The 72,089-nt window shown below is 39.2% G+C and overlaps 3 protein-coding genes across 3 annotated transcripts; 1 reads left to right on the top strand and 2 right to left on the bottom strand.

The window, feature by feature from the left end:
* Positions 1-2,069: 2,069 nt before the first annotated feature.
* On the bottom strand, positions 2,070-5,797 carry LOC139745311 (uncharacterized). Its single transcript, XM_071655707.1, has 2 exons — positions 5,046-5,797; positions 2,070-2,636 (listed from the first exon to the last, which is right to left on the bottom strand). Exons 1-2 carry the CDS (start codon positions 5,739-5,741, stop codon positions 2,070-2,072), a joined length of 1,263 nt encoding a protein of 420 aa, XP_071511808.1. The 5' UTR covers positions 5,742-5,797.
* Positions 5,798-15,947: 10,150 nt separating this feature from the next.
* LOC139745309 (galactose-3-O-sulfotransferase 2-like) lies at positions 15,948-35,475 on the bottom strand. Its single transcript, XM_071655706.1, has 2 exons — positions 35,301-35,475; positions 15,948-16,996 (listed from the first exon to the last, which is right to left on the bottom strand). The coding sequence occupies exons 1-2, from the start codon at positions 35,473-35,475 to the stop codon at positions 15,948-15,950; spliced, it is 1,224 nt and encodes a 407-aa protein (XP_071511807.1).
* Positions 35,476-53,892: 18,417 nt separating this feature from the next.
* LOC139745308 (uncharacterized) lies at positions 53,893-56,273 on the top strand. Its single transcript, XM_071655705.1, has one exon. It carries the CDS (start codon positions 53,893-53,895, stop codon positions 55,438-55,440), a length of 1,548 nt encoding a protein of 515 aa, XP_071511806.1. The 3' UTR covers positions 55,441-56,273.
* Positions 56,274-72,089: the final 15,816 nt, after the last annotated feature.

The raw sequence follows: 72,089 nt of genomic DNA, 5'->3' as shown, positions 1-72,089 counted from the left end.
TTTTTTTTTGGTGGTTGATAATAAGATGTATTTCTGGCATAATCTTGCTATAATCTTATGTAAATTTACAAAGCATTGTTTCTCTTCAAAAGACAACATGCCAATCGGTTGGTGCTGTACAATAAACTTCAAAACACCTCCACCTTCAGACACTAGCTGCGGTATCGGGCGGGATTCTCCCTTCCCATTGTCACCCGTAACATCCCTCATGCTCGTCATTCCGAAACACACGAATTTCCTATACCTAGATTTTTCCCCCCAAACATTTTAGCCCTCCATGAACTATTTTATTGTCTCAATGTGAACAAAGTACAACTCATAATCTTCAACCTTAATCTCGTTTTTTCTGCATTTCTTTCGTTATCATTAACACTTAAATTGAACTTGTTAAGAGTACCCGACACAGAATGTATCTTATCTACATAATATTTATATTTTTTCTTCATGAGCTTGTAACCCGTCTTTGTTACAAGAAGACTGGCTACGAAAATAACTCTGTAAAACAGGAGGCAAGAGACGAGGAATGGTTAAGGTGATACCGACGTCGGACGAACTGCCATTTATTTACTTAACTTCAAATTCCAACCGCAAGTAAATAAGGAACACAAAAATAATACTGAGTATAGACAGCAAGTCAGCTGCCGAATATGTACAAAGAGTACAGGGCAAGAATAAAACAAACACAATTTTAAACACTTCTTCTAAATGCCGATTCAAATGTAAAAACACAAAAGAACACTGTCACTTCGAATTTATCTTTACTTCAATCATATTCAGAAAACACTCATAACTATCCTGTTTTGCAGCCTAGCCCCCAACTGGCCCCCTTGGAATTCCTGCAAGCTATAATAATCTACAATCTACTCTATCGTATTAATCAATCTATTCCAAATCATATTATTATATTTTCCCAATATCATTGATCATTATCATTACTTCAATTTACGTATACTATTATTACTAATAGTTATTATTGTTACTATTTGTAACCCAACTATTATAACTCAGCCATATGTCTTGATGTCAACATGTACATAAGATTACATGATACTTGAAATTAAACAAAACAAATAATCCGCACTGAACATCTGAATAGCTTTACAACACTATTTGATAATACGAATTTCAATCAAATAAAATATCCGCTACTAAAAAGGAACTGGTTACTCCGAGTCGCCATATTATCCCAAATAATTCCCAAACAATTAATTTATTCTATCGGTTATTCCACGGAATGGTTTTATTTCTGGCCCCTTTATTATAAAATAATGTAATTATTTTAAATGAATAATGCCTTAATACTGTAACTACTCCAACTGCAAAATATTACACGCCTTCCTTGTCACTTGACATCCATGCCAAATCAATGGATTAAATCTATAAATGACGACTAACAAAATTTATCAACCAAAGAGCGACGATAATAAACGGAGGTTTATCAGTTGTCACTAATACGAACAAATAGGAAGGGGGGGGGTCGTGCTTAAACATCTTATGATAGACTGATACGTCCAAACCATCGACATAAACATGCAACATAACTATACAACTGCAAATAGGCCGTCACGTTAAACATGTCATCGATGCAACATTTTATTGTACCATAACAGTAAATTCGCTAGACAGCCACATTATACATTTTACTACGATTACGGCGACGCGATAACTCAAAACTTGTTTCCCCTTGAAAATGAAAACAACGTAAATTGAACGCGAACCGAGTCGGATTCGACTTCTGAAGTCAAACAAAGAATTACATAGGCCAGGGAGGTACCAGGCGAGCCCGTTGTTCTCTACGAGTAACCCTTGGCAACGGCTGTGATCCTCTTCGTCCCTCTCTCCCACTCTTCCTCTCTGTCTGTCCATCTCTCTCTCCCTCTCTCTCGGCGCGGCATACGGTACTTTAGGCAAGATTTACAACATGAACAGGGGGGGGGGGTGGTCAGTCCCAACTGTGGACAACTACTTCCACTATCACTCACATACCTTTGGAATGATGCACGTTGGTCAGACCCAATGTTAGTCTATCCAACGCCTTACTCTACCCTCCGGATTGACCGTATGAAACTTTAGGAAAGCAGTTCGCTAGCGTACTTGTAATACAGCCCTTGGAGATACTCCTTCCTCCATCGCATCCAGAATTCATTGGAGATGTGTTGCACACGTCTCCACCACTTCCGTGAGTAGATGTCCTCCCGCTGGAAGACTCCTGGGGGTGGGAGAATTATTTTTGGCTTGGCTGTCAGCAGATGGTGTGGCGTTAACGGCTCTGGAGCTTCGCTGTCGCACAAGTTACTTGTTGTCAAAGGCCGAGAATTGATGATAGCTTCAGCTTCCGTCATGAAGGTCCTGAATGCTTCGTCATCCAGTTGACTACCAGCTGACTTTAGCAAGGGTTCAAGTGCTCTACGTACTGACTGAATCTGTCTCTCCCATACTCCTCCCATATTGGAAGCATGGGGCACATTCATCTTAAATGGCACCCAGTCACATCCGTTTTCCAACAGATACTCTCGCACCCTCTCCTGGTCCATCTCTGACAAGGCTTCCCTCAGCTCATTACGTGCCCCAACAAAGGTTGTAGCCTGGTCAGACCGCAACACCCTCACAGATCCACGCCTGTTCATAAAGCGTCGCAGCGCATTGATGAAGGCACTGCTGCTGAGGCTATTTGCCGTCTCCAGGTGCACACTCCTGGACGACATGCACGTGAACAGCACCCCATACCTCTTTACTTCACTGCGTCGTTCCTTGATCAGGAATGGCCCAAAGTAATCAACTGCACAGTAGGAGAATGGTGGTGAGGGTTCTACCCTTTCCTCTGGCAGCTCTGCCATCTTCTGCTGGGACAGCTGACCTCGAAGCCTTCTACAGATCACACAAGAGGAAATGCATTGTGACACTGCTGATGTGCCTCCTATCACCCAATATCCCTTCTGCCGCAGCTCATTGTGGGTGATTCCTCTGCCCATGTGCTGGGTTCTCTGGTGACAGTCACGAATCAACAGTGTGCTAATGTGACACTTACGAGGAAGGATGATGGGATGTCTGACATCCTTGGACATGTTGGCGCGATCTATCCGACCACCAACTCTGATGATTCCCTCACTGTCCAGGAATGGGTCCAGCCTGAACAAGGCACTGGTTTTCTTGATTGCTGCATTTCTTGTGCGGACTTGGCCTCTGTCCACCACATCACCAGTGTTCCCTAGACCTCTCAGTACCTGCAGTTCTTCATGGAAGTGCTCATGCTGTACACTCCTTAGGATAACTCTTTCCGTTTCTTGCATCTCAGCCACTGTTATGGGTGGAATTCTTGTTTCCCTTGTTCCAGTGGTCATCTTTCGATCGTGTCTCCCTTTCAACTTCTCCTTCAACTGCAGGCAGTGTGCGATTGCTCGCTTGGCTGAGTGCCAAGTAGAGAAGCACTCAAGGCGACTTGACTCCAAGTGGCCCATTCTCTCTTCCAGCTGTGTTTTCAGGGCAGTTGCACGTTTCACTTCGGGGTCATCGTCATCGATGGTGCAGGAATCTTCTGCGGTCGGCTGGAACACTCCTTCCTTCCACAAGAAGTTGGGCCCTCTGAACCAGATGTCGCTGGAAGTGAGTTGCTGAGCTGTCATGCCTCGAGATGCCTTGTCTGCAGGATTCTGAGTAGTGTCTACGTAGAACCATGAGTCAGGATTGGTATGGTCCCTGATGAGCTGTACCCTGTTGGCCACGTACACGTGAAACCGCCTAGCTTCGTTCTTGATATAGCCGAGTACAACCTGGCTGTCTGTCCAGAAGAACTCCTTCATGTCAGCATACTTCAACTCGGATCTTAGGAATGAGCTCGTCTTTGCAGAAACTGTTGCTGCTGCCAACTCCAGCCTTGGAATTGTAATGGGTCTCAAGGGGGTCACTCTGGACTTACCAAGCACTAGTGTACAGTGTGTCTTCCCATGATTGTCCACAAGTCGGATGTATGAGCACTGCCCATATCCTGTTTGACTCGCATCGGAGAAATGATGAAGTTCCACAGCCTGGATCTCCCCGAAACCGCTTGGTTTGAAACACCTGGGTATCCTGAGCTTCTCTAGCTCATGTACATCAGTCAGCCACCTTTCCCAGCACGGTTGAAGGTCATCTGGCATCGGGCAATCCCAGTCGAGGTTCCTCCGGCAGAGCTCTTGTAAAATCTGCTTTCCCTTCAACATGACAGGGCTCAGGTAGCCACACGGGTCATAAATTGAGCTGACCACTGAAAGAACGCCACGCCTGGTGAAGGGGCGTTCTTTGAGCTCAATCTTGAAGCCAAAGATGTCATTCGCGATGCACCATACAATTCCAAGGACTCTCTCTATTGTCTGGGGGCCTTTGTCAAGGTTAAGGCTCTCTGTGTTGATGGCTCTATCCTCTAGTGGGAAGCTCTCCAACACTTCCTGGCTGTTTGAGGCTATCTTGTGAAGACGTAACCCTGCCTTCTCACAAAGTCCCTGGCTGTTTTTCAGGAGCTGGATCGCTGAAGGAACATCTGGCTCAGATCTAAGGCCATCGTCTACATAGAAGTCTGTCCTGATGTAGTCGGCTGCTGAGAATCCGAATTCTCCTTCACCATCATCTGCCGCACGTCGCAACCCAAATGTCGCTACTCCTGGGGAACTTGCTGCGCCAAAAAGATGAACTTTCATGCGGTACTCTACCACAGGCCGCTCTGGGTTCCCATCTTCCCACCAGAGAAATCGAAACAGGTCTCTGTCTTCAGGAGTGACGTAGAACTGGTGAAACATGCTTTTCACGTCTGCAGTCACAGCGATGTAGTCTTTGCGGAACCTGCAAAGCACACCCAGAAGGCTATTCATCATATTTGGTCCCTGCAGCAAATTGCCGTTTAAGGACACACCTTGATATTTTGCTGAGCAGTCGAACACCACACGGATTTTGTTCTTTCTTGGATGGTACACACCTGTGTGAGGTATGTAGTTCACTCTCTTCTGGACTCCTAGACGCTCTGTTGGCACTCTCTCTGCATAGTTTTGGATGACATCATCCATGAATGCTCGGTAATCATCGCAGAACTGTTGGTTCTTCCTCAGTCTGGCTGACAACTGGTTCCATCTCTTGATTGCGAGGGGCTTGTTGACTGGGAGATTTGGCTCCTGAGCCTTGAGTGGCAATGGCATTTCGTAGTGCCCGTCCTCACATCTTTGAACACCCTTCTCCAGGATCTCCATGAACTTGGTCTCTTCCACTGAGTAGGGCTCTCCCTTAGAGTCTGTCTCCTTGAAGTCTTGTTCAAGGACCTGGAGGACCTTCTCAGCACTGAAAACCTCTTTTACCTTGCTGGAAAAGGTGAACCTAGGATGTTTCTCTGTCACTGTCATCCTATTACAGACTCCTTCATCACTGGTTGCTGTCAGACAGACACTCCCAACAACTCCCCAGCCAAGGAGAGATCTCTGCGCATAGGGGTCGTCCTCTCCACCACAGATGATCTCCCTTGGCCTGATGGCTCTGGGGCAATTGTTTCCAATGAGTAGAGACACCTCCACTGCAGGGTTATACGGCATCAGGTGGTCTGCTATGGGTGCAAGATGAGTCCAACGTCTCAGCACCTGGCCCTTTGGGATCTGGGAGCGCCTTGCAGGGACCTCATCTCTGGTGAAGCAGTCTGGTAGCTTGATGGTGTGCTCTTTATTGAAGTCCAGCACCTCGAGACCACTGATTTTCTTACTCCTCACTTGTGCACTGTGGTGCATAGTGGTCAGTTGGAGTGTTGTGTCTGGTCCTTCAATGTCAAGCTTTTGCCGCAGTCCCTCAGAAATGAACCCAACGTTCGACTGATCGTCCAAGATGGCGTACTGTAGCACTTCCTTTCCAGGATTACTTCTGTGCCTCACCCAGACCGGAACTATCATACAGTGCTCCCGACCATCCTGGTCTGGCAAGGAACACACGGTTGTGCAATTGGTTGAGCCCTGCGGTTTCACATCCCGATGGAGACAGGCTAGGTGGGTTCCCTCACACACCTTGCATTTCTTTCTCTCTGTGCAATCCTTCACTCAATGGGCATCTGTTTTTGCACATCCCATGCATAATCCCTTTTGAAAGAAGAAGGCCTTCTTGGACTTGTATGAAACCTTCTGAAATTCTTGACAATCATCTAAGTGATGTGCCTGGTTGCAGTATGGGCATGAAGAGTATTGCCCATGCTTTGTGTTTGGTCGGCTTGTTGTTCCAGATGTGGAGAATGTTCGCCCAGAGTTGCTGCTTGTGGTTCTACCAGATGCAGGTTTTGCCTGCACATCATGTCTCGGGCTCTCTAGCTCAGGCATGTTGGCCTTCTCAGCTGCCTCTCTCACAAAATTTGCAAATTCTGTGAATGTGGGATAGCAGCATTTTCCACCTTGTGATTTTTTCTTCAGTACTACGTCCCGCCACTTCGAATCCAAATAATGCGGCAACTTAGCCAAGAGCTTGGCGTTCTCTTGTGGGTAGTCCAGAATGCCTAGGTTGGGGACCATGACCTTGGCTGCAGTGACCTTGTCCAGAAAATCAGAGAACTCTCTCAAAGCTTTACCATCCCTGGCATTAAGTTTGGGCCACCTTTCCAGACGGTTCATGTAGGAGCAGCTTACTAGCGTGCTGTCTCCATACCGCTCCTTCAGCACAGATCTGGCCCTCTGGTATGCATCATCAGTTCCAAGGAGAAGGTAATGGTCGACCACATCCTTTGGTTCTCCCCTCACATATTGTCCAAGGTAATTTAACTTCGTTGTGGGATCTACCGGTTTCGAATCGATCAGAGCATCAAATGCATTATTCCACATCGGAAATTGGAGAGGATCTCCGGTAAAAACTGGAACTGTTATTTTTGGCAATTGACCAGATGCAGCCAGCTGAAGACTGATGGCACCTTGTTGCCTGCTTGCATCTGCCATGTGCAACATACATCTTTCCATTGTACTGGAGATTCGATCCAACGCAGTCGCTGTTTGCTCTGATTCGGGTTGCTTCTCTGCATATACATGCGCTGTTTCCACTTGAACATGTGAAGGCGGGTTCTGTTGAGATGGCACTTGATGCTGTTCTGACTGTGCATGATCCAAGAACTTTCTCAGATCATTTTCTTTCCCAAATTGCTGCTCTCCTGGCAACTCAGACTGATCCATCCCGAGCATATCACCCATCTCATCAACCACTTTCTGGACTGCTTCATTTTCTGCAATTTCTCTCTCCAATTGCAACTTCTGCAGCATTTCCTCCCCTTTCAGTCTCAGCATTTCTGCCTCCATTTCCTCATTCATTTTCCTCCTTTTTTCTTCCAATTGTTGAAGCTTGACTTGTCTTTCCTTTTCTGCAAAAGCCAACCTGGCCTTCAGGGCTGCTTCTTTCTTTTTGAGCTCAAACTTCTCGCTCTTGATTGAAGCTTTCGAAACGGAACTGACGCAGCTGATGTCACTCATCGCTGCTTCACTTCTATCTGAGGGTGATGCAGACATTTTGTTGCAATGGATAGCAACACAAGTTTGACACGAACAGGGGAAGTGCAGACCTCTGCACTGTATTGCAATTACTGTTCTTGCTTCGCTAGATTGCCTTTCGATTATTATTCGATTATTATTGTGGCTGCCTCAGGCTCACGAAGACCTCGTTTGCTGAGGAGTTTCGTTCTCTGTTATATACCCTGTATTATTATTCGCCATAAGATTCAACAGACGACACTGGAAACACAGATATACGACTAAATCCTGTTTAATCCTTGATTCCAACTTGTCATCGACCTTGAGTGGAGTGGAGTGGAGATAATAATCTGAAATAGATGTGATACAGACTCGCATATTCATACTTGTTTACCCTCTTGTAACAAGGTAATAAAACTGTAATACTAAAATCTGCACATATCAATCTATATTAAATGTTAACTTCATCATGTGTGAACGTACACTGATAATTCAAATTTAACTCTATATTTCCATAAAATAATAACCAAAATAAACTATCAAATAATTTATCTTATTTATGTCACAGCTTTCTGGCTTTGTTATCATAAACAGCATTATTACCATGAATTTAACTTCACTGTACTTATTAAACATTATAACAAGATGGATATATGCTATCAAATAACCATCTGAATGCACCCTAATCAAATGTTATATAACTCTGACTCTCCCAACTAATTTACTGAGATATAATATAATCATCCAAACTGTTTTGATTTCCCATTGGGATTTGAATACCCACTAATGCTGATGTATTATACATATATGTATATATTCCTCTCATTTCTTGAACAAACTTCCTTCATCTGTTTGTGAGATAATGTGTTTATTTGTATATCAAATAATATCATTATATCACCTGTAAATACAGAATGTTACACCTTTCATCACATTAGGTTTGTCACTCTCAATTACTAATAACCTGACTACACAGAGTGCATGTTACTATAATTACTCTCTCACATGCCACAAAGGATGAGTAACCTCTATGTACTTTTATATGTTACTAATATATTACAAACATGAAAATGACTGAGGATATTGAATATCACCTGTTTATTTCAGTGTTATTCCACTCTAAAATCTGTGATTATAAACGATGCTAAATCATGTGCATAATAATCACTGACATCTATGCTAATTACTTATAGAAAGTTTGAGCACTACAATAAACACAGCAACAGCACTCACCTGATCTCGCCACTCATATGCATGCACTACTCATACACAAACAAAGACAAGCACTCATGGGAGCATATACATCCACCTGAATCACAACTCCTTTGTCTACCAATATCTTACATAGTTTGCATCATCTAACTAACTTTCTTACAACATAGAAAGCACACATGGAGTATACAGTGACTACAAAGTGCATGTACTGTGTAACAATACAGGCATTAAATGTCAGTTCTTACCGAATTCGGGCTTTGAAACACAGAGATCATCAAGTGAATGCTGTATAGAACTTTCTTATACGGTTTCCTCTGCTGCAATGCCTTTCTCTATACAGAAGTGCACAGAAAAGGGGCTCCTCCCCAGTATACCAACCACCTTCACTGAGTTAAAACAAGGGGGTTATTATGGAATGTTTACATTAGCTGAGGATGGAGGGCTTTATCTCCTCCTTGGGTTTGCCTAGACTGACCATTTCAGACCTGTTTACGATAGTTAGTCTTGGCCTGTAACTTCACACAAAAACAATAAAATTGCTAAGACCTCACTACACATAGCTGTAGTGACAAATGTGATTAACAAATTTAAGACGATTCGCCCATTGTACGACAATAAGGCTTCAATCACCTGCGTCTGCCCTTTCAAATAAAGGAATATCATGCACTTTTAATTTGTATACCAACCGTCGAACGAATAAAATATTCTCCCTAACAAAAAAGTCCTGTGGTACTCCCTGTGGTACTTGTCGGTACCACACAATGTACCACACACTTGTAATGTTACCACAGGAACTGTGTGGTACTGTACCACAGGCTTGTAGGGTACTCCCTGTAGTACTTGTCATTACCACACAATGTACCACATAAATAAATGTTACCACAGGAACTGTGTGGTACTGTTTTACAGGCTCATGTGGTACTCCCTGTGGTACTGGTTGGTACCACACAATGTACCACACAAATATATGTTAACACAGGAACTGTGTGGTACTGTGTCACAGGATTGTGTGGTACTCTGGGATGTACCACAGGGCAGTACCACAGAACATTACCACAGGAAAGTTCCACAGGACAGTACAAGACAGTATACACACACATTGTCCTGTGGTATTTTGGGATGTATACCACAAAACGGTACCACAGGACAGTACCACATGAATTGTCCTGTGGTATTTTGGGACGTACCACAGGAGAGTACAACAGGAAAGTACCACAGGATAGTACCACAGGACAGTACCACAGGACAGTACCACAGGGCAGTTCCACAGGACAGTACCACAGGAAATTACCACAGGATAGTACCACAGGACAGTACCACAGGAATTGTCCTGTGGTATTTTGGGACGTACCACAGGACAGTACCACAGGATAGTACCACAGGACAGTACCTCACGACTTGTCCTGTGGTATTTTGGGACGTACCACAGGGCAGTACCACAGGACACTACCACACGACTTGTCCTGTGGTATTTTGGGACGTACCACAGGGCAGTACCACAGGAAAGTACCACAGGATAGTACCACAGGACAGTACCACACGACTCGTCCTGTGGTATTTTGGGACGTACCACAGGACAGTACCACAGGGCAGTACCACAGGAAAGTACCACACGACTTGTCCTGTGGTATTTTGGGACATACCACAGGACAGTACCACAGGAATTGTCCTGTGGTATTTTGGGACATACCACAGGACAGGACCACAGGACAGTACCACAGGATATTACCACAGGACAGTACCTCACGACTTGTCCTGTGGTATTTTGGGACGTACCACAGGACAGTACCACAGGACAATACCACAGGGCAGTACCACAGGGCAGTACCACAGGAAAGTACCACAGGATAGTACCACACGACTTCTCCTGTGGTATTTTGGGACGTACCACAGGGCAGTACCACAGGACAGTACCACAGGATAGTACCACAGTACAGTACCACACGACTTGTCCTGTGGTATTTTGGGACGTACCACAGAACAGTACCACAGGATAGTACCACAGGACAGTACCACACGACTTATCCTGTGGTATTTTGGGACGTACCACAGGACAGTACCACAGGGCAGTACCACAGGGCAGTACCACAGGACAATACCACAGGAAAGTACCACAGGATAGTACCACAGGACAGTACCACATGACTTGTCCTGTGGTATTTTGGGACGTACCACAGGACAGTACCACACGAATTGTCCTGTGGAATTTTGGGACGTACCACAGGACAGTACGACAGGAATTCCTGTGGTAATTTTCGATGTATACCACAGGAGAGTACCACAGGAACTGTCCAAAATCCCACAGGGAAATCATAATATGGTGCTATTCCACACAGAAGTACCACACAGCAAATTAAATTCGTAAGTACCACAGAAAAATGCTAAAGGGTATTCTTTTTTTTTTCTTAACATTTTATACCAGAGGACTATCACATCAGGAGAATATCAAACAGCAGTACCACACAGGAGTACCACACAGGAAAATTGTAAGGCAGAATCAACTGAAATTTATAACAAAAATACAAACAAAAAAGCACATATTAATATTCCTCAATTAATTGATAGATGAGTTATACTGTGAATCATAACAATTGATTTGCCATTACTTATCCTGTCCTATACTCCTACAGTATTACCTATTTAGTGAAAGTGCTGATGTAAAACATGAGAAATTTCATAAGGACTTCTGTGGTACTTCTGTGGTACTCCTGTGGTACTCCTGTGGTACAAATTTTTACATAGCTCATGAATATTCATAAAAAGCACTCTAGATTTTAGAAAATACATATATGACTTAAAAAGTCAAAGTATTAATGATGGAACTTACTTTGAACTTTATGAAAGATTGTCTAATTATGTTATGTTATTCCCAATATCATAGATATTGTTATGAAAGTGTAATTTCATATCTTGATAATAAAGTATAATCGAGTTAGTAACCATGCCTTAATGCTTTACGGATAGAAGGCCATATATATATGTACTGAGAGGGTCGATGGCTACCTAGGAATAGAATATGACTATATAGATCTATTATAGGACTAGATTGGCACTTGGCCATTAGACTCTCGTTTGAGGTTATATGTTAGGAGTAGGACAGGTTATTAAGTAGGGCCATGTTTGTCCTAAAATCCATCACTCACCTATCAGAAATATTCCTTGAAATGTGGCTAAAAGTCTCCCAGATTTTTTTTTTCGATCTATCCTGTGTGGTACTCTCCTGTGGTACCATGGAAATGCTGTGTGGTACGGCCCTGTGGTAATGCTGTGTGGTAATGATCGACCTGTGGTACTGTCCTGTGGTACTGTCCCAAAATACCACAGGACAGTTCCTGTGGTACTGTTCTGTGGTACTAGTCCTGTGGTACTGCCCTGTGGTACGTCCCAAAATACCACAGGAATTCCTGTGGTACTGTTCTGTGGTACCGGTCCTGTGGTACTTTCCTGTGGTACTGCCCTGTGGTACGTCCCAAAATATCACAGGAATTCCTGTGGTACTGTCCTGTGGTATGTCCCAAAGTACCACAGGACAATTCCTGTGGTACTGTCCTGTGGTACTGTCCTGTGGTACTTTCCTGTGGTACTGTCCTGTGGTACCGTCCTGTGGTAATTACCACAGGAGTACCACAGGACTTTTTCGTTAGGGAGCTCTCATAGACTCAGAGTGCGAAGTGTGTATAACCCTTCGAGCACCCATCGAATATGTTCTCTCGCAGAACTGGCGTTCTGCGGCGAGTTGATACACGACATATAGCTAGTCGACGAAAATTATCAAGACACTCGTCAACTTTTGAGAACTAACTTTTACTATCAAACACAGGCATGAAAGACTGGGTTAAAAACCATCTACGAAGTCTTACAAAGGTAACTTGCATAATCAATTCATAAATAAGTAATACGAAAAGTGTGATTTTACCTGTAAAACAGGAGGCAAGAGACGAGGAATGGTTAAGGACGAACTGCGATAAGTCGCCGAGTGGTGTTCTTGACTTCCGGTGGGGGGATATTTGCATATTTTAAACAATTTAATACCAGACCAATTACCATAAAATAAGGGCTTCATAAAGGCAGTTCACGACGACGTGTGGTCACGTGACCGGCGAAAGGGAAGGTTCTAGAATCCCGTTCACACGTGATTCAAAATGCGGGAAGGGGAACATGTTAAACATTTAAAATTCTATTCTCGTTACCAGCCGCCTGGTTACAAGCTTAAACCAAGGAAATTTATTCTTTAACTTTTGTCCAATAATTTTTGCTTAATCAGAATCACAACACAGTTTAAAGCGTCGTTTCTTCTTTCTTTAAAACCAAAAATAATATTTTCCAGACTAAATTTTATCTGTGCTCTTGAACCGTCATTTCATCTGTTTTTCTATTTCATTCCAGATCGATTTACCTAGATGTTCGTTGATCAGGAAATGAAACAGGATACGTTACAAATCCGAACATTCCAAAGGTTCGTTAGTACGCAAATGAAACAAGGTTCCTTATTCCGAAGGTTCGCTAATCCGATAATGAAATAAGGCTCGTTAATCAGAAAACAATGTTCGTACTAATGATCTTTCGGAATTACGAACCTTATATTTTTTTTTTCGGATAAACGGATCTTCTGAACAACGAGGCTTTTTCACTTTCCAGATTATCATGAACCTTATTCTATTTTCGGATTCAAAAACCTTCAGAATAACTAACATTATTTTCCTTTTCTTATTAACGAACATTCGGAAGAAATGTAACCAATTTACCAGCTTTATAACAAGCTGCCGTACTTCGAGATTCTTCTGCAACAATTTGATACAGAATGACAAGAGTTCACTTATTTTAGTGCCCAGTGTCCGATCACAGAATTACATATGCCTAAGTTCACTTATTGCAAAATTTCCATGAGTTTCGATTACGGGAATATTCTGTTATTGATCGATTTTGACCCGACCTGTCACGTTTATGTATCATCGTCTACAGTAATCCAATGTTCTCATTAGGAATCAGATGTCGAAAAAAACAAACCCGGGAACAAAACAAAGTTTGAAATATGTTTGATTATTGAGAGTTGATGTTAATTGTTAACAGTTAATGGTTAACGCAGATGATATCAGCGTGAAATAATGAAAGTGAATTTGTTTCCTCTTGTAAGCAAACATCCATCTGTCCATGCAACATCATCTCCACTTAAAGTTTATTCACCTTTGCATTTTTCACACCTGCCATGAGTATTCCTGTGTTGCTTCCTTCCCTTGCATGGTTTTGTTAGAGTTCCAGTACATAGATTCGTATAACAACAAGCGAATTGCGTTACGTTATTATGCATTCTAACGACAACAAGCCTTCCTGATGGCAAGGCAAATATTATGATCGGAACAATTCAAGTGTTTATCCCCGAACACCAAGATGTACCAGGCTCTTAACTAAAATGTTATAATCTCATGTATGAAACGCGGAGGATAAGTCCATAACATTGGGCTGCTACGTTTCCTGCATCTATTTCCATATTAGTTATTAGTTGTGAGGAGACTGCAAACGATAAGCTCTGTTTTTTTTTTAAGCACAGTCCCTTCCATTTCCAATCAATTCTGATTTTGTAATTGTCATAAAAGAGATAACACTTATTGCATTTCAATTCTTATAGTATTTCCTTGATTACGACTTTGTATTGCTTTTATGTACTAAAGTGTATTCAAATGTCTTTATTAACGTTTTGCAATTGTATTGGAAAAGAAATAACATAAAATGAAATGTTAGAAAGATAAAACGCGCGCACAGAAACCAACCACACTATCAGCGAGAAACAGCAAGGAGAAAGAAAGAAAGAAAGATAGAAAAAAATAATGAAAGATAGAAAAAAAGAAAGAAAGAAAGAAAGAAAGGGATGAAAAAAAAACTTATTCAGCGAATTACACATCAATACCAATCACCCTCGTCGGTGTTATAGTGGCATCAGGTTTCCCCCGGAACTATATGAACTTGCAAATAGACCGTTCCATCTAGGTTTTATATTTCGCGAAGCAAGATGATTGCAATAGTTAGCAATTGTTAGCAATGGGTAATAAAAATTGGGACAGGAGAAAAACAAATTCACTCAACATAATGCACATCGCTACCATAATTACATTCACAGCAATATAAGCCATCATACTGTATATCCACGAGCGTGACAGGTGACGGGTGTTACATTATCGACATAATATATCAAAGCATTCATCGGATTTGTGTTCAGTTGCAGCTAAAGTGTGACTCCCACCTTCAAGTTTGGCAAAATTTGCACAAGAAAACAACATTTATGTCAATGGGAGCAAATCTTTAAATTAGTGCATGGTCGTGCGAATGAGTTACATGCTCAGATGCTTACACTCTGAATTTGCATTAGTGGGTATACCGGATTATCAGCGCTGCGAAGTAGGTACCTGGGGCGTGGAGTATAATGTGCAAACATATCGTAGGAGTGCACTTACGCGTGGCCATGTATCTAACCTGAACTTTCATCTTGGTTGTTGTTTCCTATGACTCGATATAGAAGCGTTGACATGTGGCACTTTGTAAAGAATGGACTGGATTTAACTATTATACAGGAATTTCAGACCAACTCTATGAGATAATTCAACTTAGTTGATAATAATAATTATTATTCTTATTCTTATAATAATAATGATAATAATAATAATAATGATAATAATAATAATAATAATGAATGACACTTATTTATAGCGCTTAATCACATGTTCACAATCATGTTCAAATGGGCAAAATTTTAAAAGGCTTCCAGCAATTCTTTAAAAAGGGAGCAAAGTTCAGAAGCTGCTTCTCACTCAAATGAGCAATTTCTACGTATAGTTCTTTCTGATATATTTGTAATATATATGAATTATATATGAATATCTTTATTCTAAGGGAGACCAAAACCCAACTATAAACACGGATTGAGTGTAAGCAGCAATATCAGTAGAATACATCAGTGAAAGTTCGAGGAAAATCAAGTCAGACAATCAATTACATAATTAGATTTTTTTTTTGAAGTTTCGATGCCATCATCGTTATGGATAAGGAGACTACTAGATTTCATGACGTCATAATGGACAGTGACATAGAGAAAATATCGAGAAAATTTAACAAATTTTTACTTTTCTAGAAAATTAAAGAGCTCTTTACGTTATACCTCTCTCAGGAAACAGGGCTTTTGTTTACTCTAATATGAGATAAATAGTGACATCCAGGGTATAATAGATTATATGACGACAAGATGGTAATATTTGAAGCAAAAAATGTCCTAGGATTTAATGTGAACGACTGAGTTTATCGATGTTTCACTCCTAATTTGATCCCTATGCTTTGGCGCTTTACCGGAACTTTGTAATCCATTTCTGAAAGATCGTGACAGAGGCTCGATGAGTTATTCATAGGAGTGAGGCGATAAACTTTTCTGAACCCTTCAGTGTAGTTCCCGAATTTACAGTCTTCTGTATACATGCTTAACATCGAGCGGAAATGTGTCAAATCATTCTGGAATTGGCTTCCGTACTCGGCAATACGTTTCCAAAGAGTCTGGTTGAAGTGCTCGTAGAGTAAAACGTCCGCCATGTTCCAGTCTCGAATCAGGGCTCGCTGTCGCTCGTTTACCATAGACTTGACGACGCGTTGGTTGAATCGGATATACAAGATATCCGAGAAGCTCCAATGCATGAGCTCCTTCAGAAGTATTAGGGATTCATCAAGGTATTCGAGGATCAGAACGAGATCGAGCTCTTTGTCGAGCGTTCTTAGAGTTTCGTTTATCGTCCTCCGATCGGTGTGAATTGCTTCGTTGTCGGTCATGTCAAACCACATGCCGTTCCTCAGGTAAAACGAACACTGGCCCTTCGACCTCCGCAGACTCGCCATGGCGTTCCTGAAGAAAGCGTCGATCTTTTGCGAACCATTCGCTCCGCGAAACCAGCGATCGCACTTGAAGAAGAAGAAAGTGGACTCCCACTGCTCTACCGGATCGCGGAAAATGGTGACGAACCTCGCGCCGGGCTTCATGAAACGCTTGAAGAACCCCAGACTGGGAAGGAAACGGGAATGTGCCGTCATGAAGTCGTAGTTGGTGTAGTTGTCGTAGTCACCGACCTTAACTCCTAGTGGTGGCAGCAATTCCCTCTGACTACTCGGAATGTGCTGCAAGAATTGTCCAACTTTGTTCCTGTCATATCTGTACATTAGGAAGGAGAGATTTCTGGAGTAGGCGTATCGGTTGAGAATGTTTCCCACAGTCGTACTTCCGGTCTTGTGCGTCTTAATGAAAACCAGGGTGGTAATTGGATCCACTTGTTGGGGTTCCGTGGGATCAAAAGGCTCCGATTGCCCTGACCGATACAGAAGAATTCTTCGAAGACCTATCGGGGCCGCGACTTGTGGTGTTACAGTATACCAGGACACTAGAAATGATGACGTCAGGGCACACACAATAAAAAATAGCTGGGAAGAAAATCAAGAAAGGAGAAAATTGAAGGATGATATCATGTAAATGTCTTTACATGTCTTTACAACAGGTAATCATCTTCTCCACAGTCGACTCCCGTTATGACGAAGTCCTCGGGACCGGCAATTATCTTTCGTTATATCGAATTTTCGTTATAAACGAACAAGATACAAAGCAGATAATGCTGGGGCCTGAATTTTTACTTCGTTGCAACCGGAATTTCGTTATAACGGGAATGCACTGAATTAATCTGACTGCATGATAAAGGAGTGGGTTGGCACATGGTCTGTTATAAATGGTCGATATAATAATGATATGGTCTATTTCCTCAGATTGGACTAATTTCCTCTAGTTTCCATCTCTTAATTCTCACAACTTTTCTCAACTATCTAAAGTCCCACTCAATTATACTTCTGCAGGTTGTTGTCTCCGCTGTAATAACTTGTCTCTTCTGTTGTGTTGTTATCCTGCCAGTCTGTGTATCATATCTTCCTGTTTTCACGTCAGCCTTGTCTCTTTAGTATATTAGCCTCCCAAAACTGTTCTTGTGCTGATTGTTTCTTTCTCAGAAAAGCCATCAAGATGGTACAACCATTGACTTTACCGCGGCTCCCTTCATATTTCGTACATTATAATATATATGTATATATATATATATATATATATATATATATATATATTTCATTTTAGTTTAATATATTCATTACAGTTTTACCGTACAGTGTATTGCAATGTTTCGTTATTGTGTTTTGCTATATTTATTTACCCTGTACATCTCTCAATGTATGGCGAACCGACATTACTCCAGTGCTTTACAAAAAACAAACAAACAAACAAACAAGAAAAGTGCTTGTTGCGTGCGTTAGATGAATAAAAAATTAAAACACAACTTGAATTCAAATTTGAATTTGAATACGTATGGTCCTAATTTTCATAATTTTCTGCTTAAATTTCTTCCACATAAACAATATGCCTCGGTCTTTCTTCCGGGTTACTATCGCGGGGGCCGTTTATTACTGCCTCAATGTCGTTGTATTGCATTTCCACACGGTGAGCACGTTGGCAGAGTAGAATCAAGTAGAAAGGATGGTAGCGCCAGTTCAACGTTTCATCAAATCCGGCCTGAACTAAGTTTCACATGTGCTTACGGAACGGTGATGCTAGAAGCGGGCACCTACGCAAATCATATTCGGTGAATATGACACGGCCTCAGGACTTTTCCATTAACTATCTATATACATGTATTACCAATAATCTATAATCGTTTAAAGGGAAGCAGTCCTGAGATTTTCACTGTACTGATAATTAAGAAGAGTAAAAAAATAACCTTTCACCAATTTATACGCGTGGACATCAAAAATTGTCTCCGTACGCGATTTTAAAAAAATAATTCCTGCAAGCGATCGTGTAAGAGCCTGCCAAAAGGTGCAACGTCATTGATGCCCTACTCTCAAGTTGACAGCCGTGCCTCAGAAAACCAGTTTAAGTGTTCAAAATAATCATATCTTATTTTTTCATAAAATGTGACAATATGTGGTTTTATTATTTCAAACAAAATATTTCAAGCTTATTTATATATACAATTAATATAAAAATAAATAGTAAACATGTATTTATGAATAACTAGGGATGACGAGCAGAACACCGCTGGAAAGAGTTGTGCATCGATGACGTATACATGACTCTCCGCCAAGACTTGCTCATTTGCAGAGTCACACTTTTTTAACCGAAATGTACGAGCTTATTTGGTGATTTGAAAGCTTGTTTTTGATGAAAGTAGTTCATTGGAGGTACCAACAACAACATATATTTTTAAATTTCGTGAGGACTGCGTCCCTTTAATCAACACTAATTGATGTCCTTTCTTATCAAAGAGGATGGCATGCTTCCTTCGCATACTTTTGTTGCGTAAAACAATAACCCAACTCTTGAATTTCTTTCATAAAGGAGAAGTGGTTGTAGTTGATAAATCAGTGATCAAAATTAGTGATTCTTGATATATATTTCCAAAAATTGCATGGGCGAATCATAAGTTAATGACGTACATCTTTACCTAAGTAATTGCGGGAAAAAAATACTCTTCATTGGAAATAAGTGAAACTTTTTTTCCTAACTCTAAGTTTGATTTTCTTCAAAGTTATTAAATCTGGATGTCTGTTCTTGCTCTCCTTATGAACCTGACAATCATGGTTGACGATTGCAGCAATTAAGCCATATTTTCACGGGTAAAAAACTTGACCCTACCTTTGCTTACAGTGGTATGCCAGTGGTGATTTTTTTTTTTTTTTTTTTTTGGGGGGGGGAGGTGGGGTGGATAGCATATTGCCACTCGCTTTGTACTTCTGAATGAAATAATTGTGTGTGTGTGTGTGTATGTGTGCGTGTGTGTGTGTGTGTGTTCAGCAGAGTATGCATTTTTGTGCATTGCTGAAATTAGAAAATGTGAAGAGAAGTATTCAAGAAAAAACAAGAAGAACTTGGCGGTTTGTAAGTTTAGGAGTTTAGTCAGCTTTGCATTCGTTCAATTTCGAGCAAATTTGAATGATCACAGAGATCAACACTCAATTCAAAAAGCTAACTATAGTTCATTTCATGATTTTCACACATAAACGTTCAACGTTGAGAAATTGAAATCCACGAATAAGCAAGCACTTACACCATTTCGGCACTGGTTTTCGTTACTGCGTATTTATGTTTTCTTTTTAGTTATTATTTTGAAGCACTTCAGCTGTTTGAATAAATAAGGCGCACTTTATGACCCTTGAAATATGACCTTGGCCCTACAGTGACACTTCTCAATCCTCTTTAACCGCCATCGAAGCAACAGCTCTTTCAGATTTATACACGACTGTGGCGCCGGCTGAAGGAGAGTACAAGATGATTGTCTCGAACACGGACATTGATGCATTTAACAATTCAAAGAAATATTTTTCAGGTGTTCATATAATTCTAATTATTCACATTCACATGGTTACCGGAGGCACCACATCATACTGAGCAATGATTGGCGCTCTAGATCATACTATACACGTCATCTGTAAATTTCAGACAGACACTATACAGGACATTGACAAGACTTACAACGCACGGACCCTCAGACACGACACAAAATCATGGATGGGGACTCCAAAATCGAGTCCAAAACAAGACCAGCAAACACGTTGCACAGTGCAATGACATTCATCGCACAGATAGATGCACATATGACAACGCTACTCAACTAAATACAGTGATGAGTAATGACTCTAAAGTCCCCCCCCCCCAAAAAAAAAAAGAAAATAAGTAAATAAAGAAATCAGCAAACCCAGACTCAGTTGTAATAAAACTGACCTCACCTTTTTCGATTCCATATCTCCCTGTGCAGTTCTCACTCAGTTTTAGTTATGTGGGATAAACGACATTTGCACATGAAGCTCGTGCAATTAGCAAGAAAACAAAAACTCGATTGTGCTCGCGATCACCTACCACCACTCTGGTTTGACACGTAGTAGCTCTTTGTGTCGTTCGTGGCAGACCCCGAGCTGGTGTGGGTGACGTCATTTTATTTTCCTCAGTGAGTGTGAGTGTGTATGTGTGTATGTGTGTGTGTGTGTGTGTGTGTGTGTGTGTGTGTGTGTGTGCTTGTGTTGTCTCCCCTGGATGATGCAAGTAGCTCGTTGGAATACTTTGTAATAGACATGCGCAAGTCATGCGCAAGCGTGTAACAGTAAATCTGTACTCTCCCTGTAGAGACTCCTTGTCTGAAGTATGTGTATCTAAATAACGATTATTTACATGTGTGAGATTTTAAAGAAAGCGTGTTGATATGATTCCCTAAACGGGTGTTTGAAGGGATCAGAAGTAAATACACGTGTACGCATAAAAACCCAATCCACATGAGCGATTAGGCAAATAAGGCCCATCATGAGTCCGTCAGTATAGACTAACAAGGTTCATGAGCCACTGATGTCTTGGCAAAACAGGCCAATGAGTCCGAAACGAAAGCAAACAAGGCCCACGAGACCGACAAAATATCTTGTGGATTATTGTGCCGGTCTCGTAAGCCTTTTTTTTTTGCCTAGCCTCCGACTCATGGTCCTTATTTGCCTGGTGTCGAACTCATGGACTACATGGCTTGTGGGCTGTATGATTCGTGGGCTGTATGACTCGTGCCTGTCGAGTTCGTGACGTGCACCAGGGAGGTGCTTCCCACCTTCTATGCGTGCACCCTTTGAATTGCATCCCGTCTCGATTTTTTGTTGTTGAAAGGCTTGCATATCTACTTTAAAGTACATTGTAATTAAATATGTCATATGCATGAAGAACGACGAGTTATCCCTATGTCGCAGTAAATTAAATCTATACAAAATCTATAATACGCCCATACAACGACGCAAACAATGTGTACTAAACGGTGAGGTAATATTGTGGACATACAGGGCGAGATATGAAACAATCTGTATTCATATTTGTATGTGATTATGTCCATGTAGATTAATGGAGTTGCACGTTCAGGTAATTATATCGAATAAAAAAAAAAAACATTTCTAAAGGCAACAGCTGCATACCAGTACATGAGTTCGCTACAGATAATATGGTACTTCAAAAACTCCTCGAACTTGATGTCCAAAGTACATTGAGCGAACTCAACGATGCTATGAAGAGCGCCATCTGTGGTTTTGAGCATAGCTTCAGGTGAAAAAAAAAAAAAAAAAACATAAGAAAGGAGCCAAGACCTTTTTGACGTTTTGTCCTGATTATTTCAATGAATTATATGATTATTTCACTTGTAACAAGAGATTTATGTATCTTGCAATAGCGGATCATGTCAGATAAAACTCGGAAAAGGAAACGTTGATTTGTATGAATGCTCTGAATGAGCTCGCGAATCTAACAATTATCGTGTTCTCTGTCTTTCCTCAGAATGGTGAAACGGGATAATGTTCCTGATAACATTCCGCCTTTTCTACCCCAGACTTTGTTTGACTTTGATGTAAAAGAAAAAAAAAGATAAGGTATCATTGACTGTAAGGAACAACGGAAATGAGAAACTGACAGCGCTATACAGTTTTACTTGGTTTCGCGTGATGCACGTTACGAATTCGGCACTCACGAACCATACAGCCCACGGGTCATTGTATACAGCCCACAAGTTATACAGCCCACGAGTCATAAAGCCCATGAGTTCGACACTAAGCAAACAAGGCCCACAAGACCGACACATTAAGCCCAGTGTTGTAATATCGAACTAGTGGGCTGTTTTTACCTACTAGTGTCGAACTCATGAGCCTTATTTTTGTCCATACTGTCGAATTCATATGCACGGGCTGTATGACTCGTGGATCTTGGTCTCGTGGGATGACCCTAATATTTCACAACCCAAAGATATCGTTCAAAATCAAATGACATACGCAAATTAAATGAAATACTAATGTCATCTTATTATAAATCTCGAATTGTTCTCGACATGAAGACGTTTTGATCTTTTAATAATTTGAGCTATCCCATTAACAGTGATTAAAGAGAAATAATCCCGACTTAATCATTAGAATCTTTGTTTAACTACAAAAAATGAAAGCCCAAAGAGGAATAATGAGGTGATAACTTCACCTCATCCGATTTACTTCAAATTCGTTTAATATTTCATTATTTTTTGTGAAAGGAAGCCTAATTTTTCAAGACATCCCAACTGACTTTTTATTTGGGTAATACAGTATACTCCCTATAAATAAAGTCTATCCAACACGCACCCGCAATAACATTCATTTATATAACGCAAGAATTCTAATGGCGTCCTAATCATCAGGGAACTACGGACCTGATGTATGGAATGCTCTACCTCACTATCTTGGGCAATTTATATTTTTCTAAAAACCATTTTAAGAAATCAAAGGAAAATTAATGATGATATATGCTTCGTTTTTTTCATAAACAAATTCAGAAAATATATCATGAACTAAAGTGTAGTATTTACAACTACAATAGACACGCATATCTTGTTCGTTTTAAGCATAACCATACTAATCATTTTCTTTTTTTTTCTTGAACAAAATCACACCAGGGTCCCGTTTAATCAAAAGATATAATCGATTATAAATTTCCTTACCTCACAGGTTGCCGTAGACGTATGGTGGAAATCAACTATAATTAATTATAACTCTTCATAAAACAGGGTCCTGGTCATTCGAGAATCCCCCCCCCCCCCCTCCTACCCCGCACCCTGTTTCCCTTCTTCAATATGTAAATCCTAGAGATTAGCTTTTTAGTCGCTTTGTCATGAGGAATTGGCTATCAGCTCATAAAGCATCTTCATGTAGACAAGTTTTTGTGACGGTCCCTGTAACATGGAACATGAAATTATCATTGGAGAGAAATATGCAACCATTTACTGTATTATGTATCTGATTGATTTCTCGAATTTGTTGGTAAAACTTATTTTTTTTAGACTTTCACCAAATCTCTGTACTGTTGTATTTTCGTTTGTATACATCGTATTCTTGAAAGAATAGGCCTAAGTGGCAGAAAGAAATGAAATTTAAATTGAAAATTGGAATAAAGTCAAATGAAACGTAGATCAAAGTCTAACACATGCAAATGATTATCAAGAGACACAAGAGTTAAAACAAAAAAAAAAACATGTAAAATACACGAAAGTTGCAGTATCATTCACGTTTCATGCTGTAATCAGACCAACTTATTTCACTCCAACTCTAGAATGTGTAAGGGAGGGGTTTTTTCTGCTCAAATTCCGCTCAGAGGTTCTTGAAAGAATTTAAGAATTGATTCTTCACACCAAAATTTCACGTGTTTTGTGAATCTACTCCAAACAAAACGTAGTCCTCTTAAACCTGAAACAAAAAAGCGTGTCTGGCCTCAAAATGAGATGAGTTTTGTAAAGGAATCCACCCTCATCAACGACACCTGAAGTTCTTTACAGGCTCACATGGCTTATTTTTATAACATTTTTTTCCAGATTTAAATTTTGTATCTCGGTAAGATAAAGCAATGATGGGGCTCTGGCTGGCCCGAGTTATGAAACTTGGAGTAGTGTTATATCTGTTTAGTTTTGTTTGAGTTGTTACTTTCCAATTACTAGAGCCTTTAGGGTGCGTGCAACCGAACTAAGTATTGATTATAATTAGCGTCAAGTTTTTCGATTACGCTTGGATAAGGTGGTATCCTTAACGATGCCAATGACAATTTCAGACCTCGGTTCTGGGGCGGTTAGTCGCACTGTGTGAAGGGTCGCTAAGAACTTGTTCCAGGAATGGAACGCGCTGAAATAGAAAGACAAGCTCAGAAAAAGAAACATTGATCTGCGAGGATTTGAGGAAAAAAAAACCGATGTGAAGATATCACACAAGCACACATCATATACAGCGAGGGACTCTATCATTTGTGTGCTGTTGTTTTTAAATAGGAAATGCTATAATACCTGTTCGTCACTCTTGGAAAATTTCCGGAAATTGTCAAGTTGAAATCACATTTCTCATAGATTCAGAACCAATATCATCTGACAGAGCGATACTTTGAACGACGTGAGGAGGAGACTCGATTTTTGAAGGTTTGAGTTTGGATCTGCGATTTGATCTTGTTATTGGGGGAAGACAAAACAAAACGAGTACTAGTAAGTGTACGCAAGGGTGAATAAGCCAGTTCGGGGTTCCACTTTGAGCATGAGCAGAAAAAGGTCAATCGTACCAGCAGAGCATGTTGGTTATTAAATTCACTGAGATTCAAAGAGATTGTGAATACATTCAATGAAAAATAATGAAATGGATGCTTTCCAAAATGCCAATGGAAGGATCATTCTGGTCACCTGTTCTACACAAGTTCATCCTTTGTTTGAACATGACTGATGAATTCCATAAATTGTTACGTTGGGCGAGCTTATGCCTTCTGTCGCTTGAAACTAGTGGAGTGCCTAATGAACTGAGAAAGAAGAAAGGTCATTTGTACCCATGTGCCCATGAGCTAACCCCGAACTGGCTAATTGGGGACTACAGAAAAGATGATTGTGATGTATTCGTTCTTTCTAGCGCGCGCACTGCGAACTCAGTCGTCGATTGCCTCAGGTTGGTCGGCGAGGGCTCACTTCTTCGCGTCAGTTGTCACCTCTGTAATCCACGGCCGCCACCAGCGGCATGTATTACAAGCAAAACTTCTCCAACGATCACTGGAATTTCGGGCAGCCGACAACCATATCCCTTCAGAATTTCCTCAAATATTTACCCTATTTATCGGAGATCATGGAAGTTATGACTGCAATTCTAGTGATGTCCGACCGAGCGAGATAGAATCGCATGTTGTGCGCTGGGAAATTCGGAAGGAAAGTTTTCGCGTCCACGTTCTCTGGAGAGCTGAGTCGGTGTACGTATAGCCCCTGTGAGGGTAGATGTGTTTTTCGGACAAAGGGAAACTGGGTTCAGGCGCTGTAGAAGCGGGTAAAACCGGTCGTGGGAGATGACATGTTCTAAAGGGGAGATGGCTTGTTCTGAAGGGAGATGCGAGGAAGAGAAAATACCTGACATATTTTAATAAATGCTGCAATGGAAATATAATAACAGAATGAAAAAGAAGTAAAGAAAAAGAAGTAAGAAAAAGAGTTAAAAAGACAAGAAGATGGGGATATGAAAAATGAGGGAAAAAATGTTGAAAAGATGTGAAAGCAAAGGGAGAACAAAGAGAAAAAGTAGAGGGAAAAAGATGCAAAAAACTTGGATGGAATGACGTCATCGATGACGAAATCAACGAGTACTATATATCAACTTGCCTGTCAATCCTACCCTTTTTTTCTGAAGAGATGGGATAGAACAATATACCCTACATAGAAACTCAATCGAAGTGACCGTAAATATGAATCGAATGTTCAAGAAGATGATACAGGAATAAATGCCCATTAATTAAAACAAATGTAATGAGCTTCGCTATCGTACGATAATAATTTGAAAAAAAAAAATAGCGTTTGCACCCCCTCTTATTTATTCGTATCACCACAACGTCAAAGTTCTGTCTTCAAAGATATATAGGGAAAGAGAGAGAGAAGGGAGAGAGAGAGAGAGAGGGATATACAAAAAAAAAAAAGCTGTTGGAATTCCTGTAGATAAAATGTATTTAATTGACAATGGAGATAGATAGATAGATAGATAGATAGATAGATAGATAGATAAACAATGAATGAATATAAGTAAGTAAATAGATCAATAGATGAAATAAATAAATATGTATTATTCATACGAGGCAGACAGAGATAAGATCTTGCACAATATCTCTCGCGAAATATACACTATTTATATACTATAGTGCGTAGACTTTGATACAGTCATGATTCCTGGGTGGTTTGAACAGAAAGAAAAGGGGCGGGCAGTCCCCATGACCCCCTGGTCGAGGTAAATGTCCCGCCATATTTCGCAAGTTGAAACACGAGTCAGGTGTAATATCTTGTTGTGATTTGTCTGAAGTAATCCGCGAGCTCTCGGATCGGGCGAGGAGTGTTGACAGAGCCGACGTTCCCCGGGGGTGAGGTTGTCGGGCCACTGAAATCTCCCCTTGCCCTGGTGCAACACGGTGCAGCTTTTCATTCGATGTTACCACGTAGTCAGATGAACATTATTTTGACGGGCCTCGTGAATGTCATGTTGTGTAGTGAACTAATCAACATCGCTTTTATCATTAATTGAGCTGACTCCTCAATTTTTGAAGTTCAATGTCAGTTTTTTCTCTCCATCAAAAGCTACTCAGCATAATATAGGCCATACTTTGTTTGTAGCGTTCAAGAACGCGCGCGCAACTAAACACCTACACACACATAGCCACATGTAGCACTCACGCACACACACATATGCACAAACACACACTTTCAGAAAATTAAATGAAATGAAAATTTTGATTTATGAATGTCAGAATTAATGATGTGTGAGTTTGAAAAATCTACGATTTTCGATTTGACTGTGGGAAGATGTAACTGTTTTGCGGTTTCAAGCACTTATGCCACTCTGAACTTTCGTGAGCGTAAAAAACATGAAGAAATAATCTTAAGGGCTTTTTACACTTGTGTTTCTTAACCCCGGACTTTCTCTGACCCAGGACTATCGTTAGTCCCGTACCAATTTTTTAAGCTTTTTACACTCGCCAATTAGTCCCGTACTATCTCTTGTCCGGGGCTAAGGAGAAAACTGACCTTTTTACACTCGTATTTCTTTATAGCCCCGGACTTTCCAAACCACATGAATATTCATAATTACGCTGTGTACTGTACACGTACACGCACGCACCGGCAGCACTTGATTACCTCGTTTCTGATTGGTCAGTGAGGGTCGGACTTCGTCTCCGTCGCTTAGCCCAGGATTATTTTTTCGTTCTGTTTACACTCACTTGCTTGGCACCGCAATTGCGGTGCTAACCCCTGCTATTTTGCAGGGCCAGATAGTACCGTACTATCGGTGGGGCTAGCCCACTTTGGCAAAAACGAGTGTAAACAGAAAGTGGGCTAAGGATAGTCCCGTACCAACGGTGGGGCTAAGGCCCCCCCCCCCTTAGCCCCACCGTTGGTCCGGGGCTAAGCAAAAATTTACAAGTGTAAAAAGCCTATTAGCCATTTTTTTCCTTCATAAACTTTTTATCTTTATGTTTCCTCCTTCCTCATAATAGCCTTCTTCTTTTGTGCTGTTCTTGTATTCTCGTTTCTTATTTGCTCCACTTTTCGCCTTTTTTCACTATAAATCACCTTCTAGCAGTTTTCATTTTTCGTCTTGGCTTCTCTTGCCATTAAAAAAATAAATAACGGCAACTCCGTGCATCGTTTAGATAGTCAATACACGTGTTTCAAGCACAAACAGTACTCGCATTAAAAAACCATGATAGAGATTCTCATACCTGTCATTTTTATTTATTTATTTATTTATTTTTTTTTTTTTTTGGGGGGGGGGAATAGTTGTTCGACTGCTGTCAATACCACAAGTAAAGCATGCCCTCAATGATTCCGTGGACAAGTTTACATCAACTCCGTCTAAATCGCAAGAAACAGTTAAAGCGTTTTGAATGCATTGAGTTTGAGTAACTGTCTTCTAATAAGCAGGGCCACTATGAGAGACAGAGAAAAAAAAATGATAACCGAAATAAAACAAAGTAAAACATGTCGTTTGTGGAATACACTGGGACTGTTGTCGCCTCGGCATTTTGAACGACACCCCCAAAAATGCGTGTTTTTTGTTGTAACACCATACATTGGCGCGCCGACGGTAATACCTGTAAACATTGAACCTCGGTTCGTTTACACCGAGGTCACCCGAAAGGGCGCGGACTACCCGATGGAATATCGATCACATAAATTCATCAAATTGTTGCAGATCTGACTCTGCTTGCGTGTAGGAACCTATGTCCTTTGTTTAACCAAGGACTTATATATATATATATATATATATATATATATATATATCCTTTGTTTTACTCATCAAGCCCTAGTAACCACATTTTCTATAGTTTCGTGCTGTTATCTTTTTATCATTTTTGTTTAATTCGTTTGTAATTAATATTGTTTAATTCACATCGCTCTTTTTGTTTTGATTTTTCAACACCTGGTTATAAAAGGCATAAATCACTAATTTCAGCTGGGCTTTTATTCATTTTATTAGTTTTTATATATGATTTTATATTCATATTATTTGGAGGGGATTTTTGGCTTATATACAGGTCCTTGATGTGAAACAGCATTCACTTGCTGATCTTGCAATGAAAATAATGTAGTTGAAATGAATTGAGAAAAAAATAAAGAAATATATATATCACACGTAACATGACATTCTTTGTTTTGTAGAATTCGTTAAAGGCCTTTTAACCGCAAGATGTTTATCTGATTCTTAAATTGCAACACACTTTTGAAGATTAAAGTCTCCTTCTACTGTTGTGCGGATTTGATGAACTTAACCACTTTCATCAAAACTTTCTCCAATTTAAGATGTAATGCAGTAAAATCAAGAGTTGCCGATTTAATGATGATAAGATGAGCATTTCTGCATCAACATTTCCCCACGTATGATGGGTTAAAAGAGCAAAGCCGCATAGCAGTAAGTGGGCAATTGGACTGGTGGAATATCTACAATGTACGTGAGAATCAAAAAACAAGGCTCATATAGATTCATTTCATATGCAAACATAAATGTCTTATGATAAGTATGTTATAGTATATCGCTCCTTTGTCATTTTGGTTACGTTTTGTTAAAAGAAAGAAATCATCTACAACTGGAGGAAGACGGACTATAAAAGCAAGGACATCAAGAAAAAGCCTTGGAAAATCAGCACCACTTTGTTTATAACAATGCATTGCTGCAAAAGAACCGTGAGTTGAGGAGCCTCTTCGAGGTCCACAGTATATTTCTTCGGTTCTGCATGCTAATAAGTTGACTGACTGCAGATCGACAGTCGAATAGGGGCACATCGGGGCACATCGTGCACTTTTCAGCTCTCTGAACGGGGTGACAGCGTGACAAGATCGTGTAGATCGTTCAGAGCGTAGATACAGCGTGCATCGATCGGATAACATCGGCAACATCGCACTGACAGCGTAGCTACATCGTTCTAAAGCGTAACTGCAGCGGCAGAGATTGTAATGCCTCATTCCCCATCATCGTAAAGTAAGAGCGTAGAAAACACGTGGTAGTCGTAACTGCAGCGTACATAGAGCGTTCTAACATCGTACTGTGTCCAGATCGGCTCAGGTTTTACCCGATCCTTCCCGATCTGAGAAAATCGTCAAATCGTAGCGAGAACGGCATAGTGGGACAGGGGCTTTGGATTACTTCCCGTTCTTGTGCCGATGTTATTACGCTCAGAAAGACCTTGTTACGCTCATCCCGCGGTGTTTACGCTGTCACTACGCTCTCACCGCTTGCCATACGATTCAAAATAGGTCAATTTTGATTGGGGAGATCGGGAAGAAATTTTGAACAGGTTCAAAGTTTCTTCCCGCTCCAACCCCGACTTCCAAACGTTGCAACTACGATGCTTCCGATCCCCGTACGCTTTTGCCGGGGTCCAGATCGTGATAGTGGAACGGGGGCTATCGTTTGCTTTAAAAATTAAGAAACCTACTCCCCAACCTACACCTGCCAGCCAACAACAACGACGAAGACGACGACGACGACGACAACAACAACAACAACAACAACACAAAAATCCACACCAACAACAGAACACAACAAACAAGCAAGCAAGTAAGCAAACAAACGAAATCAGACATAACTAGATCTGTCGTCTTTGGGACATGATACATATATGGTATAAGTTTGAAATTGATAGGCAGAGGACTTTCTGAGCTAACCTCTACACAACTTTTGAGGAGAAATAAGAAGAAGAAGAAGAAGAAGAAGAAGAAGAAGAAGAAATAATCCGTACAAAAACAGAAGGTGATCCGAGAGGATACTCGGATCACCTAATAAAGAAATTAACCAAGACACGTGCATGTAAAGCCGCACACGCGAAGTGCGAATTATATTGCTTCGGAATGTACTCCCTCAGTGCCCATTAAAACGTGCTTCTATTTGTGTTCGAATTCTCCTAGTAATACTACTCATTAAGGAAAACACAACATTTCTATTATTTTGTTCCTTTTTTGCACCGTTTTGCTTCTGATTTTGGATCTTTCTTTTGAGGAAGGTTTCAAAGGAACTTGGTTTCATCCTGCCTGTTGTCTCAGGTAGAACTTCAGTAAATTAAATTTTCATGAAGAATGGTTTGCTACAGGCTATTATTCTTTGTGCGTGTATCCAATGCTTTCGTCAGAGTGTCATTTTAGCCACAGGTATAAATACTGAAGTTGGAGACCTTTTTATTTTCGGTAATGAGTTTGTTTTGTTTATTTTTATTTTTGTTTTCTTCTGTCATGAAAGCACGCGCGAACATGCTTTATACTCAAGCCACAAAATGTATCAAGCAGATCATCCTGATATGGGAAAGTTAATCATATGTGTCATAAAGGTGTCTGTTAAAGTAACTGATACGCACGCGATGAACTCGCTTGTACAGGTTCAAGGTTATCGCGATGCATTTTACGCGCGCAAAGTAAAAGCGTGAAACGATTCCGCTTTATTGTGAACGTTGTGATAGTAAGTAATTAATTTCATTCGTGCCCTTTCGGAGCTTCTCACGCGACGAACCTGACATCCTTTTATTTCCCTCTCAAAAACATGCGTGACGTTACGCCACTGAGTAGTTTATCTATGTCATAGGTTGTTGTCCTTATTGTCGTTTTCTCTATGATTTCTTAGGGCTTATACATTATTGTCACTTTTTTTCTCGTTCTCGAAGTTTTCCATCTTTATGATATACGTATGTATAGTTATGATGCCATATTATGATATGAAACAGAGACCTTCCGCGTAATGATCCGAGAGTTAAAAAAAAAACGGAGAAAGAAAAAAAAAAAGACCTTCACTCTTGGCAAGTTTATCGAAAGTGACGGTTAATTCGCTGGAAGAGAGCCAGTAGAAGTAATCCTCATTACAAACTTCATGGAATTCGTGGAATCGATTCTCAGCTGATGACTTTTCATCCGGTAATCATATACAGAAAGGTCATCCTCCGGTAATCTCACTCAGATAGAAAAGAATATATCCATAATATAGACACGTTAATTCTATATATACAATTTTATATATGATACATACTGTCGTGTTAAAGTTGCACATTTATATGAAATATATGCAAAAGTGGCTTAGTAATCTCTGTATACATTACAATAGCGTCATTTCGTAATATAGCAATTCCATGTTCAATATGCCAAGCTAGTGAGAGAAAGAGAGAGAGAGAGAGAGAGAGAGAAAAGAGGGATAGAGAGAGATGGAGAGAAAGAAGATAAAGAAATATCATTTGAAGGTGAGATAGTATGGGAAATTCTGTCACCTTGTCATTTTCAAGAAGAATAGTATACCTTTACCAGAAAGAACCCCCCCCCCCCCCAAAAAAAAAAGAGCCTTCCCGTCAGTTTGTTGCGTTGAAAATATCGACTCTCATGCTACATTCCGATAGGCTCTTTGGCGTGCCTCCATTAGCAACAACACGCCGTTGCCAAGGGCAACAAGGTCCTGGAAGAAGTATGCATCACGCGACGAGGAAAACGCACGAAATGTACACCAGACGGCACACCGGGCGCAGACGGTCACAGCACTGACATTCACAAGTAAAAGAGAGCCATAAGAAAACTCCCTGTTTCCTCGTATTTGTATTTCATTTATTGTCGCAATGTCATAATAATTATCCTGCGTGTAATCTTTGCTGTCAAGATGACGCGTCACCATCGTGTGTCCGAAGACTCGTGAAACTTGTTGCAGCCAGGCCCCCCCCCCCCCCCCATGACTCAGATCTGCTATAATAAGAAACCACTCAATGTACAGTTTCGTTCTTCTTGACAACGTGTTTCACACAGAACAACCCGTTTCAGGTCATGAAATGAGATTGCTTAAGACTGCGGATAAGTTTCCTGACGGCACATTATGTAAGAAACTGTGCCATATATGCAAGTTTAGATCTCCATTTTTTGCGAGTACATGGTTCATTAAGTAAGAAAACCATACGCACAAAACACAAACTACTATTACCATGGACCTTGTAGGTCCATGCTATTACCATGTAATGAATGACATTAGCATATTTTTGAGCTTGGATCCTGGAAAATATCTGCAATATCAAGTTCCATAGCTAACATCGCTAACTATTGGTAACTATTCCCGTCGCATTCAAGGAAGAAAGAATGCGATCTTTAAATACTAAAGTTTTAAAAAAAATTCTGCAAGGAAACAGAACAACTCTCCTCTTGAAAGAAAGATATTATTCAGAGGGGTGAAGGCTCAGGTTTGAGTTTCTTCAGTTTGTCTCCCTCATTTGTTAAGATCGCAACTGCTGATCTGTAAATTTTTTTTTCCCAACATGTTTGTTAATCTACAGATCAGCAGTTGCGATCTTAACAAATTTTCATTTGTAGAGGGAGACAAACTAAAGAAACTCAAACCTGAACTCTCCTCTTGTTTTCATTCAACAATACCCCTGGTTTGCATCAGGTGACAGAAAAGGGGAAAACATTATCGCCAGCATCAGCTCTACCTCGTTCTTTCTTATTACTTTGTTGAAGAGCAAAGGGTTAGGTTGAGCAAAATTTGAGAGGTGTTTGAACTCGCGGTGAATGTCCCTTCTCCTCTGGGCCTTGCTATACTTCCTTTCCCGGTCAGTATTCCAGGAGCAGTGGTAAGTCAAATCTCTTTAAACCTCCTGAAATTAGGCAACAAATACTTGCACGCTATTCTCTGTAGAAGCAATCTGTCCACAAAGACGCAAATGATTCATAAAGAGTGTCAACTTCTTCATCTTTCCCTGAGCGTTTCAAGCCGCTGTGATCCCCCTCTTTATACCAGTTGTCATGGAGACAGGAATATACCAGTCGAGAATGTGTCGCTTCCAAAGCAGCTGGAAAACACGTGAAGCGCTCTTCGAGACTGACAGTCAAAACCAACGACTTCCCGTTTCAACTCCAGTGATATCATTGCATTGAATGCAATTCTACTTGTTGTTTTTTTATTTGTGTTACTAAGCTCAATTTGTTTTTTTTTTTCTCTGAGAGACATTTGTAACAAAATGAAGTATGCAATAAACTGTTCGACAGGTTTGAATGAACATTTATGATTACTTCCATTTTATCTTCTTTTAAAGAAGTTCGTAAAGAACTCGACGCAATTCATTCGAATAGTACCCTCTGCTACAAGGGATCAGAACCATCACTGGTCATCGGGCTGAAGCTCGGTTAATAGTTTGTTGGATATGACGCCTGTGTAGCAATCAGAAGATTGCCACGATTGCCACGATTTTTATCAAGACTATTACTCTTAACACTGGATAATTGGTTTGTATTTACGTCGATGAAGGGCAATTTGTCAATAAGTTGCAATAAAAACAACTCGTCGTAAGAATCATTAAAATGAATATCACCATTTTCGTTTCCACATTTCTTATATGTTTTATCACGTTCGAAGAGTAAATGAAGTGAAGATAAATAAAATGAAGGAAATGCCTATAGCAATATTATTTTCAGCAACAATAATACTAGTAGCAGCAGTGGTAGTTTAAGTGATCGTCGTATAAACAAACTATTTTCATCATAACAAACATCTGTGTAATTGCCACGATTGATTACTGCGAGCCGAAACATTACTTCGGTTCTGATGCAGTAAGGAAGATTAAAGTAGCTTTATCAGATAAAGTACTTGATTGGTGTCACCACCTTGTTATGGTCAAACACGTCAAGTCAGAGCGACTGAAATCGCGGCTAACCGCTCCCGGCCGTCGAAGGGAGTTCCTCTAACATGAATGATGCTATGTACTCCCCTCCGTATCTCCTCCGGAAAGCGTATGGTGTGGTGCCTCGGCGACCGCCATGTAGCCTCAAAACTATGCCACAACGCCAGACAAAATTTCCCTCGATCTTAATTCAATTAACAGTCATTGCTGTCGTGCACCCCGTTCGACCCGTGAAGCATCATTGATGATGACAATCGAGGGAAGAAGACGCAATAACAAACATTTAAAACACAACAAACAATCAAAAACAAAAGCGAGGGGGTGGAAAAGCAACCCGCAACCCTACGACAGATGCCACGCCGCCGCTGCTCTGCACGGATGGGGTGAGGATTGGGTTGAGCGCCCCCGCTCCAAGCTTAAAGTACAATTCCACTTCTGAGATGAAAATAGCATCACCTCGTCCAATTGGCAATGTAATTGAAACTAATTTCACTGTTCTATAAAAATCAAAAGAAACAAACAAACAAAAAACACAACAACCCCAAAGCGCTAAAATAGGAAATAAATAAACCAACATGTTATACATTCTTATTTCAGTTCGGAATTACATGATATCTCTACCATTCTGTGTGGTTGATTTCATATTTTATCAATAACATAAATAGGGTGGGTAGTGAATTGCAGCAAAAACCTTTAATACAAATATACATAGTACACACAATCAAACTTGCCTTTCAATCTATCTATTTATCTCAGGATAGCTTGTGTCTAGCTGGCATAATAAATAGGGAAGGAAAAGAAAGGAAGAAAGAAAAAGAAAGAAAGGAAGAAAGAAAGAAAGAATGAAACACCCTCCCATGAAAACTCCGACAATAATACGCCATATGACGTGACGTGTTATCGTACGGCTCATCGCTTCACGAGACCTCTGGTGTCGTATGGCCGAGATAAAAGGCGGGCCGAGCCGGCAGCGGAATCCTCGGCTCGTCGAGAGGGGAGACAATTCGACATTGGTTGCATTCCGCGGGGGACACCTGAGCGTAGCCGTCGAGGGGTTCCCGCCACCATACCACTGGGATAACCTTTTTCAGCTGACGACATCGGACTCAACCCCGGCGCTGTTGTCGTATAGGCGCAGTGGTGCGGGCGGAGAAGTGCAGAGTTCACGGACAAACAGCCTATATGCGGGGGATATCATACCGTTTGGAAGCTATACTGGGACGTCACTACAAGCATCAAATAACCCGCTCAGGCCTCTCCGAGTGATTATTGATACATCAAATCAAATCAAATCAGACAGACAACTTTGATCGATAAGTGCTCTAGGAAAGTGCATTGAATTCTGGCTCATTCACCTGCATATAGGCTCAAAGTGATGCAACGTTATTTCGAGAGATATTTTTCCTCAAAACATCCGATTGAAAGAGCCCTCAGTCACGTAAACAAAAAAGAAAATCCAAATTTGCCATGATGTTGCGAAAGAATAAAAACCGTTTAATTCAAATAACGTTAATTCGACATTCTACGTACACAATGTAACAGTCTCTAAAACTATACCCCACATGCCGCTTGTATTTGAATATTGTAATGGGGAAAATGTATTACTGCAAGTATATTATAATCTAATCTCATTGTTAAGATTTTCAAAATGCGCCATCACTTAAACACTAAAGATCCAAATGAATACATTGATATTTACAGTCGGGTAAATCCATGTACAAATACACAACAAATCAACTTTGCTCATTGTTCCACGGCGTATATACATATCCAACTCGTTGTTCAAGGTATATCACTTCGTCAACCCCAAAACTGTGTTGAACAAAAATTCAATCCAGCATTACGGCCTGGAAATCTGGCACCCTTTACCAGATCAACTCGAGAAGTACTTCTCTATAGTGTGATTAAAGGTAGCTTATAACTTTAAAAAAAAAAGGAGAAGAAAATCTAATGTTGCAGAAGCGTTATGGTTTAAAGGGACAGTGCAGTATTGGTGGAGATGAAAATTTGGCTTTTAACTTTTTGCGAGATACCAAGAAAACACTTATGAAATAGTACATAGCATACCATCTTAAGAGGAATTCAAAGTTTATTTGATGAAAAGCGGGTTTGGAATGACTGAAACATCCAAAAAAAACAAAGTAAAACAAAGAGATCGTAATGAAGTGTGGGTCCCACACTTATTAGAAGCACTCTGTTTTGGATATCTCAGCCATTTCAAAAACAATTTTCGTCAAATAAACTTTGAATTCCTCATAGAATTACATGCTTTTTCATATTTCATAAGAGGTTTCTCATTATCTCACCAAACAATGTTAGAAACCTGAAATTAGGTCTCAACCAAAACTATACGATTCCTTTAAGGCAAGGGCACATCTGATGTTGTCGAAAAAAGGTGTCTGTTGTCTTTTGAAGCAGATCTGAAAAAGTATCTGTCGAAATATATTTACCCAGCCAACACTTCTGTTTTGCGCATAAGTTTTGCAAGTTTTGGTCACTCCTTAACTGCGATAAAAATGTTACACCGATTTGAGACATCCATACCCTTCTTCTCCTTATCAAGATTAAATACATCAAGACAACTGTCGTATTATACATGCACCGTCACAGCCACACAGGCGCCAAGTTTACGCGAAAAACATGCATCTATCTGGGATCTACACTTGTAGTTCATTCATTCATTCATTCATTCATTCATTCATTCATTCATTCATTCATTCATTTATTCATTCATTCATTCATTCATTCATTCTTTCATTCATTCATTCATTCATTCATTCATTTATTGAATTATTTATTTATTCATTCATTCATTCATTCATTCATTCATTCATTCATTCATTCATTCATTCATTCATTCATTCATTCCTTCATTCATTCATTCATTCATTCATTCATTCATTCATTCATTCATTCATTCATTCATTCATTCATTCATTCAAGCTTATGGCACGATGTGCCTCGTTGATAAGGTTTGCTGACCATTGCTAGTCACCTGAGGCCAATCATGAGAGGTCGGCGTAATCCTCCCATTTTCTACACTTGTACTGCACCGTATGTTCCAATGAAAATTACAACTGGACTCTCCGCAATGATAACTTTAAAAATAGTGAATCAATCCAGATACAATTTCAGGGTATGAAATTATAACTTATTACCCACATCTTGCAGAAAACCTCATCCGATTTGTTTCAGTAGTCAAAGAGAAATGAGGATTTTTGTAGAGCATGTCAGGAATCCCTTCCCTCCAAGTTCTGTCCATTGTGTTCACACATTAATATGCAGTTCCAAGAGCATCCAAGTGCTAAACTTGGAAGAATTACATTCACGACATACTTCACAACGATTCACATTTCTCTGTGTCAACTTAATCAAATTAAATGGGATTTTCTGCAAAATATAGGTAAGATGTTATATTTTTGGATCGTGTAATAGCATTCAGACAGTTTAGTTATATTGGAAGTTATCAATGCAAAAATCCGATTATATTTTTTGGGACATACTTTATTGCATTGACAAATATGCACACACCTACTTCCTCACATAACTGTAATGGTACAGCGATTCGATCTAAAGTGGGTACAGCGATTCGATCTAAAGTGTATACAGCATACTTCAATACTTACACAGACAAATCAGACAAAAAATCATTGCAGCAAAATTTGTCGCCTGTCCGGTATTGTAATTGACGTTTCATTGCTTATTCTCTGTGATTAATTGTTGGGGCCCCATCGAAATAAAGATCTGCCTATGATGGGGATCTCTTTTGGTTGTTTTCTCGCTCTTGTGATTAACTCTCTAAAAAAAAATCGAGTGAAAAATTTCACTCTAAAAAGAGTGAATACAAAAAAGAGTGAATTTCGAGTGAAATTGGAGTGAATTTTGAGTGAAAATGCTAATTTTCACTCATTTTGGAGTGACGTCAGGGATCACTCTAAGATTTTGGAGTGATCCCTGACGTCACTCCAAAATGAGTGAAAAATGAACATTTTCACTCAAAATTCACTCCAATTTCACTCGAAATTCACTCTTTTTTGTATTCACTCTTTTTAGAGTGAAAATTTTCACTCGATTTTTTTAGAGAGTAGTACGCCACACCGTTTCTTTCGTATGTTATGATTTAATAAACAGTTTTAAGAGAAAGAATTAATACAGAAATGAAACCACACTAAACCAACCAAATGAAACGAAACCCGGTTTACGTTCAAGACAAGCATGAGAAGTGTTTAGATATACCTGCACGGCGCAGGTTTTTTTTTTTTTTGGCAATAATTAATCAAGCAATAAGTAAATAATCAATTTAGAGTATCACTATCACCGTGGATACAGCCACCAGAACTAAAAAAAAAAGAAGAAAAGTATCATTGATACAAGAGGAATTTCAACTTATTTCGGAAACCACACGTGTCAACAAAAAGGGCTATACACGGTTTGTACAAAGTAGTAGTTCGATTGGAAGCTCATTGCCTTCTGTGAACGACGTTTTCCCCCACAACAAACTATTTTACGCGGTAATTGATAGAGTCAATAGTCGAGGCAAAACAAGCCGCTGCAAATTTCGCGATGATTCCACCCAGCTTTCTTTGTCAATTTTACCTGAGGTCACCTCCTAACAAGAAGAGCCCGACAAGAACCGACTCTATTATCTGCTTCCTCTCAGCCTTGGGTTGCCAATCCGCGAGTCTTCGAGTTTTGACAAGTGTTCGTCAGTGACTAACGATCAGTACCGATCGTGACATTAGAATTTTGTGAGAATTTGATCGTATGCAAAATATGTAATACCATGGCTACGTGGATACCTATTTATCAAGGTAGAATCGATTATTGGAACAGCTAGTATGTTATTTGAGAGCCAGGCGTGCTTCTAACTATCAACGCCTTATTGAATAAGCGTGCATTATTTGTTTTATAAAGCACGCACCTGCATCATCCACTCGTTGTCTTTGTTATCCAATTTTATTTCGGGATTCTCGCACAACTGCAAAAAGAGAGCTATTTTCTATACAAACTGGTTATACGGCAGTCTGAAGTTTGATACATGCAGGAACATGAATAGTTGCTCGATAAAGAAGTTTGATACACGAATAGCTGTTCGATTAAGTACAAGATACATAAGTAAGGTCATAAACTGACGCAAGCACAATCATGTCAATAAATTCACAATACAAAGCAAGTCTAGACTTCTTCCAGTCACATGATAAATTTTTAGTCCGTATAACTGTCGACTTTAAAGTTAGGTCTTTATTACATCTCACAAGAAAGTCAAGAATTCCAGAAAAGTGAAATCAAAGAAGACAGCTACTGATTATTGAAAGGTTCCTGAAATGACAGACGGAGAAAGGGCAATTAAATCATGCTGAAATGTATACTAACATTTACACATGTACCATGTCATCGAAATCTTTTTCTAAGTTTAAAGGTGGTCTTGAGAGCAGCAAGGTATTACTGAGACAATTGCTTCTGGTTTCCACTAGAGAAGAATCCTAAACGATGACTATAGGTAACCTGTAAAAATCAGCATAGGTTCCAAACGCATTTTTTAAAATCTCTTTTTGATAAATTGAAGGAATGTTGAGTAAATTGATCCAGGCATGATTTTATATCTCATCGATATTAACAAGATCTTTGATTTTTCACTTTCCTTGATTTCGAAGTATGAAAATAATATAGATGGTGACGACCGCGGTCAAGAAGCATTTCAATACCCGGTAATTTCCCTTGATGAATCAGTACAGTGGTAAATCAACTTTAAAAGCCCCATATCATTCCTGCTTCAAGTACCATGTATCGATACAAACTTATCTTTTGGAAATGTTATAGACAACCGGCCCTTTAATACCAGTATCCAAGACCCTGGAGGCTGATCATGTTAAAGGGTTCCACGTAAATGTTTGGCACTCCAAATTAATGATTCAGACAAGGTGAGCCAAAGGATGAAATGTTTGCAGTCCTCGGAAGAATCCTTGTAATTCCACTTTTGTTGTTGCTTTCTCTGACAGGAGAGGCAGTCTTTGTAATTAGACCTCGTGAGGGATTAAACTTTGGTGGTGCATCAATTAAAACGGGTGACGCATTCTGTTTTTGTTGGGCAACCTTAGGGCGGTTTCATTCCGTGTCAAGTTCTTGACGACTCCATGTGACTGGATACGAGTCATGTTCTTGAAGAGATTATACCTGAGTGACAGTTCCAAGGGCCCCCTCGACATGTCCAGACGCTTAATCAACTACACTGCGCAGGCTATGATGACGAGGATGATGACCGTGTGTGGAAGAAACGTGAGAACGCATTGGAATCGATTTCTTTAACCCTTTTAGTGCCAGGGACTTTGGACAGTGAGTACAACGCCGTGGGGTTTCCTGTGGCAATCGGCGCTCAAAGCATTGGAAGGGTTATTAGGTGCAGTGTCTCCTTCCGATCAACAGGTGCGTCTCTTCTGCAACATGCCTCTTTGGAGGACGCCGCGTTCGGTGACTAACGTGGCATTCAAATGACCACATACCCTGTCCTGGCATGTGCTCAACGTTTTGGAAGATATTTCTTGGGTCGGTTTTTCGTTTGATTGTTTGAGGGTGAGTGTGAATGTGTATGCAGGGATGTATGTATCAGTATGTGTGTGTGAGGGTGTGTGTGTGTGGGTGTGTGTACTTGTGAAGGCGTTTCTGGTCCGGAAAAGTCTTTATGATGCATGATTTCTAATTGAAAGTAAACACCCTTCTCATTCATCCATTATTTGATTTGGATGGAAAGGAAGCAAACATTTGGTATAAGAAGATATACGCTGTGAAGACAAAATTGAAACTTGAAGAGATCAGCATACGAGAGTGTTTGGTCAGTTCAGAGGTCTCCTAAATGGGTTTAGGGCAATTACCCCCGGGCAATTATCCCGGACCCTTCCCCTGGCCTTAATCCTAATCCTAATCCTGAACATAATCCTAACCCTAACCCAAACTCCTAATCCGAAACCTAACCATAACCCTAATCTTTACTCTAACGTTTCCACTTACCAGTATTTAGCCGCCGGGTATTCGCCCTCGGGGGTAATTGCCCGGATACGCTCCTAAATAACTCATTTTGACTTTATTATTTCGTGCAGAAAGTAGTTTGCTATACACGAACGTATTAGGATATTTGGATATATCTACACGAGTTCTATTTTGTTTTTGTTTTTGTTTTTAATCAGTAAAATAAGATTTTTGGTAGCCTACATCATGCCCCATATTCCTGAAACTTGGGGGAGGGTTGTATAACTTAACACTATAATAATGTAAAGACATTTATGAGCAAAAGATCGATAAATGAATGCAAGAGGACATAGGCTAATTCATTGATTTGTCAACTCTTAATTGAATTATATTTGATCGGTTAAGGCTGGGGCTAAAAAAAAAAAAACTAAACGCAAAAAGAAAACCCCTCCACCCAAAACAAGGCGTTATTTTCCAATAATGATTGATACTACGCATTAACATAATAGGATGATTAGCACAAGCTTCCCTTGAGAACAACGTGATGTTTGAGAACGTGCTTATTTATAACTTCATAGCAAGTCCGGATACAGCTTGAGCTACACATTTTACTGCTCAAATGTCATAATATGCAAGCGGCTTTGTGAAAAGATTCGAAGCGTGTGCTATAAAGGCGGGTGCTGAATGTCTTTGATCACATAATCTCCTGTCATCATTTAATTCCTCGTTGATGTGCTGTTGCAAAAACCTGAGCGCGCTATCCCCCAGGTTTTTTAGGGGCGGAGTTTTCAAAGAAGTCATCATTTTATAGTCGTTAAAGTTTTGGGAAGAAATTTTGAAAGTGACAGAAATGTGTTGTCCAATATGAAGCGGAAAACGATTTGATCTCGTAATAAGTAACTAAACGCGATCTTTCTTTTTTATTCATAATTATTTCATCTTGGTTCTGAATAAATCTTAAGAGAGAGAATAAAAGATGGCGGTATTAGTATGTCCCTTATAATTTCAAAACATTATCAACGCAGTATATCATATATTCATCAACAATATTAACCTATTGAGTATACGGAATACTTTCATGGCGAATCTCAGACAGGATCGTTATTGATAAGATATCAGTGAACAAAAGAGAATTGTTAAAAGTACTGTTAACCATTGGGAGCAGTGATTAAAAAAAATGTTCGAGTTATCACATTTGATGCATATCAACAGGTCAGTTGTATCATAAAACATTCTACCTTATTAACATTTTGCAAAAAAAAAACTAAAAAATAAGGAGATATCAATATTCTTGTTAATAAACCATAAGAAACCAATCTTATTATAACTATTGTTTACATATTGTATATTCAACAATACTTAACATTATATTGATTATACTGATCAACATTTTTATATTGGTTCTTTCTATCCATAACTCACATTTTAGAACTATCTTGAAGCACCAAGCTGGGTTTTCGTTTCATCCAAATGGTAAATAATGCCTTCAAGATGCATTTACAGTTAAAATTACTTTCTCATACTTTTTTTTTTCGTGGTAGAAATTGTATTCTTACAATCCCTTATTGACGATTTGTATTTAACGAACATTGAATCTTTGACTGTCTGATGCACAAAATGAACAACTGAACTGAATAACTGTATAAGTGAACGTTTTGAAGTCTATAAGATAAAGAAATGCATTAATGTTCAACTAGACAGTGTGACATGTATAATTTATCCAAACCACACTAAAATATTTGTATTGCACAATGCTTTCATCTACAATGGCCCCAAAACTTTTGAATTCTTTGGATCCTGCATTACTATGAACTCCCGGCTTTTATACAATAATACGTAATCTTAGACATGAATTACTTTAACAGTACTTTAAATGGTGACAGCATAAAATAGAGCAATTATTCAAAAATAGTAGCACTAATTAATTCTCGGCATGTTTTTTGAATAGGTTCACATAATTATGAGCTATTATGTGTGTTGGTGTGGGCACTGCACACACGCTTGTTCATGTCCTTGCGTTCGTGTGTGTGTGTGTGTGTGTGTGTGTGTGTGTGTATGTGTGTGAGTGTTTGCGTGCTTGTGTTTGTATGAGTAGGGATACGATTTGTTTTGGTAAATACTGTAAGAATACGCACATGTGATTATTCTTGTTTGTATAACAAAATTACATATGGGAGGCAGTTGGATGATAGGATTTAAAGAAGTGATGAATTTCGTTCGATTAATTTGTTAATTGAGTTTACTGAAGGTGAAAATGCTGTAGTGTGTGGTTTGTGTAATGGAGCAGATGTTGATTAGTTTGATCAAGTTGATCAAGATAGCTTTTTTGTATTATGAGATTTATGCAGAATTTTACATTACTTTTGTATACGTGGTAGAATTTGCTATATCATTGAATGTGAAAAAACTGATTCAGGAGCACAAGTGAGAAGAATACAGCTGCTTAGTTTTGTTCAGACTAACAGTTTCATTGTGAAAATAAGCCTAATGTTAAATGAAATTCAAATGAAGAATATCATTAAAATGAGTATGTTGACTTCTTTTCTAGGGACCTATCCCACAACATCTGCTTTTCTGTGGGTTAAATTCCACTACACATTGTCTCAATTTTCAGATGCAAAGCATATAGTGCACGCTGATCAGTGATTTAGGAACATTCTGTACCTGTAATTATTATGTAAAGTTCAATATGTATACACGGGATTTTAAAACATTTGTCTTTCATTTATACTGTCTGACCGGAAGATCAACGCTACGAATAGTATTCATGGTAATAAAAATAGAAATTTAAATGCAGATGAAAATAAAATCAACGAAGGATGATAGCGGTCACGATACTGGTCACAGTGAGCGATTCCGTGATTGAAGATGACAAACTTATGATTATGATTATGATTATGATTATGATTATGATTATGTAGACTATCGGATGTCGGATGTCGGAAATATAATTAAAAAAACAACGCCAGCTAATAAGCAATGATGAGACGAAACATTACGAGCTTAAAGCAGTAAATGCAACCGACGTCCATTTTGTTTTTGCCTATATATGCGCGGAGGCTAATTCCAGTAAGCTCTTCAATTTTAAAAAGAAAAAAAAAAGGCGCGGAGTAATTCCCTCTTTTCTCCTTCTTTTTCCATATCCGTTATAGATTTTAAGACAGTTTGCTAGAAAATCTAAAATTACGCATTTTTAAATATCCATTTAAAAGCAGCTTCCTGCTCACCGCAGAGAGGGCCTTGGAAGGGGATTTACTAAACTGTGACGTATCGCTCAAGCCTCGCGATGCTTCGCTTGTAGTGAGTAAAGGTGCATCTGCCAAGAAATGTATAAAGCGCTTTTTTTAATACTAATATCTCCTGTCATTCACATGATGTCAAAAGCGACAGTGTTTGCGCAAACAGATGCTTCGCTACATTCACTGGCATAACAGCAGGTCAACGTTCGCTCGTGCCGGTTGCGAGTGTAGTTAAAGCGCATACTGCCAATCGCCAACCCTATTTTCAGTCCACAACCGAACTCGAACCGGAGCGCCATATGTATGACTAGATGCAAATCATTTGTTACTCTATCCTATATACTCCGTGAATTATCAAGCATCTCAAAGAGCAAGTCGTTTTTAATGAAAGCAGAAACAACAACACCAAAAATTCGTTATACCCTCAACAGGCTGGAACATATTGGGGGGGGGGGGGGAGGTGGCTTTAAAGCGTTTGACTTGGCATTGCGTTTATGAAAATTGAAATGTGTAGGAATTTGGATATCATTGCCAACGTCAATAAACCTAAATATCACTGTTGTGCATATAAAATTTCCACTCTTTCTTATCAAACTCACTATTGACTTGTCTGGAATTCCATATTCAAATTGGGAAAAATTTTGCATATGTCCAAGAGAAAGAAATAAAGAAAAGAAGTAGAAAATGTAGAACTACAGAATTATTTCAAATCCAAGCTTACAGTCCAAATGAGGACACATTAAATGATGATTGTTGTGAACAAATGTATATATATATATATATATATATATATATATATATTTTTATGTTTTGTGTAATGTTATATCGTTTATATCACTTCAGTCAATTTCCATTACAACATATTTGTTACCCCAAGGTTCCACAATTATGTTTTCTCAATTTACTTTGTTTTGATCATATTATGTAACCTCATTCTCTGTTACCAAAGAAAGGGAAATGTTTATGTTCTTTTCGAAAAATGAAATGAAGTTTGAATTGAATTGAATTGAATATATATATATATATATATATATATATATATATATGTGTGTATATGTATATATATATATATATATATATACACATAATTATGTAATGTCTCCTTGCCCTTGATGCATTATGATAACATTTCAATCAACTAACTCTGGAGGCTGAAAACACTTAGATTTCGATTGAGTATACTTCTGTTGGCTGGAGATGCACACGAAAAACACACTTTTTTAGTGAACAAATCGTTGTTTCTTGCTTTTACGTATAACACACACACACACACACACACACACACACAACCACACACACACACATGCACACACACACACATATATATATATATATATATATATTATATATATATATGAATGTATATATATATATATATATATATACATATATATAGCACGTGGGCAAAGTATGGACTGCAATGGCGGACAATGCTCAACTTTGTAGGAGCTCATGTAGTACAGTATACACTGTTGAAGGTTGGAAAGTTACTTTATTGGTGACTTAGCTGCACAGTCTATTGTACTATTGTATTATCGTAATATTTTACTATATATATATATATATATATATATATATATCTAATTATAGTTTCTTTTCCAAGTAAGTCAACATGAACTATAAAAAGTCAAGGTTCTTCCTTGTACAACGCATATCTTTGTTGAAGGATAATCTCACGTGTGAGACCTTTATAATTATTTGATGTATGTCAAGATAATTTTTTTTTTACCTTTACCTCATTTACGCCATTAAACAGATTGGTGTGCGATGGTGGCGTGTTGTACTCATCTAAAAAAAGAACGCTTGGAGGATACAAATATATAACTCTCTATCAGAGGTGATGGTGGTAGAGGGGGTTGAGAAATAGATGACTGGAATGCGTACGTGAGGAGGAAGAAATCGGCGTTGGAGATATACAGCGAAGCAACCAATGATACCGTGATCGACAATGCCGATGTCGACGATGACGATGATGCCTTTGGTCACGAAGATGGCATTGACGATGTCGATAATGAAGATGACGATAATAATGATGACGATTATGTAAATGATGTTGATTGAGAACAAGAGAATATTCAGCAAATATGATATGAGGTGTGAGTTTTCTTTAATTTGTCTGCCTTCTGTACAAGTGAATTTTGCTGATCTACCAAACATGACAGAAAAAAGAAAAGGAACCAGCGGGAATTGAAAGCGGGAATCGAAGCAGTAATTGACAGGTAATTGATGATAACAATAATAGCTAACGATTACGATGGTGAACAGGACGTAAAATCTAATGAAGAATCACTGCAAAATGCCGGTAACTTAGATGACGATAATGATTACGACGATGACATCAACCATAATGATTACTGGCCGCAGACAACGACGATAAAAAAATGCTTAAATATTGATAACCATAATGACAATGGCTGTGGTGATAATGGCGAAAATTTTGATGAGTTATTCTCAGATGACGAGTGGTGTAGATGATGAAGACAATGACGATAATGAAGACAGCCCTGAAAAGTATAATGATAGTATTAAATATGACTGCATTTTCAGAAACTAATTTGCCTATTTGTCTTTTTTAAAGGAAAGATAAATGAAAAGATAAAGAGTATAAACGGAGAGCTAAAAAGTAACTAAATATAACCAGCGGTAAACCAACGTTTTGATAGCATGGTTTCAAGCTATATTTGTGCACTTGACAGTAGAGGTCAGGTAAGCCTTTCACACTTGCAAATCTTAAAAAAAAAGAACAAGAAAAACCACACCACCAGAGTGCGATCTTACAAGTTTGCGGTATCACACAGTTGACCATCGTAATAATAGCATACATAATACACGTGTGGGCAAAAATAATGTACACTGATTATGGAAGAACACATGTACACGGACACACGTACGCGATCCCTTATATTAAAAGGGGAACTAACCGCACCACCTACGGAATCACATGATTAATCAAAAAGAAAATAAATGATGTTACTACAACACATCTTAGCCTCAATTTCTTCTCTGTTTTTGTTGCCTACCCCTGTGCCCCTTCCCCAGGAATCCGCGTTCCATGGTTTCATGTTGCTCGTGTTGATTGAAAAAAAAAATAAAATGTGCAAGTTTTCACACCTATTTTAGTTCTAACCACGAACACGTGACGAGAAAGACTCAACGGGACAACTGGGCGCGTCAGAACATTGCAAACATCATGATATACACCCCTAAAAATTTCCGGTCCGGAAGTCATCATTTACGGCAGATGGCTCTTCACTTCCGTTATCGAGACATGAAAATGTGTGCACTCTCAAAATAAGGTTCAGCCACAAAGGGATATAATAAAAAATTATATTTAAGTCAAGGGCCTCTTGTGTGCAAAGACCTTTATAACTTCTTGCTATAGGTCACGGCGAGAGTGGTGTTCAGAGCAATCATAAATGATTATGTAGCATTAGCGTGCAATCATAACATTATATATAAATGACGCTCCAAATTATTATTGCCTAGCCGTGTCCCATGTAACTTTTTCTGTTCCCGTTCCCGCGAATATCGCCTGTGTCGTTTGTTTCTCGATCTCTCTTTATATTGCTGCTTATCAAAGACTTTTGCTCATTTTATTTTCAACGATTTTGTGCCACTAGAAGCCAGAGTGGATCGTTTCTGCATGTGTGTGTGTGTGTGTGTGTTTATTTCGTGTGATTTTGTAAAAGATGGAGTCAAATTACATTACATTACAAATTGGGTGAAATATACCTTTAGTCATATGGGGGGGGGGGCGAAGAATAAATAAAGATGATGATGATGATGATGATGATGATGATGATGATGATGAATGTACCATATGAAGAAAATCGATAGGAAAATATTAGGATGATGTTGAAGTGACAGTAATAACTATTATAACATTTCATTTTATTTTCGTATTTCTCAATGATAAATGCATGAAATGTAACAAAATATTGCTGATACATAATGTCCAGCTTGGATACACAATAAAACATTACTAACATAAACCATAGGTACATGGTCGATGTGTAAGAATTTTTATCAAAATAAAAATGCTTTAGCGAAATACGTTGGAACATACCGCAAGCTTGTTAAGCGTGGGTACCAACCAACCAACAGAAGCTGTGACAGTAATAAACACATGATGATAATGATGATGATGACGATAATGATAGTGACAATTCTCGAGATGGTGCTGACTGTTGAGATTAGTATCTCGAAAGATTGACTGACTTTTGGATTTCAGTCATATTTGCATATAGGGCCAGAAACGTACAGAACTGTCTGAAATAAACACCAAATTCACGGAAATGTCTTCAAAGTGCACAATCCTACGTCTTGTTCAAGTTGGCATTAATGAATAGAGTAATCTAAAAACCAAAGGAATTGGATGGTGGAGGTTTCGATAGAATTGGGCCTAAAAGGAGAAAGTCATGGGATCTTGTGTCTCCCATGCCTGCATACAGTACGTGGGTATGTATACTCGCATAACACTCAGGTTAGGCAGAGGTGATGACGTCATCATGACACAAAGTTCCGACTGACCTATACATAAATGAAGAGCTTAAATCCATAATTTTTCAATGGATTTAAAGCCTTTTGCTTGCAAGCTCTTTAAATACTAACCCCCCTTTCTGAGATGGAATGATTAAGCAAGTTATATAAACAAGTAGTGTGGACTTTAAGGGTGGAAAGGGAAACAGAATTTGAGTAAAAGTTTTCTGTTCAAAACCAAAGAGAGAGAAAAGAAATGATGACCTCATCACCTCCTCCAACTTGCTTGTATACAGACAAAACAAACAAACAAACCCACCAAACTACAACAGCGATTATTGTCTGTTTCAAGTATGATCAGGTGCTTGATTACTTCAATGTATGTCTCATGTGTGTACTTCATTTCATTTCATTTCATTTCATTTCATTTCATTTCATTGCATTTTTTCATTTTCATTTTCAACAACAAGTATAAATGTCCAAAACATATCGTGCTCTAAACAAACGAACAAATAACCAAACAAATAATTACAATATGCACGCATAGACCCAAAACATTCGTGAGATTCAACAGTCTTGACATATATTATGTGTGCGGGGAGAGGGTAGTGCGGCGGTGACTAATATCATTATCTCCCTTAATTTCAACATCTTGGTACCCCATCGTATTTCCTCTTCTTCTTCTTATCGTTATTATTATTATTAATATTATTATTATTATTATTATTATTACTATTATTATTATCATTATTATTATTATTATTATTATTATTATTATTATTATTATCATTATTATCATTATTATTATTATTATTATTATTATCATTATCATTATGAATATAATTTTCATTGCTATCATCATTATACATAATGATGCACATCAACAGGGACTAAAGCAATAAACCTCGTGAAGACTATTATTTGGAACCACGTCGATTAGGAAGGTCATTCGCCAACAGTTGCAAGAGATTTCTTCTGTATTCCGTAATCAGAGCCACCGGAGCACACCGAAACATGTGAATACATACATGACTGGCTACATACCTACAAAATCACACATCCTCTCTCTCTTTTTTTTTCGTCCTGCAGGATCGAGTAAGTAGCTTTGCGTAAGCTTCTTCTAACTCTCTTACATGAATCCGAATCGTTCAAAGCGGCAGGATATTTGGGACTTCGCGTCCTTTTTTTTTTTCTTTCTAAGGCGGATTTTTGAGCTCGCGTCTAACAAGTCCGATTTCTCTTTCCGTCTTCGGAATGAATGAATCGAGAGACTTAGAGTGGCGACAAGGTAGAGACAGCTGCTCTTTCTGCAAGAGTTAAAACCATTACATGATGCATAGATTACAATTACAGGCCGAGCTGTGCCATAATACACAATCATTCCGAGGTAAGGTATCAGTTTTCTTCGTATACCGTAATTCTTTAATACGTCTGCTATGGAGCGTCCTCGTAGAATATCTTAAACAGGTTGGATGCTTGTTGTTACACCATTGGTATATCATATCTGGAGGCATACAATATGATGTTATGTATGAGGAACCACCTAGTAATTATAGCTTTGCATTCTCACAGAAACATGAAATAATACTACCGGGTAACGTATCTCTCTCCGATATTGCCTTACGTCAGAATCCATCGTATATCATGTTTTCTAAATATCAAAACATAATTACAAAGCATCAATGCTCATAGCAGAAAATTCCTTAATTACATTCATGGTTTACAATTTCCTTTTTTTTTTAAATGGCGTCAAGGAAATTGTGATAAGATTTATAAAGCGATTTGCGCCTGATGGGGAAACTGCACAATTATTTCAATTCAATTCAATTCAATTCAATTCAAAAACTTTATTTCATTTTTCGAAAAGAACACAAACATTTCACTTTCTTTGGTAACAGAGAATAAGGTTGCATAATCATGTTATTTACAACTTTTCAACACTGTGAAGAAAAAAACGGAGAAAATTTCATTTTTTAAAATCCACATATACAAGAAGCAAAAACATAAAATACAATCAGAGAAGTTTGCGCAGTCTGCAATAAGCTTCCCTGAATAGTTGATGTTTACAAGAGCATTTTCCACAAAATACAAAGCGCTTTGAGATGTCGCCATTGGGTCAGCATTGGAGTCAAGCTAGAAACAGATCAACTGGGTCATAGTGGCGATGTAGATTTAATGGTTGCATGGTGTTTTAGTATAGATATGTTTCGAACTCTGTGTTTGATTGGTTCGACTGTTAGTGAATATTCAGATGCGAAGGGAGCCCTGTCTAGAGCAGTAGAACAGGAAGCTGCACTCTATAGATGGGTGCACAGTTCAATGGGAAAATGCCCAATCTGTATTATACATGTATAATCATGTTTCCTACTTACTCCTTGAGACTCCTTGAGGCTGCCATCACCATCAAGCACTTGCTTAGAATTTGGTAGGCTCGTGCATTTTTTCTTCCTCTTTACCTGGAAACAATTAGTGTAGTGTCGATTCCTTTTGATCTCATTGTCGCTGTGTTTAAACTTTAAAGTTTGTTGTGATCATCATACTATAAATGTAAAAAGTTTTGTTTTTCTATTCTGTTGTCAGATACACTTGTCATTTTCATATATGATTTCCTTGAAAAAAAAAATGCAGAAACAAAATCGGACTGAACTGAACTGAACTGAACCTTGAATGAACATGTCGAACAAGGCAATCTTCAGTGTACTTTGGTGTTCTTTTGTTGACTACTTTGTAGCCTACGTATATACGTAGACCACAATAGTTTGAATGATATTTTATCATTTATCGTATGGCAGCGGGAGTTTTTTTTTTTCAGATTCAGATTCAGATTTATTCAACACTTTCAGTAAAAACAGAGGAAAAATACAGAAAATTGACAACACCATACTATAACAAGAAAAGAGTAATCACAATAAACATCAGTATAACATTACGAATATACAATACATTTGAAAGTGTTCGGAGACAGACAGAAAGGCTATACCTTACATAAAAGTCCTGTCCCCATAACATTTCATAAATAAAATATCAAAATATTGATTGAATACATTTCTTTATGAATTAATACACACATACATACGCGCGCGCGCACACACACACACACTGACATGTTTTATAAGAGAACAGTTTATCACACAATTTCGGCATACTGATTTAAAACATGCAATCTCAAGTTTTCTCTTAAACACATTCAGCGATGAACTCTGTCTTTTTTCGACCGGAATCAAAAGGTTAGGATGAGAGTGAGAAAAATGAATGAATTTCGACCTAAAATATACTTCATAACTTTAGTTTGGAACATCTCACTTTTAATCATTATCATGTTGCTTTTTGGACGTCATCATTCAATCAAGGAAATTCAAGGTGCTCGCATTGATATTAAAACATTGTCTGTATAAGAGCCTGCAGTAGAGCATGCAAATGCACCATAAGCTTGAAAAACAGGAAAAAAAACAAAACTGAGATGAAACCTGACGAAGGAAACCCAATTTTAGAATCCCACCTACCCAAAACAGAACATAACAAGAGAAAGAACAAACCAAACCAGACAACATACCTCAAAACTGTAAACAAAAGAAATAAATCAAATCATAAAAGTAAGCAATACAAAAACAGCAAAAAAAAAAGAGTACTGTCTGTTCTGCAGTACGTTCACAGATGATATTCTTGATCTCAACTGACTAAATACAGTAGATCAACAGCAACCCCATGCTAATGATTGTAAGAACAATCTAACGTCTCCTCAAGTTGACGGCTGAACAAACCCCCTCACACATTTCCGACTCTTCCTCCACGCCTTGATTGTACATATAAATTACTATTAAAATTTTGCTAACAGCAGGAAGAACAAAATACAAATAAGAATTTTATGTTTGCTTGCATGTTTGTCCGTCTTTCTGGCAAAGTCTCCGTCCAGCAGTCTCTACTCAAGTTCCTCTCTCTAGTACCCACCCTAAATTCAGAGATATCATGATGATAAGGATATCAGGAAGACCAATAACATCAGTTAGACTGATACCAATGGTAGCAGCAGCAACACCAATTATGATAATTTGGATAGTGATGATGAAAAGATTTACAACTACAATAATGATGATAGACCTGATTGATATTCTATCTCAATCCTCTGCCTTCTCGCGCTGGGAAGCTCGTCTGGATTTTCGTTTTAGAGCCGCAGTAGCGATACGAGATGAGGACAGTCACAAACGTTGTCAGATGTCGTCTGCCGTTGTGAGCCTAAATGCCATTTGACAAGCGCTGCACATGTATACATGGCAGCAGAAGTGATGAATGTCGGAGGTATTCGAGCGATTGATCGCTCGCGAGTGTTAAAGCAAAGAAGCAGCATGACAAAAAGTGCGCCTCTCTTATAGGAGAGCGATTGAGCAGCTCCTCTTCCAGAGCCCATGTCAGAGCAGAGCCTATTACAAAACCGGAGAACCAGCGTCCGGCATTCGCTGAGGATTTGGGAGGTTAACCGCCACACGCGCTTTGCACAACACTTACCAACATCCGCGCTCAGCAGCAAATAGGGGAAAAAATAAGGTTGTTAGTTCAGGCGATGACCTTTTAACCAATGGGAAGCCAGGAATTGTTTCGCATCGCACTGCAGCAGTTTTTTCCGTTCGCACCGCCGGGTATACACCGTGACAGCGATTCGCCCTCAATAATCATTTCGCGACTGTGCAGTGTGCAGTGGAATTACTTCTCGGAATAGTGTTCGGCGTATTTGTGACTGTGTGTTTCGGAGTCATTAGGAGAAGAAAAAATATTGATGCGTCGGTGACAAGATAGAACAGTGAGCCATTACACAGAGTCGTTCCCTCCGAGCACTCCAGAAATGACGCAGGGAGAGGAACATCGTCACGGGACAGCGGCGGCAGAGTTTCGGCGCAATCTCGAGTTGTCGCACCGTTCCGATCCAGCTGGTCCCTCCCCTCAAGGACTAGCGGCGACGGAGGTGTTTCTTCCGCCTTCCCGACGGCCCGCTGCATCCCAATCTCACGGCGGGGAGGACGCGCGGACCCTTTTGCAGTTCGTCCACCACGCATCCTGCGACATCAAGGCGGCCCTCGATCAGGGAAACTACTTACATCGACAACGTAAACAGCTTTCTCCGACCTCATTATCTTCGGAGAAAAATTCAGGCAGCCAAGACGTCGTGAGAAACGATCCGTCACCCATTCGACGATTTTCACCTGAGAGCATGCTTTCTCATCACTACAAGCGCTATCTTCATCAACCTCATCATCAGCACGGACAGAGCCCCCAGCATCACAAGCGGGAAAGCTATGTCCGTGACGACATAGACGCTGACAAAAGTGACGCTCCTCCACCGCGCAATACACGAGACGTTTTTCTCCCGCAATATGAACGACACCAACCACCGTCCGAGCCATCGTCTGAGCGCCAATTTAGATTCGACAGCAGTTCTAAAGATGTCGAACTCAGACCAAGAGATGGGCGCCAGGAAATGAACGACGAGCCGGCAAACCGCCGCGAAAACGAGCTCAAAAGTCTGGATCTGTTCAGGTACGTCGATTCGCTGCGGGAAAAGGATTGTAAACAAAGCAGAGATGAAGAGCGACAGCCATCGGAGTGCGATAGCAATAGTGGGAGTGAAAGGGGGTCGGAAAAGAGCGATGAAAGCAGAAATATCATGCCAGACGATTCCCATGACGATGATGGTACGAGGCTGAACAGCGTACCATTGAGAAAGCGACGACTACCAGCCTCCTTCTGGCAGGAGCCGAAGGGGAAAAGCGACAATCACAAAATTCGACCCACCGATCACGGCGGCATGGACAGCCAGCCGCGATCGTTCGTTCATCATCCCGGTCTAAGTCTTTTCGGGCAGCTGAAACTCCCTATCCCGTCGCCGTTATCGCCGGGACGATTCGACTTTGACTTCGGACTCGGGCGCCCTTTTGGAGCTGAGAAGAATCCGTTCTTGTACCCGACTACCTCATCCTCTTCTCCGTTTCTAAATCTAAACTTGCCTTATCGCCCGCACTTGCCACTATCCCTGCCGGGCACGACAATCGACGACCGTCATCGGCACGCTTTCCCCGTATCGTGCGGCGGCAACGTGTGCGTTTGCCACCTGCAGAGTCTGGCCGGCTGCCCCTCGCATGTCTGCGAACCGACATCGAACGGCACCCCAGGAGTTTTCGGCAGAGGTCCAACGCTGCCCCCGCTATCGCCCATGGACGCAGCGCCGTCTTCGGCTCTGGCATTGAGCAGATGGAGCGCCATGCAGTCTTCGTTGACTGGGGGCGAGAGCCCGGCCGACATCCTGGCTGGTTATCCCATGCCGCGCGTGCTCAAGCCCATCCCAACCAAATCATTGACATCATACCCACCGCGCTTTCATCCGATTTTCACCTGAACATGTACAATGCAAGCTTTCAATTTTGACATTGAAATTGAATTCATGGAGTATACCTACTGTGTTCTTGCCGTAAGAAAAAGGAAATCTTTTATTCATGTTAGGAATAATCTCGGTGGGGAAAAAAGAAAAACCAAGACGAGATTAAAAGAAAACCCCGGAATCAAATTAAAAAAAAACCCAGTGTTTTTGGTGCTTGAGATTTCATATGAATTCATCCGCTTTTAGAGTGACTTGGATTCGACACGGTGTAAAACGTCAGGACGTAATCGGATTTTTGTTTTCTTTCTGATTAAGCTGAGCTTCTTTTTTTTGTATATTGTGAAACGTTTGGTAACTTGCAAGAAAACAGCGTGAAATACGTCCTCTGCTGTGCAGTGCCTTTTGGGGTGATATGACAGAATTGATAGTACGCGACATTCGAGAGTATGTGTTTCTTACTATTATAGTGTGACGTCCAGTTGCAAGCAGGACTTGCGAGATTTTGAGGAGAGCGAGGACATAATTATGCCACGTGACTGGAGTATATTTTGCCACAATCTTACGACTTAACACGGGTAATGGAAGCCTTGGAAAGGAACGGTGTGCTTTGAGTAATCTCTCTTGTTGTGCCATGACAACCCAATTTGAATTTGCAACTTTTCCACACATTTTAACAGGAAAGTGTACAGACAGGTCAGTTCATAGGAACTAACCAAATGTGTGTATTTGTGTATTATGTTTATTTCCATGTATTGAGTTGAAGAAACTTTACATAGAAAGCGACGAGGTGACTGGTTGTTTTTTATTCTCAAACAGTTATTAGATTTAACAGGTTGAAAAATTTAAAGTTGTCCCACTGGTTCCGAAATTTGCAATCTAGGAATGAACAAGTGTCCTGATTAAATTGAAGTTTCTTGAAGTAATAACACGGAAATCATGTTCTATGTATGTGCGTGTCACACTATCTAGGAAAAGATTCTTATTTCAACCACTTAAAGATGTCTGATGATAATCTAGAATAGATAATAAGGGAGTGAGTGAAGCATCCTGGTCATCATGATATTTTGCTGGTGACCACAGGTTAAAATTTTTAAAGAGAATCATAACCATTCAGAATTTCGGCTACGTTTAGATCGTAGTGTCATTATGAGGTGCTACGTAGGATTGGCCGAATCAAATCGACATACATGTAATATTATGCCAACTCTCTCATCTTGAAACCAACAAAGGTTTCTTTCGTTTGAGTTCACTGATCCTTGTATTTTCCCTTCCAATAGTTCCAAATGTTTGTGAAATTATTCTATTCGTAGGACTTGATCTGAGAGTGGCATCTCTCATTCAATTAATTGCAAATCAATCTAATTACCTCCATGCACAAGTCACTTTGCCGTTAGAAGACCTTCCGACTGTACACAAAACTCGTCGATTTTTTTTTTAATTTCATTGGGCATGTAAACAGATTTAAGGTCTAAACTTTGGGAAACAAATATCCTCGTGATTCTGCAGTTGATATTTCTTCAAGTTCCAATTTCTCGTCAGACAGATAATGATCACAAGTGGGAGAGAAAATTCACCTTAAAAAAAAGAATAGCTTTATACCTCATGGTGTTAAGAAGGTACATTGAAATTAGCTAGCATTTAAGATACTTTATATTTTCTTTCTGTTAATGAGCGCTTATTTAATGTAATTTGGGAAACACGATAAGAAAATCTGTTGAAGAAGACCCTGCGTTCGAGTATTTCATTCTAAGATTTTCTGTTTTAGTCGGCACCTTTTCTGGATGATTTCAGGAATTCATCGCTGCAGTATAGTTTTAAATGTCTAATTGATATCTTAGCAGTTAAGGGTTATTTTCTTTCTGTGACGTAATTATTCAATTTAATTTCGGAAACACAAAGAGGTAAGCTGCAGCACTTGATGAACTGGAGAATCTGTGGAAGTAGATCTTGTGGTGTTCCAGTATTTTAATGTAGATGTTTACTTTTGATATATTTGCTTTTCTAATCACCCCGGAATTGGGATGATTTAAGGGATTGATTGCTTCCGTGTAGTCTTAAATGTCACATTGCTATAATTCAGAAATATCTTGAGGTGAGTTATTTGAGGTAAGCGGATCTTGGTTTCATACCCCACTCTTCCTAAAAGTCTACTTTTAATGAATGGTGACAGACAATGAAATAGTTCATCATAAATCTAAAGACACAGTCAGCCTTTGAAAGATAAATCCACTTCGGAAGGGTTAAGAGTTGGGTTACCTAAAATACAATATGAATGTATTTTGTGTTCGATTACCATGCAATGACGTAATTCGGATGGGTCAGTCTTCTTTATAAGTCAGTCGTTAATATTTTTGCTATGCGAAATGAGAAACTGCGTATTCTTCTGCGCACGCTAACTAATCGAGCAAAAACGATGATTAATGACATAATTGACAGGTTCATGTGGAGCATATAGCATGTATAATAAGGCATGGATTGCTTATTGAGGCATCTTGTAGCAGGCATGTAGCAAACCTATGACTTCTTCAAATTCTCCTTGACGCCAGATCAAAAACACCATGTGACTTACGGAAGCACAATAACGCAACGTCGCTAGAAATTATAAATTCCGAAACGTAACATCGACTTTGGCGGTCAAAACAAAAGGATATTTTGCCACTATTTGCTTTTATACATATCAAATCTATCGCCATTAACGCATCAGAACAACAAAAAAAAAAAAAAAAAAAGAAAGAAAAGAAAACTCCTGCTGCCGAAACATGTAAAACTAACAGTTTGATGAAATAGAAATTATAATTCCCGAAACGTAACATCGACTTTGGCCATGTTGGCGGTCAAAACAAAAAGATATTTTGTCAATTTGTGCTTCTATACATATCAAATCTATCGTCATTAACACAATGATCACAACAAAAAACAAACTCCTCCTGCCGAAACGTGTAAAACTAAGAGGTTCGATAAAACCTGGATTCCATTTTCTGCTATTCGACCAGTTATTATGGATAACAAGTGTACTTGCCTGCTTGGGAACAGGTTTCTTGCATAACGCCAGGTGCCGAGGGCAAAACGCGTGATACAGTTGGCATTATAGCTTTCTTACTAAACACAAAGCCATTAGCTGATCCTTTACATAGACAGAACGTCGCTTGGAAACACTTGAAATGGCGCCAGTATTGTGCTTCCCAATGATTGTGATGCGAATGTTCAAATGTTTGACATGTTACGAATAGGAGGGAGTATAATATTCCGTTCTGATTTCCTACTGTATTCTTTGTAAGCACAAACAATAGCAGAATCAGTTACACGATCCCAGTCTGGTGTTCGCAGAAAACGAGCCCACATGTACCGCCTATTCATATTTACGTCCGTACAGGATTCACTGTTTGATGAGTTTTCTCGTCAGCTCAAATGTCTGTGCCGCATTTTCCCACTCGCTTTTACTCGGTCAGTGACCCAGTTTTGTATTGACTCGCTGAGTCATAATCCCAAAATTCTAGCTTTCTTCTGTTTTCCTACTTTTTGTCAATGTAGATGTCATTGCAATAAAGAATGTGGTAAGAAAAGGATTCAAACAGTTGACGCACATTGGTTATTCGTCATCCCCATGAAGAGGTATTTTATTGTGATTGATTAACTACCAGAATGTTACACAGAGAGACAAAGGAACCCATGAAGTCAAACCATGGAGGTACCTCCGTAATTGGTCAAACATGAATTTTGTGAATGTAAAGATGCCAGTGTGTAAAGGCGCGATACACACCGATACATGCAAATGGCATGAGCAGTTCAACAGTTGATTAACACACTATATCCTCAATTCGACTCATCCGGTCCAAAATGTAAGAGGTTGCCTTATGGTTAATGCCAATTGGAGACTGACAGAAAGTAAGGAGGAACTTTTAAAAAGGAGATTTCTTCGAGGAATCGCACAAATATGACAGCTATTATGGTAATATTGTCCCCGATCACCGTGCCTTGAATTACAACGGGTATTCTAGCACTATGGTTTTCTAATATCAATTGTTTTGAAAATTCATGAATATTTCCGACCCATGTGTTTATAGTAATAGCTTCACCTCCAAAATTTAAGATAATACTCATATCGATACATATCAATTTTGACGAACAATTCATATTCTTTCACGAGAATACAGTACAATAACTGAAGAAGCCAGTTAAATTCATTGCGAAGAAGATTGCTAAGAAATATAAGGATACTAATTTGATACAATGGCTATGGAAAGGGAGTGAGAACCCAAATCTAATTTTCTTCCATACTTTTTTAACACACACCGACAGCTGGATGGTTTACAACATAGACAAAATTAATATGATCCTGTAAATAATCAGTGGTGTCGCGCAATGGATTTGAAAGATTGATCTTCATCGTCATCCCTGAATGAATTCACTTGTATTTTTGTGCTATATGCTGCAAACTGTGTTATATATTTTACGATTACCCCCCCCCCCAAAGTGGTTCTCTAATATTTGAAAATTTTCCACCCATATGTTGTTTTCGTAATAGATTCACTTTCAAATATGTGTATATGCATAACTTTTGACACACAAACCGTATTTTCATATAACTATACATTACAACTGAAGAGGCCAGTATTGTTCATTGTGAAGAAGATTCAGATTATCTTTACAAATATCAAAAAGTAAAATTTGATTTTTGTTTTTTACTTTACAGCCAACAAATTAAAATGGTCGCTTTACACAAGCGGTGTGTAGCTTTGGGTGATTCAACAATAATGATTATAATGACTAAAAGATATAATGTCTTGTATGTTATTGTTGTCCCCATCCTGGTACTGATTTTACCGATATTTGACAAAAAAGAAAAAGAAAGAATGTAACTAGCAAGTGACCCGACTGACTCTCGAATCGAGAATCATGGACATCAGCATAAATCAACACAAACCGTGGAAGTTTATCTGAAGTATCGCCACCATAATATTACGTTGTGGTAATATTTAAGATAGTTCTTTCTCGTGTATAGTCATCGATTGCCCGTGAGCAGCAAAAATCTAGAGTGATTTTTTTTTAAACTGCCGATTTTGGAAAAAAAAATTGAGTTGATCACCAAGAAATCAAGATATAAATATATACGCCAAGCCGCACCTAGTTTCCTGAATGAAGTATATATATATTGGTGCGTTTGTGTTGCTTGTGTGGACATTTCTTTTTTTTCTTTTTTTTTACATTCGATGTGTAAATATTTGGCATTGTTAATGCATCAAGAATTGGGTTTGTTATTATATCCAGGAGATCTATAGTGTGTGACGTTGGTAATGTTATTCTTTTTTATTTGCTGTCCAACAGAGATAAGAGACGAATATTGGTACAGAGAAATGAAATAAAACATCAAAATATGATGCAAAAGTCTGTAGTATTTTCATTATGTCCTTTTTGCAGTATTGTATTATGAGTGTATGTGTCTGTGATTGAGTGTTTGTACCTAAGAACATTATGTGACTGTGTGTGGATGGTTATGTATACAAGTGGGGTGCGCGAGTTCATTCTACTTTCCTAGTGTAGCGGATGTTGAGAAGGGGGGGGGGTGGATGTATGTAAATAGACAGCTAGAAAAAAAACACGCTTGGCATTACAGCTAAACGCTTGACATAATTTCGGTGAGGTTAAAAGCTGCATTTTTATGTCCATGGTATAATGTGACAATATGATGTATAGACTTTCACTCGGTGTATACTTTTGTGACTTCTTGTGATTCTTTCAAGCACTTTCCGAATGGCAGCAGGAGGAATACACACAACATGCAAAATGCTTGAATAGCACACACTTTCATTCCCCCACACATTGACATACACACACGCACACAAAACAATAGCGAGAGCAGAGTTGACCGTTCATTTAGTCCGCAATGAGGCGTATACATTCAGCTGCTCCGCCGCATACATTAGCCCGTTTACTCAAGAAATCCCGCCAAAAACGTATCTCGCCCGATACACTCAATCCCCATGTACACCTTGAAATCACCTCACGTTGCCAAGTCACTAACAGACGAACTCTCCTTTAATTAATCTTTCCTCTTGTTTATGCCCCCTCTGTACTGGCGATGAAGTTTCGCCAAGGTTGCTGCTGCGATCTAGGGGTGACGTATGCGAGAGAAAGATGACAACAGGTAAACCACAGAGTTACCAAGGAGGATGTCCCACTCCCCCTTCCCCCCCCCCCCCCACGACCCCATTCCACCCCTTCTCTTTTTGTATTCTTAGAGTACTGGTATATAAATGTGTATATGTATGTGCGTACTTGTTGCACATGTAATGTGCATGATGACAACGCCATGTGCTTTCTGTCCATGGCTTGCGTTGTTTAATTTCCACGGTAGTACATCTACCTGTAATTCTCTTCGTGCTTGAATTTACGCCTTTGCATTTGTCTCTGAAGGGGTTTTGTTGCTGTTGCCGTTCGTACCTCGTGTACACTCTATGACTGAAGTACATTGGAAGCAACCAGAAAACTATTAGTATTAAACTAATTCGAGTCCTAGATTCTTTCCTGACAGCCGGGAACAACGAAAGCCAGAAGGGATGTTGAGTCGGAAAGTAGGCAGATATAGATACTCAATGTTATAGGCCAACGAAGTTCACACTGACGACGTCATAATATCTGTCATCTACTCGTGTAATATAGTTTTGTTGCAATCGCTATATTACTATTGATATCATCATCATTAACATTAAAGTCATTACGATTAATATTATTAATACCTGGCTTAAAGGGATGGTAAAGTTTTGGTTAAGATGGGGAATTCAGATATTTGATTTTTTTTTCAAAAATCGGTTTTTAAATGACTGAGATATCCAAAAACAAAGTAAAACAAAGCAAGCTTAATTAAAAAGGTGCGTCCCACTTTTCATTTGAATACCTTTGTTTTGGATATCTCAGCCATTTCAAGACCAATTTTCATCGAAGAAACTTTGAATCCCTCTTAGAATAACATGCCATTTCATATTTCATAAGCGGTTTCTCATCATCTCACTAAAAACTTGGAAACCTGAAGCCCCATATCAGCCAAATCTATACCATCCCTTTAAAGAATTTCGATATTTCTTCCCACTCTTTTTCCGTCTCTCGACAAACGGTGGTGACATACATCAGTGAATCAATTATTTGTCTCTTGAGTGTTGTTATGATGCGTCTGAACCATCGACAGTTTTCCCGCCATTTTTATTGCACTTTTCTGATAAGCTGCTCAGTCCTCTTTTTCTTTTAGTCAAAAATATTTTTAGTCCAAAAGAAGGATTGCTCTATCAGTAGTTTTTCTTCTTTTCTATTCTTTACTTAGTGCTTTCACATACCAGTCATACTAACAATTGTAAAGGTTTTTCCCAATACAATTATGACACATTCCATCAGTTTCCCGCACAGCCACGTGGTTCCGACAGACCAAGAAACGGTGCGTGCAACATTGAGCTTTGTAGTTAACTTTACTCATCCTGGAAATGTCAATGAGTATAAAATCTGTTTTCTTCCTTACCATATGTAGGTCATACTGCTGTGAAAAAAAAGAAGAAAAAGTAGGGAAATATCCCTAAAAACATGCAAATGTTGTTTCTGAAATATAACTTAGACAAAGAGCAAAGCCAGAGGAGGTGGCTGGGGCGGGGTGGGGTGGGGAGGGGTGGGGGCTAAGAAAGGGACGAAACTTACAGCCCGCAGCAACGGCTAACCAACTCTTTTACATTTCTAACCATGGAGCTACTGTAGTGTTTAGTAGCTCCACGGTCTAACCATGCATGTCACTCACTAATCATTGTTACCCTGACGTATCACTCTTTCTCCTCGGGTCCTTGATTCACTCCCAGCAATGCAAATCCGGGATTATCTCTGGAGATTAACCGATTAAGAGCTTACCCCCGAGCATTTGCTTGTGAGAAGCCAGTGGGGGAAAAACAGACTTCCTAAAATTGGGCTACCTGACAGGAGGCTTGTCAAACATTGAAAAATATTGTCTTCGCAAGTTAGTGCAGCCTCTTACAGGATTGTCACTGCTATTATTAGATGTTATCTTCTGGTGATGGCAATCAAAGTGGTGATTATCTGCCGCTGGCCGACAATATCGGGGAATATTACTTCCGATTTGTTTAGCAGAACCTATTTTTGCTCGTAGAGTTTGTTCTGTAACTTCGTATAAGCTGTGCAGAGACTTCGCACCGTTGCTTTTGCCCTGCTATTATATTATTTAACAATTATTTGTACAAAACGATTTGATGGGCATATTTGCTATTAGTGAACGGTATCATCGATTGTTAATCAATCAATTCATTTCATCAATCAATCCATCAATCCATCCATCAATCCATCAATCCATCAATCAATCAATCAATCAATCAATCAATCAATCAATCAATCAATCAATCATCAATCATCAATCAATCAATCAAATATTTTAATCGTTTATACATCTGTCTATCTTTCTATCTACCTACTTACCTACAATACCTACCTACCTACCTACCTACTAATCTTTCTTTCTCACAGGTAATCTCTCTTCATGTAGGGCCTATATAGTATTTAGGAAGGAGACCCATCCACTCGAAATAGAGAGGGGCTGAATTCAAGACTTTTTTTTTTCAACAATTTCATCCGAAATATTCGAACGACAAACCCAATAGCATCGAAAAAATTAATTGTTCCTATGAGAGTCTTTAGCAAGAAATTTCCACGTAAATCATTCAAAGAGAGAGAGAGAAAAAAAAAACAGATAAACGATCGCTCCCCTCTCTCATCTCTTTTCGTCACATTTCTTTCTCTCTCCCTTGCATCCTTTCTATCTCCCTTTTGTCCGAGAGCGTCGTCTGATTCCCCCCCTCTCTCTCTCTCTTTCACTTCTCTTCCCCTCCATCTCATCACCTGTCTCATTCTATTGCGCTGAACGGTGGTGCACCCGTGCCCTCCTCAGCCACACCGTTCCGGGCATAGCCGGGATGCCGACAACGAGCTCCTGACATTTCTCCCGTCGGATTCCTACCGCGGTATGATGGTGGTGGAGCGGGGAGCCAGCTTCAGCCGCTGGAAGAGATGCACGACGGCTGGAGCTGATGAGAGAAAGAGAAAGAGATGGAGAAAGAGATAGAGAAAGAGAGAGAGATAGAGATAGAGAAAGAGAAAGAGAAAGAGAAAGAGAAAGAGAAAGAGAAAGAGAAAGAGAAAGAGAAAGAGATGGAGATAGAGAGGGAGAAAGAGATAGAGAAAGAGATAGAGAAAGAGAGAGAGATAGAGAGGGAGATAGAGAAAGAGATAGAGAAAGAGAAAGAGATAGAGAAAGAGAGAGAGAAAGAGAGGGAGAGATAGACAAAGGGAGAGAGAGAGATGGAGTTAGATGGAGAGGGAGAGAGGGAGGGGGAGAAAGCGAAGGGGGAAGGGAGAGAGAGTAAAGTTAGGTAAGATAGAGGGAGAGAAGGCGGAGAGAGCAGACAAAAATATCGGAGAAGATATTATTGCTGCGCCACATTTACAACGCAAAATGAGAGGAGATGGAAGGAAGAAAAATGTTGCAAGAGAAGAGAGAGAGAGATCGGCAGAAGGAAAGGAAAGGAGACAGATGACCAGGGAGAGAGGGAGAGATGGGGGATAGATAGGAGGAGGAGGAGGAGTGGGTGGAGAAGAAGATAAAGGTTACTTGAGTGAGCTGTTCGTGGGATGAAAATTTAGAAGGGACAGAGAATGGAAGGAACGTAAAAGAAACATGAGGCGTGGGAAGACCCACGATATTAGCAAGGTTCTGGTGGGCGATAGGAGTGTATACCGAGGCTAAAGGAGATTGGGTGGGAGAAGAGTATGAGAAGAGACCGGGCCTGTCGCATAAAAAAGATGCAATCAAACGTAAGTCAGATAATCAAACGGAAGTCAGGCATCAGCCAATTAGAATTTTGAGTACATGTAGTTAGGGACTTATGCTTGATTTTCTGACATACTGACATAATGATATGTTTGATTTCAACTTTTGAGAAGGGCCACGCATGTAAATGGAGACAGAAGAAGCAAGGAAGACATAGGAATTGCATGAAGACGAAATTGTTCTTTGCACAGACTAAATGTATATATATATATATATATATATATATATATATATATATATATATTATAGTGAAAGAAATTAGACTTGAGGCGGGACGTACATTGCTTTCGATCTTGTTCTCCATTTTAATCAATCGAGCTTTCCTTCATCAGGATCTACCAACAGAACAATAATATCATTTAAATGGCCAATGTGTCATAATATATATATATATATATATATATATATATATATATATGATATATATACATAAGTATATATATTATATATATATGCATATATATACATTAATATATATATATATACATTAATATATATATTATAAGTATATATATTATATATATGCATATATATACATTAATATATATATATATTTACAGATGATTGAGAAGGAATAAAGATTACGAGGAATTGGAAGCACAGGGTGAATCTCCAGGAGGAGAAGGAGAAAATGGAGGAAATTATATGGAAAGAAAATCAAAGAGAAGAACATCGATACGAGTCTCAAGAACAAGAGATTCATATGACCAAGAAATATTGAGATTGGAAATGATAGATATAAAATTCATTTTGCCTATTGTTTAACCCACATAGAAATAGAAAAGCTCTGCTTCTCAGCAGTTCTCTCCATGTCCAATCAATTTTTATTTTGTATTTGCCATTAAAGACGTAATATTTAATGTATTTCAAATCATAGTATTTTCCTTAATTGAGATTATTGTATTGCTTTCGTGTAATTGCGTGTATTCAAATGTTTGCAATTTCATTTTGTTTTGACATGAAATAATTGAAATTAATGAATGATGAATGAAAGACGAAATGACGAACCTAAAGAATCGACTATTAAAGGAAAGTTGACGAAAATGGAAACAAGTGGAAAGCTGATGATAGAAAAGTTTGAGCAATGGGTGCGATTGCCATCGTGATGAAATTATCAGAGGAGGATTGATAGGCTGAACGTGGAGTGGCAAACTCTTAAAACAAGTTCAACATGGTTAGAGGAATGAACGACTTTGTAAGATTTCGTGAGAGTCAAACGTGAAAAGAACTCGGAGGAATCATACAGAGGAAAAAAAAAAGAGCGAAGACACACCCAAGAGGAAGAGGGAGAGAGATAGTGTGTGTATGTGTGTATGTATGTATGTGTGCGGGTGTGCGGGCGTGCGTTGTGTGTGTGTGTGTGTGTGTGCGTGCGTGTGAGTTTCCAGAAACTTGGAAACAATGAATCGTTATCCTCAGTTACAGCATTTGACAGTTAACCAACAGAGACCGTGAGCATGGTGAGGGATGGGGCATCCGCCACGATTCCGCCAAGGGAAGTGGGGTGAGATATCGGTGCATGAATTGTCGCGAGGGGTCAAGACGCGAGTTGAGCCATGTGTCGTGTACATATCGGGGGCTTTGGGCTGTCACGACTAATGATGGATGAGTTGTCGAGAGCCGAGGAAACGGACGCTGCTCCATCCTGATCCCCTGATGAATGCGAAGGATTGTGATTTAGACCGTCGGAGTCAGTGTCGATGTTAAGGTGAATGTGGATGTTTAGGATGCGGCGCCCTCCAAAAGACACACGTCGTCACATACATCAACATGCACATACGCTCACACACACGCGCACACACAGACACAAAATCTACTCACACGCAAAGAGAATCAACTTGCGCACACATTTAATATCAACATCCCTGCATAATGTAAACACTCGTGCACACGCACACTCACAAGCACACACACAGACTCACAAATCATCCGGCTTTGAGTGGGATAAAGAGAACATCTCAGGGCTTACGCTTTTCACATTGATGAAGCACAGATATCTCTATCAACGAAAGCAGGGGGTGATGGGATATAGAAACACCAGATAGGAAACAAGGATATAAAGATTTGTGTCTTTTCTTGCTTAACTCTTATTTTTTGTGGTAATGCTTTTTTTTTTCGCAGTCAATAAAAATGTAAACAGAATTACTACAGGCATACACGAATTTTGGATTAGTGTGCCGAACTCATCCTAAGCTGTTAAGGGCTGTTAGGGCAGGATTCATTATCTCATGATACTCAATTTCTAATCATTCTTATCAATTATTTATTTCTCTGAGGTATGACTTCTGGGCCCCATTTCATAAAACGTTGATGTGATAACAACTCTTACTGGAACGGCAGTTGTCATGGTAACGACAAGAATCAAGCTTTCTGATTGGCTGTTGCTATGGGAAGTTAGCCATTCCAGCAAGAGTTGCTATCCTAACATCTTTTACGAAATGAGGCCCTGTTGATTCTATTCTGGAAATTTCCTTGTTTTCGGGTAAACTTTTTTTTTTCGTATGGGAGATCCTACTTAATAATAATGTCATCTTTCTGAATAAGAACTTAAATTTTATGGCATGATCGATTTAGAATATGTCATGATTCGTGTTTGATTAAAAGGACTCTATCTAATTGACGTGCTTATACTATTGCATATCAACTCTTCCAGTCCCGTGGAAAACATGTGAATGTACAATATCAATGGCAATTTTAGGATTGTGTTCCTGGAAGGGGTTAATACACTATCATCGTCCTGTACAAACCTGTAATATGTAATGATTTACAAAATAATGTCCAGTTCAGACGGCGTAAGTAAAACTTAATCCTCTCGATAATAACTTTGGAACAGTTGGAGGTACATGATGGTGTTTTGAATTGAACTGTTGTGAATACATGCTTTTGAAACGTTGTGGAGGATGAAAAACTTTACGAACGTCCGATCAAATAATGTGCATCATTTATTACATTGAATGGTGACATGATTTAAATTCCGCGGCAGTCATTTTCGCAAGATTCCCAGGGTAGCACTAGCTACAAGCTAACTCGACCGCTCACACAAACAGTCAGTGCATTTTTGCAACACATATAGGCAGTGCAGATGAGCGCAGCCGAGCGGTCGTTAGTACCAGTCATTAGTGTACTAACGCCCGGTGAAATTTAAAGTTGGGATTATTGGCAAAGGAAAGGCTGATAGCTCTTAGCAAATAATTTGATTAGGATCCATATCACCATTTTATAATTTTGAATAACAAACCCTGTAGTGGTGATGGTGATGGCTCTCTATGCAGAGTCCGCTGTGAAGATTCTCATTTGTTGGAAGGAAAAAAAAATCTTGGCAGATAAACTTGTGAAGAGGCGGAACAGGCATAATATACGTCGAGTATAATTCGATCGGACGGGGCGGGGGTAATCGGCGTAGGAAGGGGTGATTGAAGGTTCTCCCCCGTTCCCCATAATTGTAATTGTGGTGTTACTTTCATTAATAGATATACACACGCGCGCATCTACAGACACACACATTATGTATGAACATTTCATGTATACATGTGTGTATGTATGTATAATGTATGCATGTGTGATTTTACATATTATACGGTGTGTATGAATGTACACACACACACACAAACACACACACACACACACACACACACACACACACACACACACACACACATACACATGTATATACATGTATATATATATATATATATATATATATATATATATATATATGTATACATGTATGTATATATTATACAGTATGTCCCCAAAAAAATTACCATCGGATTTTCGCATTGATAAATCCCAATATGATTAAACTGTCTAAATGCTACTTCAGGGTCTTAATATATAACATCTTAGCTCTATTCTGTAGAAAACCCCATTCAATTTGGTTAAGCGGTCACAGAGAAATGTGGATCATTATAACGCACGTCAGGAGTCTGATTCTTCCAAGTTTAGCACTTGGATGCTCTTGGAACTGCATATTGATATGTGAACACAATGAACAGAACTTGGAGGGAAGAGATTCCTGACATGCTCTACAAAATTCATTTCTCTTTGACCACTGAAGCAAATCGAATGGGGTTTTCTGTAAGATGTGGGCAATGAGTTATAGCTTTATAACCTGAAATTGTATTTGGATTGATTCACTATTTTTAAAGTTATTTTTGCGTTGTATCTTTTTTTTTTTGAGGGGGGGGGGGACATACGGTATATGTATACAAAATTATCTATGCAGTGTATAATATTATGTATGTATGAGCACAGAGATAGGTGGATAAAGACATGCACGCACTCAATCATATCTGAAGAAACAAAAGTTTTTTTTTGTTGTAGTCAATACATAAAGTGAAAATAATTCGTTTATAATGGTTAAGCATGAGTGCTAATGTTTCGCATCTATAATTATCTGTGACATTTTGTGTTACTGTTTATTTCAGCTGCAGAAATAAAATAAGACAGAACAAGGGGGAAACTACGCGCAATTCCATACTCAGCTCATTGTCCAGTGATGATTACAGAGGAAGATCTCTCTGCACAATAGAATGTTTTCTCCCGCATAGGGGTGAAAACTAATATCTTCCAAGAGTAACGCAATACCTGTCCTCCGCGTTTAGAGAATCTGTAGCTGGTACGCTCGCTATGCCAACGGACAAACAAGGCCCATATCAGCCGGATCCCGATCGCATACTAGTAGCTAGCCTCCGCTGACTCTCTCCATCAGCTGCCGTAAGACCGGGCAACCACAATAATGCCGATATGTTTATGTAAAATAATGATATCCCGTTTAATGTTCACCGACAGAGGAGGCAAGCAAGAAAATAAAAAAACAGCAATGACAGCAGGATCGAGACGAGAGGGAGGGGGTTCGGTGGTAATGTCAACAGCACGACGCAGCGATCTGGGTATGGGTGTTTTAAGTGGAAGGCGAGGAACTGAAAGTAGAATACCCCTGCATGCTCGAGTTCACTTGTATCAACAGAGCAAACGCAACTATACACACTGGCAGCGGGTTCATTTATGCAAACATATTGTAGAATAAAAAGTTATGGAACTGTAAAAATTTAAAACAGTTGTACGTATCGCAACAACATATTATGGACATTGGTATGGTGATGATGTAAAATCGCCATACAAGTGTCTTACCTTAAAATCTCTGCCCTTGGAAGTCGTTATATAAGTTGTATCATCTATATGGCTTTCAGCGTGGTGGATAGATTTGACTTCTTCCGTTTTTATTGAAAAAAAAAATAGTGAAGACTTGACGGCAGGCCAATGGGAGACGTGTCGGGCAATAAGATCATCACCTCATCTTAATTTGCATATGGATTGTGACCATTCTTAAAGTTTCGTGAAAACCTGTAATATCTTATCTAGAATAACCTTTGTGAAAGATAGACATGTGAAATGTTATTTAGAATATAACCTTTACAATTAATATGTGGAAATCTTCACATGTGAAATCATATTTAGAATAACCTTTATGATGTGAAATCTTATTTGGAATAATCTTTATAAGGGAAATCTTTACATGTGAAATTTTATTCAAAATAATCTTTGTATGTGAAATCTTTACATGTGAAATCTTATTTAGAATAACATTTATAATATGTGAAATCTCATTTGGAATAACCTTTATGTGAAATCCCATTTGGAATAACCTTTATGTGAAATCTTTACATGTGAATCTTATTTAGAATAACCTTTGTATGTGAAACATTTACAAGTGAAATCTTATTTAGATTACCCTTGTGGCCTGTATGTGAAATCTCTACATGTAAAATCCTATATGTAGAATAACCTTTATATGTGAAATCTTTACATGAAAAATCTTACCAATAATAATCTTCATGATGTGAAATCATGTTGAAAATAACCTTTATGTGAAATTTTTAATGTAAAATCATATTTAGAATAACCTTTAGACCTATACGTGAAATCTATACATGTGAAATCTTATTTAGAACAACATTTGCATCTTTTGAGTGTCAAATGAAATCTTCACTGCTTCATTTTATTTCGTTTCCAGCACTAATCAAAGTCAACACACAGTTTATTGTATAACGCAGCATTTATCCTCCCTATCTCTGAAGAAGCCATTTTGAAAATGCATACGATTATAACTTACACTTGATATCCAGAGGTATTTTAGATTCTAATCTAACAGTCAGGTGTCATGATTGTCCCCATCGAAGTGTTGTCAAAATTACAATTCATGTTGAAGTGCATTTAATTGTACTTTGCACATCTGATTTAAAGACAAGTGAACATACACGCAAAAATAAAAAAGATTACCAAAATATGTCGGAGAAGTGGCGTCTTGTTTTGGATGTCTCTTAAAAGGGTGAAATTAACCTTTTTTTTTTTGGTATTCTTAAGCACTCGATGGAAGCAAACCTCTCGCAAATGACGTCAAGTGAATGTGCATGCATCCATTAAAAGATACAATGTTTAGATCATGATCCTGATCGACACCAGAAGCTAATGTTTACCTTAAAGGACATATTCTGAACATTTTATCAAAACCCGTTCTTAGCGTCTTCAGTAATACTGCAAACAGAATGAAGGGACAAATCTTTGTGATGAAAATGAACTACCCTGTAGAGCAAACCGATCGCTCCAAGTACGTTAAAATCAATCCTGTTTTGTTTTGTTTCGTTTTCCCCTTTCTTTTAGCAACTCAAGACGGTAATAGTGTTTCACTACAGCAGCACGTCATTACTATGTCTCACAAACAGACACAAACAGACGAAGACTGACAGACAGACAGACACAAACACACACACACACTCACACACAAACACACACA

The sequence above is a fragment of the Diadema antillarum genome, unplaced genomic scaffold (genome assembly GCF_040938485.1).
Source record: "Diadema antillarum isolate AM-2024a unplaced genomic scaffold, OU_Dant_1.0 seq00001251_RagTag, whole genome shotgun sequence".
Lineage (NCBI taxonomy): Eukaryota > Metazoa > Echinodermata > Echinoidea > Diadematoida > Diadematidae > Diadema > Diadema antillarum.
Note: the sequence above shows the minus strand (reverse complement) of the source record. Positions and strands in the feature narration are given on the sequence as shown.

What these genes read in the sequence shown, in the direction of transcription:
- LOC139745309 (XM_071655706.1), bottom strand. Translation starts at nt 35,475, where the DNA reads ATGTCGTCAGCTGAAAAAGGTTATCCCAGTGGTATGGTGGCGGGAACC. An exon ending in TCGGCCATACGACACCAGAG is followed by an intron (nt 16,997 to 35,300) that starts GTCTCGTGAAGC and finishes TGTATCGGTCAG; the next exon opens with GGCAATCGGAGCCTTTTGAT.
- LOC139745308 (XM_071655705.1), top strand. Translation starts at nt 53,893, where the DNA reads ATGACGCAGGGAGAGGAACATCGTCACGGGACAGCGGCGGCAGAGTTT.
- LOC139745311 (XM_071655707.1), bottom strand. Translation starts at nt 5,741, where the DNA reads ATGCACCACAGTGCACAAGTGAGGAGTAAGAAAATCAGTGGTCTCGAG. An exon ending in AACAGTTCTGCGATGATTAC is followed by an intron (nt 2,637 to 5,045) that starts CGAGCATTCATG and finishes ATCAATGCGCTG; the next exon opens with CGACGCTTTATGAACAGGCG.